At 36.2% G+C, this 72,089-nt stretch overlaps 2 long non-coding RNA genes across 2 annotated transcripts; both read right to left on the reverse strand.

Moving 5' to 3' along the window:
* Positions 1–17,774: 17,774 nt before the first annotated feature.
* LOC135318692 (uncharacterized) lies at positions 17,775–20,809 on the reverse strand. Its single transcript, XR_010376968.1, has 3 exons — positions 20,426–20,809; positions 19,358–19,438; positions 17,775–17,937 (listed from the first exon to the last, which is right to left on the reverse strand). It is a non-coding gene; the product is annotated as an uncharacterized LOC135318692 (long non-coding RNA).
* Positions 20,810–23,778: 2,969 nt separating this feature from the next.
* Positions 23,779–32,375, reverse strand: LOC135318693 (uncharacterized). The gene is made up of 4 exons (XR_010376969.1): positions 31,941–32,375; positions 28,402–29,156; positions 26,462–26,506; positions 23,779–24,090 (listed from the first exon to the last, which is right to left on the reverse strand). It is a non-coding gene; the product is annotated as an uncharacterized LOC135318693 (long non-coding RNA).
* Positions 32,376–72,089: the final 39,714 nt, after the last annotated feature.

Here is a 72,089-nt window from a genome sequence, read left to right on the forward strand (position 1 = left end):
GAACAAACTAAGAATAGGGCTGACTTATATGTGAAACCAGACCTGTGGAAAATCAGGTTGGGGTTTCTAATAATCCAGTAATACAGCTCAAAAATATTTCAGGCAAATCTCTACTGTCTATTCTTAACATGTCGACCTCTGCAGATTCACCACACTTCTTCATTCAGACTTACAGATAGCACCTTCTGCCCTTGGCTTAATCATCTGCATGGACAGGAAAAATATTTTATTAGCTGGACCTTACATGAAATACTTACATTGCTGACATTTCGTGTTGTCTATTTATTCTGACTTAAATTGTGAAAATAGAAATTATTTTAAAAGTGTTTTTGTTTTCAAAATTTAAAGGAACTTTGGAGACCATCAAACGCCCTTAATTTCCAAAAGGGAAAACAGAAGTGTTTTGTGCAAGTTTCTCACAAATAAATTACAACTCAGAGCCCTCTGGAGCCCAAACGCCTAAGCTCCTCTAGTTGCTAGACTGTATATTTATCGAGAGCCTAGAACACAACAGCTCTTATGTCTTAGCCTTGTATGTGTTTATAAAGTGCCTGCAAATTAAGTGGTGAAGAAGGAAGGTAAAAAGAAAGAGGGAAGGAGGGAAGGAAGCAGGGCAAAAGAGGAGAAGTAAAGAAGGAAGGAAGCAAGGAAGAATAGAGAAAATATAGCTTATAAAATACATTGCCAAAGGACATCTGATAAATTACAGGGAGTGAGGTCAAGATGGGGTGAACTAACCATTTTTCACCTTATCCCATGTTACATATTTCACTAAGCCTTCGTTATTTACTTGGATTGCACACATATGCCTAATTATATATGTATGTACATATATATTGTTTATGAAAGAGTAGATATAGGACCTGGAAAGTATTTGGCAAAATAGGAAAGAATAAAGATATACTTTATATTCGAACAGAATTAAAACTTAATATTGTGACAAATTTTATAAGCTATATACAGGGATGTAGCCAATCATAAAAATGAAATTACATTAAGCTTTTGCACAGAAAAGGAAACCATAAGTAAAACAAAACGACAACCTACAGAATGGGAGAATATATTTGCAAAAGATGAGACTGACAAGGACTTAATTTCCAGAATATATAAATAGCTCATATAACTTAATATTAAAAAACAAACAACCCAATCCAAAAATGGGCAGAAGACCTAAACAAGCAATTCTCCAATGAAGACATACAGATGGCCAACAGACATATGAAAAAATGCTCAATATCACTAATTATCAGAGAAATGCAAATCAAAACTACAATGAAGTATCATCTCACACTGGTCAGAAGGGGCATCATCAAAAAGACTATAAATAACAAATGCTGGAGAGGGTGCGGAGAAGAGAACCCTCCAACACTGTTGGTGGGAATGAATTTTGGTGCAGCCATTATGGAAAGCAGTATGGAGATGCCTCATAAAACTAAAAACAGACATACCATACGATACAGCAATCCCATCTCTGGGCATATATCCGGAGGGAACTCTAATTCGAAAAGATACATGCACTCCAATGTTCACAACAACACTATTTACAATAGCCAAGACATGGAAGCAATCTAATTGTTCATCAACAGATGAATGGATAAAGATGATGTGAGATAGATAGATAGATAGATAGATAGATAGATAGATAGATAGATAGATAAAAATAGACTATCACTTAGCCATAAAAAGAATGAAATAATGCTATCTGTACAACTTTGATGGACCTGGAGATTATCATACTAATTGAAGTACATCAGACAGAGAAAAACATTTTATACAATACTTAAATGTAGAATCTAAAATATGATACAAATTAACTTATTTACAAAACAGAAACAGATTCACAGACACAGAAGACAAACATGGTTACCAAGGGGTAAAGCTGGGGGTAGGGGACAATTAGGAGCTTTGGATTAACAGATACACACTACCATATATAAAACAGATAAACAATAAAGTTCTACTGTACAACATAGGGAACTATATTTAATATCTCGTAATAACCTATAATGGAAAAGAATCTGAAAAAAATATATATATAACTGAATCATTTTGCTGTACACAAGAAACTAACACAAAATTGTAAACCAACTATACTTCAATAAAAAAAGAGGGAGACTTCAGAAACATTATTTACCACTCTAAGCCTCAGTGTTCTCATTTATAAAATGGTGATAATGAAGCCTTATCTCCACCACAGCACTGTTGTGATTCACAAATGTACATAAAGATGGTTAAAAGGACATATGCAAATGTAAGCACTTTTAGTTAGTATTCCTCAGAGGGTTTTTTTGTTTGTTTATTTTCTTTAAAATATAAAATATTTATTGAGGAAAGCAACAGTACCCATTCTAGACAGTAACCACTTTAAATTACAATTTCTATGGGTTAATACAATGTTAAATGTGGTGGATTTTTTTTTCCTATTCTGATGGAATTGTGGTTAAAATCCCAAAGCTGAATAGAAGAAAATTTAAGTCACACATATTTTAATCATTAAGCTATTGAGAACTGGAGCCAGAACCCTCCTCCACAGCTCACAGAAGATTCAGGAGAACCAGCCCACTAAGGCAATCATACCTCCCCGCCCCTCAGCCCCCCTCCAGTGCCCAGGCACGAGAGAGTCTCAGGGTAGACAGAGAGCCAGGGGAGTGCAGTTTAGCAGAAAAGCTTTCCTGTCCCCTCCCCCATCCCTCTGCAATGGGCCACTTACCTCTGCATGGAGACCAACTGAGGTAGAGAATTCTAGAAGTTGGTCCTGTGCCTTGGCACTTGTCTGGATGTTTGCATCTGGGTGTTCATTCCACAAGAGAGATGCTTAGCATGGAGAGAGTTTTCTGGGAGAGTGACATGTGTGCCTGATCAGGATAGCTCCAAAAGTAGATTTGCTGACGCAACTTGCCACACGGGGAGAGTGGCTGCAATGCAGTGTGGAAAGGTAGATGAAGTCTTTGCTCCCAGTGGAGAGGCATGGTGGAGTGGAAGGAACTGTTGATTCACCCAGTCGTGGATAAGCCAGATGGAACTGCTGGCAGGGGACCAACAGGAGAAAAATGGCTGCCTTTTCCTGAAGTTTTCTGTGAAGAAAGGGGCTGGACAGAAGCTAAACACAATCTCGAAAAATTATACTTCACAGCATCCCTAAGCAGAATCTGAAGGAGCCAGGGCAAGCAAGGCAAAGGAAACTTACGCAAAAGTGATTTAGGGCCAGTGATACAAGAGAACATCCCCTTTCCTTTCTTCCTTCTAACCCCCAATTCTGTAGGAGCTAGAACCAAAAGAGAAGTGATAGTTCAGATGGGAGAAAGAAGGAGTAAAACAGAACCATCCCTCCTTCAGAATCCTATCCTCTAATGACTGATCAGCAGAGGGGAGAGGAACACTTTGAATTAGACAGTAAATTTACAAAATGGACTGGACTAAATTTTAATGACCAAGAATGACCAGAAAGCTATGAAATCTGTCCAAGATTTCATTGAAGACACAGGACAGGACAATTCTACAGAGTACCGCAGTGATTAAAAAGAATCAAATTATTTTATACTCTACTGAGCTCAAACTCTTCAAAACAGAATAGCTCCACATCAGTAGATAATCTGACCTGCCAATTATCCAAACTGAGTAAGACTGCAAAGTACTAAAACCAGTGTGTGCAGATCAGTATTAAAGGATCACAACAGAGCAAGGGAGTCCATTTAGGGGTTAAGAGCATGGGTTTTACTCTCAGACCAAATTGAGTTGTAATCCCAGTTCTTTGCTTGTTAGCGAGTGACCCTGGGCAAATTGTTTAAACTCACTAAGCCTTAGGTTGCTGATCTGAAATGTCTTCCAGAGGGACAGGTTAACCATTCAGACTTTACCAAGTTCTGACACCAAAGGCTGCACTCTTGTTCCATCCTTTCTGTTGCTATCAGGTGTTTTTTCCGCCTATAATAAACTATTAGTTCAAAAAACTAAGATTTCCCTTCAGCTGATGGTTTTGCAGATTGTGCTGACTCAGGGTTTAAAGAGACATTCAGAAATGAGTTCCCCAAAGATATTCCTCAGAATAGAAGCTATAGTCATCATTGCCCACAGGCTAGATCTGGCACACTTCACAGCTTCTAACTACTCACAGGATTGTACAAATGCAGGAGGGGCCAGAATAGCAGGGCTGCTGCCTCTGGCTGGGCAGACAGGGTAGTGAGGGCTGCGAGGTGGTCTGCCTGCCCTTCTCCAAGCCTTTACCCTGCAAAGTGTCTGTCCAGAGGGGTATTAAAGTGCTGAATGGACTAGTGGTAACCCTGATTATTGTCCTAAATTATGTGTAAAATTACAGACTGCTGAGGACGAAGCTGTGTTCAGCAACCCTCCTACGACTTTTGTTGTGACCCTCCGAGGAAGAAATGGAAATAGGTAAGGAAGCAGGATTTTGAGGATGCAATTTAACAGGTGGGAGAAAAATCTGGCAAAGAGGCTGTAAAGAAAGAGTTGCATATTGTTCTACAAAATTCACTCTATGCCATCAAATGAACCAAATATTAAATTAAAAAGATATCCCAGTATCTATTAAAAGTCTGATGTTCCTGCTATTATCAGGATATTATGTTCCCCTAAGGTAGATTATGGCACTTTCCTTAGAGTGACAGTCGTTACTTCTGAGTCAAAATCATTGGTCACTCATCCCTCAACTGTTCTCAGTGTGGAGTGAACAGAGAGACCTGATTTGTTCATTGCTAATAATTTTTGGTTGATTTGAATATGAACAAGATATGTGGAAAAATGCAGATGTGTTGTTTCCTATGGGAGATGTATTTATAGAAGAGATGAATTTTTAGAGCAAAAATAAAAATGTTTATAGATGAAGAAACTAAGAAAAATGACTTATAATTTAGAAAAACTTCAACTCAAAGGGTGATTTAGTTAAAAATATGAATTCCTATGCCATAGATAACAGGTGTGATAGAGGAAAAAAGAAGTATTTCTCTAAATAAAATATTAGGAAAAAATCAGAACGAGTCATTTGTATTCAAGTATTTACATTTCATTGCACAGAGTATAGTTAATAAGTACATGTAAACTGCTATTTTTATGAGGCAAAAATATGATATTCACTCTAATGATGGTATCATATTAGAAAGGATTCCTTAATCAAAACCTCTTCCTTTGATGTAAGAGGTCAGGCATAAGTAAACTCTCTGTAGTGAGCTATTCAGTCTTTCTCATATTTGCATCCCTCCTTGTATCTTACAATAGTAATTACATATTTCATATTTATTGGAGAAAATTAGACCTATGCTGCAGAGGGTAGTAGCAAAGAGCGATAAATAGCCCCTGGAAGATGTTAAAAGACAAAGAAGCAGAAGTAAGTTGTATTGTCATTCGTAGGTGTTCCCGGTAGTGGACTGTGTTTTCTGAAAATGACCACAGAGATATGTCCAGTCTCACATGATCTATCCCATATGCTCTTCCAGAGCGTGCTCTTTTATTTCCAAGAACAGAACACAGCAGATGAAACTGTGTGACTTCTAAGATTTAAGTCATAAAAGGTAACACAGCCATCATCTGGCTCTTCACTTGGAATGTTCACCACTGGAGCCCAGCCACCATGTTATAAGGAAGCCCATGGAGAGGCCACGTGGTAACGTTCCAGGCAGTGGTCCCAGCTAAGGCCCCAGCAACAGCCAGCAGCAGCTACTAGACATGGTGAGTGAGGAATAAACCTTCAGATGATTGTAGCACCAGCCATCGAGGTGTACCCACTGATGACAAGTAGAGCAGCCCTTACATAAACTGCGGATTTGAATGAAATAAGTATTATTGTTTTAAGTCACTATGTTTCAAGATGGTTTGTTACACAGCAACAAATAAGACAATCGTAAGAACCATTTGGCCATTCAAGAGTATAATGATACTTCCTATATAGATCAAAACACTAGACCAGTTTAGAAACAGTGTGTAGGGGAGTTGCGTTTTGGATAAGCTGTTGTTTCAGCACAATGCTTACCTTGTAATAGATGCATAATAAAATTAATCTAATTTACTTGCAAATCGCATTTTGATTAAGCAAGGTACCTGGACTTGCCGTGCTATACTCTCAACCAGAAGAATAAAGAGTTAACAAGAAAGAGTAAAGGGGTTGTCTTTCAGCATGCACAGCATTCCTTCTCCTTTCTTTTGGTGGCAGCACTCTGCTCTTCTCGCTGTGCAATTAACAAATTTCTATACCATGTACCTAGGATTGGGCTTCAGTCCCCTGCCACGTGGGTGAAGTGATTGTTCAGTCTGGCTAAGAAGCATGCCGCACCCCCTACAGTATAATGATTGCTTCGTGGATAGGCAAGTCATCAAAGCAGAACCAGCTGGTATCTTCCCTGACTAGGCGAAAGAGGGGCTCTCGCTCTCACTCTCGCTCTCTTTTTCCCATTTGATTAAGAATGGAGCCTTAATAGGAAAAAGTGGAGCCAAAACATGAAAAGAGATAATAAGCTTCTGATAATGTGACATGAGACTGCAGAACCATAGTGCCCGATGCTAATCCCACTCTTCTTTCCATTTATGGAATTCAAAGCTGTCTTTCTTTTGCTAAGATTTTGGTTACATGTTACCAAAAATTGGTATTCGGTATGTATCCTAACTGGTATGTTAATGGAAACTGTTCAACCAATATGAATCATCTGGAGAAGCAGGAGTGATAGAAACATTAGGAGATTACCACAATGTTTCCTTAAGATCATAATACTCAGAAGAATACTAGGGAAAGTCAGACAGTTCAGATGAAAAAACAGCAATAGTTTCACAGCCAACATCTAGAAAGGAAAATAATTCAATAACGCTAGAACATTCTAAATCAAAGAAATTTTAACTATATAATCACAATTTTAATATTAGAAAAATGAAGATGTTTCCAAATAATAAAAGCTGACTCTTTCCCTGATACTAAGTTAATTACCATCTGTTTTGCTGTAACAGAATGGTTTAATTTACCCCAAACTCTTAGATACTAAAAACTGTTTTACAAAAACACTTGTCCTGGAGGAAATAAAAGATGGTAGAACCTAGACATTGACAGCATCATCATCACAAACTTTCTGATAAATGGATTCTCTAGATAGAAGTATATTCTGTACTGAAAGTGAAAATAATAAATTGGTTGATCAAAAAATGACAAAACAAACTTAAACACCACTGAGAAAACCCTGATGAGCACTGACTAATATGAAAGCATTTTTAGATCATTAAAATACATCTCAAAATAATTCTCAACTATAAACAATATAATGACACATCATCCGAGAAGTCAAGCATTCAAAGTGGCTGGTGTTTCCATGAGCAAGCAGTAGGTTTCGTCCTATGTGAACGTTATATCTACAGAAGCTGGCATAACACAAATGATTTGTCCTAATTAATCAGTGTGCTGTGTACACGGGAGCTGTAAAATGGAGGCGTACTTTTAAAGATGGACATCTGCTGGCAGTTCCAGCCTTAGTTATGAGGGTTATCGCTGAACAAACTTTTTAAATGGTGGCTATAAAAGATGGGATGAGAGGGATACATACGCACAGAAATCCATTCCAAAAAGCTGCATAAACAGCTAAACTGTCTCTCAGGAAACTATAATCCAAAAGGTAGTGAGACTTTCAAAGTGCCAATACTGTTAGTATTAAAAACAACAGAAATACAATGGTAGTAATATTAATACAAATGATCTTTTTAAATATGTGTAGGATAAGGAAAGGACTGGGCCACCTGACGGAACAGACAATATAAAGTCAACAAACAACAGAAAACAAATGGGCTTAAATTTCCCTCCCATCTTCTATTGAAGAGAATTACTTTTAAACTGAGAAAAGGAGAACAAACATGATTGAGGAAAATGAAACCTGAGATGGACGAGGAGACAGCGAAGTGCCAAGATGCTGTTAGGTGAGTTCAAGTCTCTCAGCTCAGAAAAGTGGCATCTCATGGCATGAAAGGAACTTTCACCAGTGAGCCTGGAACCACGCTAGCAAGCTCCGTGGAATCCTCAACAGCCGGTGTGCAAGAAAGCTTATGACAATTAAATGTTCAAAAAAAAATTTTTAAAGGGATTCAATCAGACACCAAGAAGCTTTTTAAATTTTAAAATTTCTAGGATTTACTATAAAATAAGTTGAAAAATACTGAGAAAAGAAAGTAATAACTAGGAGCCAGCAGATGTTCACCAAGGATAAACCACGCACCACTAATACAACTTCTATTTGCACAGAAATATTGTAGAAAGGGTGGGTAGGTCAAAAACAGTGTTATTTCAGTTACTTCACTTCTTAACTGTAATTGTATTCACAAATACAATGGGGAAATAGGGTCAAACCTTTACAAAAACTTACATAAAACTTAGGAGCCCTAAAAATGACCAAGGCAGTAGAACATGGCAATTAAAAGTGTAGATTCTGGAATGAGACTGCCTAGTTTTGCCATTTAATCTATGACTTTGGACAAGTCACGGAATTTCTCTGTACCCTTTCATCTTAAAATATAAATAGTAACTGTATCTACTTCACAGGTTTGTTGGGAAGGTTAGATGAAGAAATGCCAGTAAAGCAGTGAGAACAGCATCTGGCACAAAGTTGAAATTGAATAATGCTCATTTTTATTGTCACTGTGATTCTGTCTCAAATTAGGACAAAGGTGGAGAAACACAAACAAACTACAAGTTGTCAATCTGTTTTGATGGAATGAACAAAACCAAGCAGTACCTAACAGGAGCCAGGCACTGGGGTAGGCGCTAGGGGCACAGAGGTGGAGGGAGGGAGCCATGGAAGGACTCGAGGGTCAGGACAGACTCTGCTCCGTTTGGCGTCTCCAGCACTGACTCACAGGCCGTGGAAGCGTGTGCTGAGAACTCCAAGTGTCACGAAACCAGAACTGAGTACAAAGCTGTTGAGTGGCTAAGTCAGAACAGAAAGATATTTTGACACGTGAAACATTAAAGTCTAAGCTGAAAAAAAGATAAAATTTAACAGAAATGAAACTAAATAATATTTATACTTGCAAATGTAATTTTAATTGAAAATAATATATACCATAGTAAACAGATTATAAATTGGAAAAAAAAAAAGAGAGCAAGAGAAAGAAATATCATCTTTAATCCTACCCATCGCATTGCCATGTTAGTGTACAACCCTACAGTCTTTTTACTATATGTATAGGTTTGAATATTTTCACAATACATACACATATACATATGCATTAAGAATTTATTTATATACGTAAGGGTGTATACATATGAATTCACTTCAAAATGAATTGGATTATAACATTTATTTCACTTTGTAATATGCTTATTTCATCAAAAAATATATTTTCTTACATTAAGTACCTTCCATCATCATGAGTGGTATGTGGTACCTAGCATTCCATTCAGTTATGCTCTTATAGACAGCCTACATGTGGCAGAGATAGACTGATACAGACCCCACCCAATTCCTTTTCTCTCTGCGTACACAGCTAGACTACATTTTTTTAGCCTCCCTTGCAGTTAGATGCAACTCTGTGATTAGATGATGCCCAATGGAAATAAGTGAGCAGGAGGGGGGCTTCCATGTGTGCTTTTCATGTTCTTTCCTCTCTCATCGTGGAGTAACATTGGAAAGCACAAGTTTAAAAGGCTGGAGCAAAGAGGATTTTCATAATAAGGCATTTCAATAGGTTCATTGACTTATTTGTAGGAATAAAATTATTTAAATAAAAACTTCCCATAAAATAGATACATATATTTACCTGTAATTAAAGCAATGTGCTATAATTCTAGCACCTAAGAATATTTTCCTAATACTTGGACTTACTCTTTCAACTTTGCAACATAAAATTAGCAACAATAACAAGATTACTTTTTCATCTGTAAAATGGAGTTATGTGTGCTTACTTTCCTTCCCCTTTAATGTTACAAAATCATATACTTAAAACTATACTTTTTTAGTTTTCAAATTAAATCTACTAAAATCTGCCAGTTAAGTAAAACATAAGGCTGTATCCACATGTTCCTAATATGCCATGACATCTTTCATCAAATTATCTACCTCAAAAGCATTGCCTTGTGGTTGGGCTACAGAATCTCCCCTTGAGTCTCAACCCTTGTACATAGTCTGACAGTACTTCTGCCCTCAGTCTTTTATGTCTAATTCATTCTGTATCCAAATGTGAAAAAGTTTTTCAATCTTCTGCTCTGTTTTTTTCTTCAAACATTGATTTGTATATATATTCTGTTTTTCTCATGACCCAAATTTCTAACATGACTTTCAAATACTAGCTAAAATTCGAATGCCTACAGTCTTTCTCTATGTACTTTTGCTTACTCTCTTGTGTATCCATGATATGGCTCGCTCTTCTCCGTAACAATTCAAATCAGAACTTACCTCTCTGAAAAGTCTAGCATGTATTATTTGTTAGCCATGATCCCATCTTTATCACCTCAGCACTGATTAGATATTTCTATTTGCCTATGTTGATCAACTTTTATCATTACAGTGTCATTTGTGATGATGATCTCGGATGGACCAAGACTTCTAAATGTTGGTGAGTGGTCCACTTGTTTCAAGCAAGACTTGATAAAACCCAGAGACATATAACAAGTGACGTGGTAGAAGAATGCAAATTCCACAGCACTTCAGATCAACAAATATTATTCAAGTTGGGCTTAATTTGTGTTCTCATGGGGCTTGGAAATTATCACATTCTCCTTTGTGTTAAATTAGATTATAAATAACTTCTTCTGCACAGAGATTTAGACATAGTAGGTGCTCATTAAATTAGTTTGTTAATATATTATAATTCTTTTACTAGAATAAACATTTAAAATTAGAAGTCTATCGTGTGGTTAAATATTTGCAAGAAAAAACAATGCTTTTAGATACAGATGGTAATACCAGGATGTGTCTATGAAAGTAATCTATGTTTATAATGATCTGGACCAATTAAGAACTTTACAGCAATATGAAATATAATCTGGTTATAAAAATAGTAATACAATCCAAGAACTAATAGAAATCTCACTGATCACTTCTTTAGTAAGCCCCTCATTGTACGTGAATTTATATTTAGAAATAAAAACATACATTTAGAAAGACGCTTGCAGGAGGAGGGTATAGCTCAGTTGTAGATTGTGTGCTTAGCCTGCACAAGATCCTGTGTTCAATCCCCAGTACCTCCATTAAAGATATTATAGTAATAAATAAATAAACCTAATTACCTCCTCCCTAAAAAAACTTTTAAAAGATGCTTTTGTTTCTAATTCAATAGGAAAAATAGTTATTTAAATATATACTTTTCTAAAGTGAATATAAAGTCAATATTTTAGGAAATAAAAAGGATTTAATTTATATTTTAATTTTTAATTTCTCAAAGTGAGACACCTCTTAGAAAAACATATCATATTAATTTTTTTCTTTAATAATTCCTTCTCCTATTCCTCAAATTATATTCATAAAATATGCATGGTTCCAATTAACTATTTACACACACTCCAAAATCACAATTTTCATCCCTGATGCCAGCCTGATGCTACAGAGGTTACAAACTGAGGCCCAAAGAGAAGACAGCCAGAAAGCTCAGGCTACTGCAGATCTTCTTTGAAAGCAGCAAGTGCAACAAATTCTTACGTCTCCTCTAATCCTTTTTATCTTTTACAAGATTTACATGAAATTGAGAGAGATTATTTTAGAATATTACACTGGCTATTTTTTAAAGCCCCTGAAAAAAAATACAAAGAAATTTTTCATTTCTACCCAAAGTTTGAACAGAAATATCTAATACACGCTGATACATGAAAGGAATGGAGTGCACATATTAATACACACGCGTCAATCCTTTCTTTACCCCCTCTCCTCTTCCGGTATTTGACTCACACGAAATAATATGTAAATGGCAAGAAAGGAGGACAGTAACTGCATGACACTCCCTGTGTTTCAGGAAATATGCTGAGTGTTTTCATATTTTTGTTGTCATCACAACCCTTTGATGTAGGTGTTATTTTTCTAATTATTACAAATGAGGGAATTAAGGTCTCATTATTGATATCATAAAGATGATAAGTGATCAGTCAGAATTAGAGACAACAGCTGTCTTTTCTTTAGTCTGTCTTTCTTAATAGTTTTAAAGAAAATACTTAAACTTCTTTTGGTTAATAAAACTGTAGTTAGTGTCCAGAAGGCTGTGGAAAATATTCTAGGGAGATTTTCTAAAGCAGGAAACCATGCCTGGTTATAGTATCATTCCCAGTTCCATCTGCTTCTTTAAAACACAACTGCATGTTCCCTGAGAGACTGTGGTTCAATTATTTAAAAACATACATTTCTATACTATACTTGTAAAATTTTGAATACTTATATTAATAAAAGATAGACATAAGCTATCTATACTTGAGAATCACCAATTTGGAAAATGTCTTCAGGTATCTTTAAAGAAATGAACTCTAGGCTAATATGAAAGAATAATTAGAATGTGCTTTATTAGAATCAAACAAAATTTGAGATTTTACCACAATCTGTTGCTGAGGAAACACCACTTAACAGATTTAGGCAAGTCACAAAATTTCAGCCCCTCTCCAGTGCATGAAGCAGTGCAAGAATAAATTGGAGATTCTCAACGGCTGCTTCTTAATTGATGAATGCCAATATTCGGTGACCCACGGTGATATCTTATGAGAAGCTGGGGAGAGGAACAATTATACTGGAGAGTTTGGGTACAAAACACGAGAGATTAAAAGCTCTTTGAACCTTGTTCCTTATCACAAGAACCACCTGACCCAAGAGGATTGAGCAGAAAAGGGAAAAGTGTTCAGGTATATTAAGTTTTTTTCCAGAACTGAGTGAGTTTAAACCCCTTGGATTTAGGGCAAGAAAAGGTAAAAGATCAAGAAAAGAATCATTAAATATTTCACTTTCGAAGATGTCCATCTGCGAGGAAGATATAATTGATATGTTTGGTTGTCTGGAATAAGCATAGGAGAGGTTTAAGTTTTAGAAGATGGTGGTATATGATGAGCAAAAAGCCAACTTAGAGGTGGTAAATAGTCCAATTCCATCCACTTAACAAAGGAAAGAGGAAGAAGAAGGGAGGTGATGAAGGGATCCATCCATCATGCACAGTACAAATAAAGGGCTGTCACTCATTTTCCTAATGTCAAAAAAAAAGAACTATTTAGCAATTTTTTGACACCAAGAAAATCATTTGTAATAGCCTTCTTCACTTTTCAATTCATCCTTAAATTTAAAAGGGAGAGAAAAAAACCCATTCAATTGTTTCTATTATAAGTCAGTTCATCATTTATGAATCCATGTCAGTGTCTTAGTTTTTTCAGTGAAATAGCTAATTCATATCGTATTCGCAGTCACCACTTCACAGTGAATCACTGCTGTTTGATTTAGCCTGTCATCTGACACTGAGCATCTCGAAACCATTTGCATCACTCTTCTTGCTCTGATCTGCACATATGGTAATAATTAGGAATGTGATACCTTAAATTCATTTAAAATACCCAGAAATTTAGGATATAATAATAAAACCAGCATAACTCATATTTCACAGGAAACATGTGTTAAACTAGATGAACTAAGTCATAACTATTAATTATAGACAGAAAAAATTATAATTTCAGAGTAGAAATATAACATATAATTTTTATAAAAATGTAAAGTCCTGTCAATATATTTATAACTCTTTTTATATAGTGTTCAAAATATGAGCAAAATGCATTCTATAGAAAATATTTGAGTTTTAAATCACGATTTTTATTCAAAACAGAATGCACAGAAGTTTCCTCTCCCCACATACACCTGTGATTTTCAAGTCCTTCTAATTCATGCCTTTAAATGAAAGGTTGAGTATACAAGGTCAGTGAAATTGTTATTTATGGTTGAAATGTTTTTGCTACATCTATTTTAAGAAGGGTCATTTTTCATTTCATTTTTAAAATTGCCTTAAAGTGTTTAGCTGACTATACAAAATTACTCGATGTGCAACTAGCAGTTTCCTCTATTTCCAAGCTCTTGGTAGCCTAAGAATTATATAAGGTTTTCCAATTAAGATGATTATGTTAAAATTATATCACGTAACTGTTCTTATGTTCATGGTAATCATCACCATCTTAATTATTTTACTATGACTATAAAACCATTTTCCTCTTAAATGTGTTTCTTACCTCTGTATTCATTTGGTTTACTTCTGAGGAAAAATATATAGTGTCAGTATTTAAATCATTCATCAATAATATAGACCTGTGTACATCAATGCCAGTGTTTTATGTTAAGATGGTCTATCGTTAGCAAGACCCTTGTTCCGTAACTAAAACAAATACCTCCAAACACCACTGCTCAGTCTCATTTTCCTGAGGAAATGTACCTCTCAACTCAGTTCTTGTTTTTAAAAAAATGATAATTATTGTTATTTTTCCTTTTGAATTTTACTAAGTTCAAAATGCATAGGATAGGACCTATTTACTGGTGAATATTTTTAAATGTTTAAATTCTCATTTTCTTTGCTGACAGATATCTGCACTTTCTCTCTAAGCTACGAGAGCACATCAGCCTTGTGCAGACCAGCAGAAACCGCAGCTACGTGAAAATCCAAACGCAGGAAGAAAGCATTGCTGAGGCTAAACTAGAGTATTAAGGAGACCTTCGGTCCTGGCAGTGCTCAATTCCAGGAGTCGGGGAACTAACACACAGCAGATTTAAAGATCAGAAAAATAAAACATCAACAATGAAGCAAGGCTTGGTAATTTTACTTGGAAACTGCAAGAATCCTGGAACTGGAAGTTTATGTATTATGATTCCTGAACTGTACACTTTGTGGAATGACTTCAACTACTGACCCTTTTCTAAGCTCAAGGAGATTTCAAAGTGTAACTATAAGTTAAAATGAGAAGGAATCAAGTCTCTCAAAAATAAGAGTTTATCATAAGACTGAGGAAAATAGTCAAAACAATGACTACTGAGAAATTATTATGATTACTTTTATAGTCTTCTTATTACTATCCAAGGTCTCTCAGTATTTGAAGAAGAAAAATTAAACAAAAACAAACATTCCATTTGTAGGTAGACAAAAAATAAATGACTAACCTTGACTTCCATCAGCACACAAAATCCCACATAACCAATGACAGACTTCATTGTTTAAAGACTACTTGGGGATGATTAAGAAAAAGATGATGTAATCTATATGTGATAAAGAGAGATATAATATTCTCCACTGGAAGGCATTCCTATCATGTCATATCAAAGTCTAGCAAAACGTTGAAAGTTAGAAATGTTATCAAGCATTAGCAGGCATTTAAAGAACGTCTCCTGAATATTTCTAGCATAAAAAAGTATTTCATGTGATGTAAATGAATGGTAATTTTCCGACTTTAAAAGAGAGCTGTGCCAGTACATTTCAGCGTTCTGGACCCAATTCTGCAAACATGGAGACGCTTTCAATTTGCTCTGCCTGCCTTCCCGCCTTAGATGGCTGCGATTGCAGCGAAATTAATCCATTTAAAAATCTGCAGCTTAAACTTAAGGATTTTCAGTTTTTTCCCCCTTCTCTCTTTTTTTTTTTCTTAGAATATCAATAAGTTCCAATTGAAGAGCGGATTCTTTTGCAATTCAGGCATGTGCCGGCGATAACGGGCGAGTTGGCATGAAGAGAGGCAGAGATGGATTAATTATGCAGAGAACATGGAAATTCAGCTTATCATCGGCTAGCAAAGGAGCCCGGCTCACATAATCAGCAAACGAAGGGAGAGGAAAAAATAACAATGCAATGGCACCTTCCAGCCCATCATCAGGATTTTTTCTACCCCCCTTGTAATTAAAAAATAACATACACTTATAGCCCTATCTCCTGTGCAGGCAAGGAGTGGATGTCCACAAAATAATTGCACTGGGATATTAGAGCTGGCAACATGGGCTGTCCATTCCTGCTTGCTCTCCCTCTCACCCTCTCTTTCTCTTTTGGCCTCTCAAGGCACTTTGCTTCTGAACTCAGTCCAAATCAGACGGATGTCTCAGGTGACATTCTAGCTCACTTTCCAAAAATCCCAAATAGGTACCTTATCATGATCCAAGCAAATATACATACATATATGATAAATATTTGAAGGTCTGACTCTGGGGGAAGGCTTGGAACTGATCACCTGTGGACTATCTGGTCAATTTCATTTTTTGATGAAACCTGTCCAAACAGCCTTCATTCTGCAAAGTGACTGGATTAAAATGGTGGGCTGTTCAATGGCTGTGTTAATCCTCTCAAATGACTTGACTAACTTATAACTTTTTGTTTCTATTCCCTTTGCCAATGTATTTTAAAATTCAAGTATATATAGTTAATGACTGCAATATCTGTGCCTCCAGATCAGAATTCACAATTCTGTATTGTTACTTTAAAATGTGACAGCTTAATGCTTTGTATTTCTCTGAATGCCAAAAGAGATGACAATGAACCTAGTTTATTGCTTTAAAGAAAATAAAATTTAATCTCACACTTGTATCCATGTGTTTTCCAATTCTGAAAATTAGCATGCAAACACCAGCGTTAAACAATGATCCTCCTGACTGAACACCATCGAAGTAGGTTTTGCTGCTTTGATCGTCACCCAAATAATTTAACCTAATTACAGGCATAAGTCCCAAGAAGCTCTGTCCATGAGAGAAACCTTCCTGCAAAAGTCATTGGAGAGCTAGAGAAACAGAAAGATGAAAATAAACCTGGAAAGACAAAAATTATGGCACATATGAAGGAAAGACGTTGTTCCAAAGTGTAGTAAACTGGAATTAGAAACCTGGCAGACTCTGGAAATGTAATTTATTCATAGAGTTCCACCAAAGCAGGGGACCAGTGTGGGGCGCAGTTTACACGCTTGTGGGAAAGCTTGAAGTGACAGTGAGGGTAGTAGACTGATTTTTTAAACTAATTATTTCCATGTCTATGCATATAAGATGCACAAACACACTCCAGTACATACGAATATTGTGGAAAACAAAAGCCGAATAAAGGGATCAAGGACTGTTTAGAGATATTTGTGATTTTTGACTTAGTTCCTGAGAGAGCAAAGGGAAAATCAAATAAGAAAAAAAAAAATGCATTCAAGTAGGGGAGTAGGGTTCAGGATGAAGAAAAATAGAGAAGAGAAAGAGAATGAATAGTGAATAAGAGAGTAAAGAATATAGGGTAAAGAAAATTACAATTGTGACAGTGGAAATTATGATTTTTTTATGTCTAGTTATTTTGTAAATGTATACATACAAGACACATTTAATATGAATTAAATATATAAATATAAAGTCATTCAAGTGTGTAGCTCTTAACCAAGAAATGTCCAAATGCATAGAGACCACAGATTCTGTGGAACAGAATACAAGCTCCCAGGGATTCCAGAGCACAGCCCCACCAAACGGGAATGCAGCTGGGAAAATTCGGCCATCCGTTATTACTGAACTCCTACCTTCCTACCACACAGTCCCCTCAAACACATTTAGTATCTCTTTGACTCAGCTTCTTAAATCTACTTGTGGTATAATAAAACCTATTTCTCAGAAATTCCTAGATAAAAGAGTAAACAATGAGCAGCAGTGAGTAAATCTTGCTGGGGCCAATTATCAAACCACATCTGACAATTTATGATATTAGAAGGGGAGGTGAAGTCAAGGCTTAGGAAAAGTGATTATACAGTATTATGTATATGAACTTACCTATCCTCTGCAAAATAAATTTCTGGACTTTTGAGCTAGTTTAATTCAGTCAGACACTGGAAAGTGATTTCCTAGAGGCTTACCAGACGTGCAGAGAGTCATCTTAGATAATAGCCAAAGTGGCGGTCCTTCAGAGGCTGTCTTTGGTGGCTTAGTGCTTCCTCACTCCAGCTGGACGTTAGAATTCCCCGGGGAGCTTTTCAAGAAGCTTATGCCCGAGTCCTACTCGAGACCAAAATCCTGGGGCTGGGGCCTGGATAAAGACATATATCTATATATTATTTTATTATATATTATATACACATATAAATATATTTTTTAACTGCCCAGGTGATGCTAATGTGCAGACAGAGTTGAGGACCAGTTACTGCCTTGTCTCATTTACTGACCTCTATCGGAATCCACTAAAATCTGAAACACCCTCAAGGCTAGGCAGTCATTGAAGCAGACAAGACTGAGCACCACGAGGGTGGTGACCACACTGCTTGTTCTCTGCTTCATGCCCGGCACCCAGCCCGGAGCCTGTTACATAGTAGGTTCTCAAAAATAATTTTGCCTGAAAGAATAAAGCAAACAGGAGCCAAAAAGGCGGGGGGCTTTCTGCCTCTCTTTAATCCCAGCCACCTCCACATTCCACCCCATGAGTCTTGACAGTTTGGAAGCTTTCTTGAGGTTTTCTGAAAGCCCATGCTTGGAACTTTATAGAAGCAGCATACTTCTATAATCTTTTCTACTTCCTGAAAACATGTCTTAACATCTTTTACAAGAGAAGGTAGATAATAGAATTCTCAGTAACCGTAACTGTAAATGGATTTGTAATCTACCCATGATTAAAATTATTTTCATCATGAAGTAGAATTCTCATTATTGTTGCAATTTTAATGTTATCAACTCCAAAGTGTCTTGGTGATTGATAATATAGACAGCGAAACCCTATATTATAGTAATTAAATTTAAAATGAATCAGCCATCCTTATATGTCTCAGTACAGTACCTGATTATTTGAAAACAATTATCTTCACATGTCACCTAATGCCACACAGCACTTGGAGCTGCTACAAGGAATTGTTCACAGTCACAAAGTTGCTGCAGAGTTGAAAAGCACAGATACTGTGTCGTGGGTGCTCCGATGAATATTTTCTCCATTAAAATACATGACTATTGCAAAACTGGGCTAAACCCAGAAGGAATGTGGGCCTGAATTAGGAAACCTTTGAACAAAACCTTCAGGCTGAAATGTGCATTCATCACGGGTAAGTCGGTGTCACTGACTTTAAAGGAAACCCTTTCTCTAGGAAACCCCAGAAACCACGGGCCCAAGAGCAGCTGTCTGATTTTGAGGATGAGGTTTTTCTTTTCTCATCAGAGCCAGGCTGTAGTGCATAATGCTTTCCTCATTGGATAGATTGTCCTTCAAAGGAAATGTCTCTCTTTATAAATTAAATTAAATATTACTACGTCTCCCAAAGTTTTCTCTTATTTCCCTAGTTGAGATTTTATAGGAACATGCATTTCTCCACTGCAGGAAGGGGCTCACACCCCTGCTTCTCTTAATCTTACACTTTCTGCAATCCTTTCCAATAACACGCCTCTCTTTGCCAGATGCTCTGTGCCCACACCCTCCCCATACACATTTTGGGGGAAAAAATTAGTACAAAAAAATTCTTCCATACTTGGTTCATTTGCAGATTTCACCAGGCTTGCAAAAAGCACACCTGTTGTGCTGTCTGGATTTCCTTTCTGATCATAGGCTTCTGACAAAGAGGGGGGGGAAAGAAAGATTTTTATCAAACGCTCTTCACCGGACAATGAATTTTCTTCACCATTTGAATGTATCTGTGGAATGCCTGAGTGATTCATTACAGCAGATTCTGAAGTATGACAATGGGCCGCAGAAATGACTGATGGTATCTTTTTCCTGATTTCATTTCCCTGATCCTCTTCATCCCTTGGCCTGTGTACCTCGATTAATTAGAAACCAGGGATTTTCACTCATCAGCTGATGGGTTTCATGCTCCACTCTGTCACAAATCTGCTGCCTGCACTATCTCTCTTACAGCTGGTGGCTGCTTTAAAAACTTTCCCTTCTTTTTTTTTTTTTCCTCCTTTTTTGAAGCAGTGCTTTGTGACTACAGGTTTAGGTCTTTTAAAGATTCAGACATTTTTTAAAAAAGAGATTAAAAATTAAAGTAAAGAAGATTCAAAATCTCTGATTAAGTTAATCCCTATCCAAATGATACTTGTCCAAAAATGAACTTTTTGAAGAGATAATAATATAAATGTTTCATAGCATTCAGCTTTCTAAGTTCTTTTTGCAAGATATAATAATTGAAGTATTATGTAAAGACTGAAAATAGATATAAATATAATTTTTGTGTGTGAGCACAAAAGCACATATGTTCATTTTTCATGCATTTTGGGGTATCTCTACAATACTTAAAACTCAAATGCATTCAAATTCCAGTTGAATAAGCCATTTTATAACAGTATCCTGAAATAAATCATTGAACCATTATTGTTTCTGGAGGAAATATTTTATAATTGAAATATGCTCCCCCTTAGGGTATATACCAAATTAAATCACATGATGATATAATCCCCAAGGAAGCAAATCATAATTAAATAGTATTTAAAATGCAGGATATTTTATAGTAAAACTTCTCCCTCAGAAATCTAAAATAATGCTTGACTCAAAGGTGAAAAGCACAAAAGTTATTTTCACCAAAGTAACAGCTACCTACCACTGAAAGATTATTCGCTGGAGTATTTTTCTTCATATTAATTTATTTAACATCAACTTTGAACTGGATCCCCGAATTAAAAGCAAAGCCATCCATCTTATAATGCCAGATCTATCAGACGTGACGAGACAAAGTGATGAGCAGTACACATTTTCATGGCTTTGCCTACGGTAGAAGACAGAGAGCCTTTAAAGATTTCATCCTGTAAGTCAGGTTTTTACAATTTTGGAAGTCGTAAGAAGAGAAAAAAATAGAGGAGTTTGGGGGAGGAGTATCTCCTCCCCACCATCTGAGGATCCTTGTCCTTCTTTCCACACTTGCCAAGAAAGAGCTGTACACCTGAAAAAACACTTCAGCATAATCAACAAAAGCCCTGGTCAGCACTGAGGCCAACCAAGCCTTATCTATCATGCCTGTTCTAAAGAAAACCAGCACTCAACTTAGCAATTACAAAAAAAAATTTTTTTTTATCTAAGCACAAAACAAACAGGACAGCAGGAAAAGCCACCATGCTTCTGTTCCAGAGATACAAGAAGGGATCTTGTAATAGCACCCAAACAAGCTATTAAATCTCTGTGGCATATTAATTTCTATACTGAAGTCCAAATTACCAAAGATGTTGAGTATACACTCTGGTCAATAATATGCCACAGTACTGAATTTTGTTCCAGATACAAGGCTAAATTTTTCTTGTTGTTGAACTGGTCCACCATAAAGACTTACAGATTTGAAGTAAAGTAGATTTCATAAGATTCAGATCAATTTATCTTCCTGTTGTATTTTTTAAAAGCCTTAGTAATACTGAAAATGGACACGAGAGAGAGGTCAGGAAGGTACACCTTGAGCTTACACAGATGTGAAGGGAAATCCATTACTTTTTGAAGTTACTGAAACTTCTTGTTAAATCATACTGTTACCTCCCCTTTAAAATGGACCAAATCACTATCATGACGCTAGCTGGGCTTAAAATACCGCCTACATAAGACACTTTTCTTTAGCAGTAATGCAAAAGAGCTATGGAACAGTTGGAGAGTATTTTATTTTAACAACAACACAAGTGTGCTGATAATCTGGAGTATCAGGCCCATCTGTAAATTTCCCTAATTTGCTATGTCTTTCCCTAACACCACCAATATTGTGATAATGCCACATGCTCTTGAGTACCTGCCAGCGCCAGGCACAGGGACCAACAATCATGAACAGACACTGTATCGAACACAGGCCTGTAAGTCTGCGGACTGTAGTGTTGCCTCCGACTCACCCTTGGCTTTAGCCATCTCACAGTATTTATTTGTGACAGGCCAGGAAAGTTGCCCACTTAGATGGTGTGTATCTAATCTATTAGATTAATTCTAATCTATTCATTACTTTCCCTGGAATGTTGCTTCTAAATTTAGTTTTTCCAAAGTAAATAAACTTAATAAACAAAAATTTGCTATCTGACTGTCTAATTCTGAAGTACTAGGCCTGGGAGGCATTTTTCCCCCCTAAAAACTGTAGGCTTTTTTATTCAGTTCAGAGGGAGACAGATGAACGTGGAAGGCTGGCCCACTTACCTCGCCCAAAGTTCAGATTCCACTTCATTCATCCATCCCACACTGCCAGCAATTTAGAGATGAAAAAAGGGAAGCATTCTTCAGGTAATCATAGTGAGGGATTTTACCAAACTTTGTTGACTAACAAGCAAGTGTCAATTAAAACCAGAGCTTGCATCAAATGGTAATTTCTGATCAAACTAAGAAGGCTCTGCATTCATGTAATTCCAATGCACCATCAACCCTAAGCATTTTAATAACCATTTGCCTTATTCTTTCAAGGCCTCTTCAGGTGGCTGAATGACAACATCATGGGCTTGAGTACTGTGTGAAAAATACTCCGATGTTAGCACACACAGAGCAATGGGCCAGTGGAAGGGTCTCCATCTGTTGTTTGTAATCTTTGTTACTTTCCTGGACTATTCAGTTCACTCAGGAAGTATGTACTGAACACAGAGATGAACAAATACAGTGAATGTCCTCAATACTGCAGTTTTTTGATAAAAGCCATTAATATTTTTGTTAAGAATTAGGCACACTACATAAAGAAATCTTGACTGTGTATCTAAAATAGGGATGGCAGCCATAGTGCTTGCCCTGTTTTGTCATCTCAGTGTTTCTGGAAATCAATTTCATAATCTTTCATTATGTCTTTATCATATTGAGAAAAGTTTCTACCATTAAATAAAAAATATTGTAGGAAATCTAAGCTCTTGGTCCAGATTCTTAAGTTTCTCTCATTTGGATTTACCATGTCTTTTCAATCTTAGTTTCAAAGCTCCGAAGTATCCACTGAACCAGGGTATCTTGAAAACCTAAGCCAGGCTTTCTTTAGTTATTTCTGTATTATAAGCACCTAACACAGTGTCTCATCTTCAGTATTATATTTTTCTTAATCAAACACAATTTCATTCAAATAAGGCTGGCCTTCACTCCATTCTATGACCATGTATCTGTTAATTTTTTATCACTTACTGGGGATGTATTTCTGTCTTCATCCTGCTAGCTTATTCATTCCTTTTATAAAAATTCACTTCTAGTAACAATTCCTTCCCCCATTATTTTTCTGTTTTTTTCACTATTCATTCACTGAAACATATATTCGTCAAACATTTATCCTCTGCCACTCCAAGTTCAGTTAGATAAGATATTGGTTCCACACTTGAGGAGCTTATGTTTATTGAACCCAATTTAACACGTTAATTAGAATTTATTGTTTTTACCACTATTATTCAGTATATTTTGGTTTTCATTCAATGAATAGATTATAAGCAACCTTAGGTTAGGGAGCAGGGCCCTGGTTTTACTTACCCAGTAACTCTGCCACCGTAGCTCACTATTGAAAAGTGGAAATGTTCAATAAGCTTGTTTATTGATTGAATTCTATTTTATATTCGAGGGACGTATTTAAAAATTTATCACATTTCAAAAATAAATTCAAAATTGGACTCTTAGTTGACCCTTCTATTAATTATCATATTCACTCCCATATTTCTCTGCTGTTTTCACTAACTTGGAGGTTCGGAATCCTGCCAGCATCTGGATTGTCCACCTCTGGTAACCCTCATTCATCTTTGTGATTATGGTCCCCATTTACAAAAGCACCCAAATTGCACCACAATTACTAGGAATATTAATAGGAAACTGGATTTTCTACTTTGTCTCCCTTTATCTGCGAGTCTTTAATGGCTTAAACACAGGATAACTTCCAGGGTAGCAGCAGCAAAGGAACAAAAACGAGAAGAAAGAAATGTGCAGGTGATCAAAGAGGAACATTTACATTTATGGAATTCTTTTATTTCTAGACTGAGATTCAGACATTAGATAAAGGTCTATCGGAAAGACGCTACTACTGTCTCAGATGGTGCTGCCTGTTCTCCCGGAAGATGAAGCCGTTCTGGAGACCACTTTGTCCTGACGTAGGCAAACCAAGGATGCAACAGAGACTAAGAAGGTGGGTGCTGTTTAAAAGAGCTTGTGATGGCAGGACAGATGCATACTTGCTTTCGTTTTCCTTCATCCCAGCCAGTGGCCAGCCATTGTTGCAGCCTTTATTTACTTCTGTGAGGACTTGAGGACACTACGTTCTTCTGAAGAGATCTCTTAAAGGTGTTTCAAGGGAGGGAGAGTCTAATGAGTGAGAGATAAGTATTATAATGGAAAAAAAAGTTTTCCTTTATCTTTTAAAATATTTTCATATGTTTTTTGAGAGATGTGAAGGAGAAGAGAACACACAAAATTCCTCCCTAGAATAGAGTTTTGAATCATTGCTGCACTTGATTACAATTTCTGCAACCTCTATGTTCTGGATTAAAGAAAAACACATTATTTTCTATTTTTATTTTTTTAAATGGAAGCATATACCAAAATTTGACCCAAGCTGCATAGCAAGAGTGAGAATTAAGTTCTAAAATTGTGAGCTGCCTTCACCCTCTACCCTTGAAAAGTGTCTCCAAATGAGAGGCATTAATACAGGGAACAATATTCAGTATCATGTAATAATCTATAATGGAAAAGAATCTGAAAAAAAAATATGTATAACTGAATCACTTTGCTTTATACCTGAGTATTTTAAATCGACTATATTACCATAAAAAATAAAATAAATTAAAAGTATTACTTTCTTGAGGTTATACTGAATCCTTCTTAACTTCCTATCCTGGTCTAGATGCCACAGTTTAGGATTTAACCAGGAATGGCTGGATACGTGTAGCAGGGACTTAAGGTTGGTGTGGATGAAGGCATAGAGTTAAATCAATACCTGCCCACTGTGGTGAGCCAAGAATCCAGAAGAGTTGTTGCAGGAATCGAAACTGAGTTTGACAGAAAACACATAAGATCCAGGGACCCCTAGAGTGCTACAGGAAATACTCTTAAAGTGAGGAGGAACACAGTGGATTCACAGCCTGACTCTAGCCTTTATTTTTTTATCAGAGTTTCTGTAAGATTTCATTTTTAAAAAATGGAGTTCTGTTGCAAGAAGAAGGAGGAGAAGGAGGGGGGAAGAGGGGAAGGAGAAAGGGAAGTAGCTGTTTGATAATCATTTGACAAGAGAATTAGTTTTCTTGAGAACTGGACAGAGTCTGGTTCACAATACACTCTCCATACTTGGCATTGTGGCTGGCACAGGGTGGGCATTCAATGCATATTTATTAAATAAATTGATGAATAAGTAGATGAAAGAGTGTCTCAAATAAGTTGATTGATTATGCATGAAAAAATCACAATAGATAAGCAAAGTAAAACAGTTGGTTAATGGATACCCCAAAAGGCAGAAAGGCAGACAGGTAGTACCTGGAAATCTGTCCACAGGAAGCAAGCTCCTAGTCATTAGAGCAGAAATCTGGTGCCTGGCAGGGTGGAGAAAGGTAGAGCTGGATCCTAACAGAAGCCTGGATCCTTGGGAGTGCACTAGGAGGGAATCTAATTAACAGTAACTGAAACAGAAGTCCGGCCTGGGGCTGGGCAGTCAGTTGGGGATAGTATTTTCAAAGGTGACAATGGGTTAGGGGCAGACTTTCAGAAGGAGGACTCAAGTATTCAGATCTGGTTCTTCTAATTCTGGTCAAGGTAAGCTCTGGGAATTGAGCGTAATTGGCAAGTAGTCTCAATCGTGATTAGCTTGGGGCAGAAGATAAAATCCAACCTGGGTTTGCAGTGAATCTTTTTCTCCCAAGTTAGAAGAGTATTTTTCCCTAAGTTTGTTCAGCAATTGCTTGTCTTTAAAAAGGTTCAGCTGGGGAAAATCACAGCCAAGTGAGGGAGAAATTGGCTTTTAGAAGTAAGGGAAAGGGTGGAGGGAGTTCTATGAGGCATCCCAGATATAATGCTTGTCAGGTAATCTCTCCACATTCACATTTATTTCAAATGAATGAAATAAATAGCCTGACGTGACAAAATGTATGATCATTGAGTGTTCACCAGAGTGCCATGAAATGCGGAGATTTCTCTTTCGGTGCGATAAATAGATAGTATTTGTTGAGGAGAGAACTAAGATTATGTTTTTAATTAATTAATTTTTGTTATGAAATTATGCCAACTCATGATAAAATATTTAAACAGTAGAAATAAAAATAAATACAGTCCTCCCCTTTTGGCCAGTACCATTTATCAAATATGAAAAAGCACATTTTTATACATGATTTTAGAAACATTCTATGCATATGCAAGAGTATATATGTTCATACTTACCTTATGCAAATGGAATCATGACATACTCAATACTTTGCAATTTGTTTTCTGAAATAATATTTCTTAAAAATCTTTCTATATAGGAAAGTAGAGATCTATAGATATGAAATTTCTGGACCAAAAGGACAGTCATGGATGGCTTAACAATAAATTGCATTTAAAATTTACTTCTTGTTTCTATTTCATTTTACACAATAAAATGACAAAATATATTACTTTATAGCATGTATAAATGTTAATTCTGTTAAAAATATTCACTTTATTTACAGTATTAAACCTGGCCTCACCATAGCAAAGTATAACATCCTACCTAATGTAGCAGTCAAAATATGTTTTGTATTCCATCTCATAACTGCTGAGAATAGTGGAAGGAAAAACAGAGACATTAGTCAAATAACATCTTCTACTCTTGAGAACACAAGTTATTTGCAGCAGAATGTGGTACTCAGCTTTGAAAGTTAATGGTCTTTGTCAGTCAAAGGAAAACAGTTGTCTTCACTTTTTTTAAAGTCTGTAAAAGTCTTTCTTACTGTCTCTCTTAAGGGGTGGATATGAGGTCAAATCCAAGATGCAATAAGGGAGAAATCCTGCTCTGGAAAAACAAAGTTCAAAGCTAGTCCTGAGTGGAGAAGAAGCAGTGGGAGCTGAAAGCAGGAGCTTGGGTGACTAAACTTGATCTCTTGGCGAGAGTAGGGTTTATAAGCTCCTAGACTTGGCTTCAGCCAACCAGGAAGAAATAACCCCAGATTTATTGCAGGAAATGGTTCTGTCCCTGAATGAGTCATGTAAATGGTGGCCCTTGGCAGAGGAAGTTACCCTATTTCTCCCCAGCATGGAAAACACAGTGTCATCATCCTGGGAGGTAGCAGCAACAGAAAACAAGAAGAAAGGACTCCTGACAGGATCCTGTGCTCTTGTGATCCTCAGCCGGGCTAGGGCCCTTGCAGTTGACAGTAAATGGTGGTAAGGACGGAGTGTGGACTTCAATGACTTACTAGAATCAGAAGGTCCTAGGATACTGGGAGCTGGACTAGGGTACAGAGGGAACCAAGTATTCATCTGGCTAGAAAGCTGTCTTAGAAGGTATGCATTATGAGTGCCTCAATCCAGCACTTGTATTGGGGGAGACACTATTGATTTTATTGGTTTTATTCACTATCTAGGCTGGGGGTTGGGGAAATGTTTTATATGCACTATGTGTGTGTGTGTGTGTGTAATATATATATACATGTGTGTAATATATATATTATTATATATGTATATATTACACACATGTATACTATAGAATCTTTGCCAACCACGGTTTTGAAAATTCACATATGAAAAATCCAAACTTTCTGTGTGTGATAGTTCAAGTGTTTGTTCTTAGGCAAGGGAATATAACAATACTGTCTCCCTCTTCTCTCCCCAACACACTGCATGGTTAAAAGGAATTTGTTTTAGGTAAAAGAGAATGTTTCTACATCCAGAAGTCTAAGCCCAGGAAAATGTGTCCTTAAGCACTACATTTGTTTGTAAAGGAGGCCTGTGAAATAAAAGAAGGGAATGTGGGATGCAAAAAAAACCACTTAATATTATCCAAAATTAAATCCACCATTAAGGGACAAACTTGCTAATAATGAAAATGGTCCGTCTGGTTCAGATTGATTGATGACTAATAATTTAAAATATATCTTTTTTTTAAACAATTTTTTATTGAGTTATAGTCACTTGACAATGTTGTATCAAATTCCTAAAATATATCTTGATAATAGATTTTCACAATTTTTTTCCCCTCTCTCTGCAGCATTAGTTTTTTGTTTTTTGTTTTTTCAGTCTGGATGTTTTACTATGACATTATGCATGAGGTATTTCCTGATTCTACATCTCAGGATTTACTTTTTATGATCATATGGCTTCCAGAAACTAGCACCTTAGTGAGACTGCGGTCCCTTTGACCTTTTGTAGCCCTCACCTTGTTTTTTCTTTCTGCTTTGGATTTCTGCATCTAAGTAGGTTCACATAGCCCTCCAATCAACCAGCAACAAGTTCAAATATAATTATGACAAATGCAGGGTCTGGAAACCCTGCTGGTAATTGACTTTGAAAGAGACCTAAAGCTTCTTACAGAATCAAGCCCATTGTAATGGACCAGGTATTGTAACACCAGCTCCATAATTGTCCACTTCAATTCAGAACTGAGAGATGCACTGCACATTCTGAATCTGCTTTTAATAAAAATGTGTTTTTACCCACTATACCAAAACTTACCTGATACTCAGTCCTCCAGCTTATCCAGTATCGTGAAGAAACCCCAGACATTACTCTGTAGAGTTTTCGTCTCATCCAGATAAGTCATAACTCCTTGCACTTACGCTCCCTGCAAAGGCAAAGACAACTGCATTTCCAATGCGACTGCTATACAAACATTCTCCTGCCCAAAGGAGGCCTGATCCTCACTGACTGTGGACAGACAAGACTCCCTCCCATTTCCACTTTTAAAAGCATGTAAACTCCGTCCTTTATTTAACTATGTTCTCATTTGAATGGCATGCCAAATCTAAAATGATATGAAAAAATCCCAAATTATTCCAGCAGTTCTTTGTATTGTTACCTCCTTTGTGTTGAGAAGCTGCAAAGCACCTTTTTTACACAGATTTTTCTTTTTGTCTACGTAATAGCCTTTAGTTTACTCCTGATTCTTTCTTCCAAATTAGCCATTAGTGGAACATTTTCAGAATCTCCAAAATTTTATGGATTCTATACGTTGGCCTTTTTTCCTTTGAGTATACAGATGTGCTTATTAAATGTGGCTTTAATAAGGTCCCGGGGAAAGGTCACTAGGGGGGGTCCTATTCTGCCTCTTTCTATTTTGAGGGAAAGTGAATAAGAAAGAAGATTTGTACTTACACGCTGAGAAGTTTTACCTTTTATTTTTTTCAAACCTGTTCTTTTGGTGCTTGTTCACAGAAAGTGAAACACCCAGAATCCTCATAATAAAGTATCTGTCTTGCTCGAAGGCCATCCTAGGAGGTAAGCCACTATGAGTGCCTCAAGGACCTTGTTATAATACAATTGCATTTGTAACATACCCCTACGCTCAAATGTCTCTGCTTCATTGACTGCCTGGGCTCCACACTGGGGCCCATCAACGACATCCCTGCAGATCTGAGCCAGTTACAGTTCTATATATTAAAACTGCTGAGAAACAGGGCATTTTCTTTGCTGGCACCATGTAGAAAACATCAGCTTGTTTTGTTTAACTGTTGTTCTATCTATTTCACAGTCCGTCTCAGAAAGTGGGCTGGCTTCCTACTACTCCCACACAATGTAAGAGCTTGTTTCCAAAGAGCAGAGAAAACTGAGTAAGATCCACGGTTAGATGACAGATGGATCCTGTCGCATTGCCAGAGATGTGAAATTGCAGGTGACACCTGATATATGATAATAAAGAGTACCCATCCAGTATTCAGCCCTTGGCCTTTATTTTTGTGATGTCATCAGCATGCAGGTGGCTTACCTGAGACTCTGAATAAAATACTGAGCATTGTCAAGGGGCTACACGGACAACTTTATCTCCCCATCTGTGTGATCTCCTGTGTGATGAGTTTGGACTATAGCCACTTTTAGCTCTGTCTTGGTTTACAAAAAGTTATCAGAAGGTTGTCTGTGGTCCTATTTATCCTGTTCTGTCTTTTGTCTAAAAAAAACCTGAAGCCAGTAAGACAGTTCAATTGTATCATTCACTGTAATATCAATACCTTTAGAGCTAAATTTATGTCCTTGTCAAAAATATACTGAATAGGAGATATGAGGTGTAAAGAATATCCACCTAATATCAACCTGGGTTTGGTTTGTTCATGGCGCTCAGAAGACAAACCCCTGGCTTTATTTATTTTATAGTGTTGTTTCCTACAATTTGGTGGCATATTAAAAATATGCCCAGGGAAGGAGTGCTTCTCCTGTGGCATCTGGGTCAGTAAGACTGTTAACCTATTATTTATTTCCACTCAGCTCAGCCACTTCTTTTTAAACAAATATAAGAAGTTCATTTAACTTGAGGTCTCAAAATAAAACACACACACACACACACACACACACACACACACACAAAGATCAGTTAAGAAATAAACTTTACCTCCCATAATAGAATGAATTATAAACAGTTTGCTGAATTACTACTCTCTAAAAATAAAATAACTAGCACTACTGGGAGCACTCAAAGCACCAAGTATGGGTGCAGTGTATAGTATGACAACTAGCTGGTTTAAAGCTTATGAATGCTAGCAAGCTGGTTATTATTGCCAGTTCATCGATAAGGAAAGGGAGGTGCAGAGGTAATGTTAAGTACTCAAGTTTGCACAACTATAAATAGCAAGACCAAAATTAAACTCAAGCCTCACTTATTTCAAAGCAATGCTCCTAACCAGTACATCATGCTGCTCATAACTACTGTGTAGGTAGAACTCAAGTGGTTTGAAGATGTTACGTTACAATCCCTCCTCACTAAGATATGATAGCCCTAGTCACAGGCATTAAAGGAACCATGTTGTCACAGTCCTTTCTCCTATTATCATCACACAGTTGTATTATCCACTGCTTGTCTTCTGTGCCCCATGTCAGTCCACATCCTACACTGATCTGGTCAATTCCTTTCATCAGTGCTGATTTACAGACAGCCAAGAACTTAGCTCTCCCCTGATAATTGCTCAAAAACCTACACATATTTAGAGAATTATCATTAAATCATTCATGTAGTGGTAATAATATTGTTTGTTGATTTAGTGTTTTTTGGTTTGTTTTATTTTCAGGGGATGCTACCGAATAGACTGGTATGAATTTTGGAACATAAGGCATTCCATTATTCCCAAGTAAGACACACACAAAACTGCTTACATAGTATGTTTGTGTATATGTGGGGGGGAGGTGTTTCAGTATGTAGAGGGATTTTTTTAATTGTGCAGAATGTAGTGTAAACTGCTTTGGCTTTTAGCATAAAATAATTTCTGGATGGAGTACTGCATCAGAAAATGTTCACTAATTTAAAACTAGTGAATGCTCACTTTGGTTACTTGTTTCATATAATTAAATATCTTACTTGGTTAAAGCAATTTATTTTAAAAATTAAAAAATTAATAATTTCATGCACACAAACATACCTCATATAAACACACACATAAAATGAAAATTTGTTGAATACACTTTCTATATTGAATTTAATAACTTTCTAGCTTCCGTGTACTTTATATGCTAATAGTTAACACTTAAGATAATTTGAACAATTTTTATCTTAAGGTCATAAAATGGTATCATGTTTGAAATCATATCAAATAATTGAAGTGTCGTTTGTCAATTTGTTGTACCAGCACCTGGTACAGTCGTGGCACGGGGTCAGTCATGACATGGGACCCAGCTCTCATATTTATCTGTTTGGTTATGTGTTTGTATAAATAGCAATGAATTTGGAAAATTCAGTAATGACAAAAATTCAACAGACTTTTTTTCAAATTTTTCCAGAAGAGAGTAAACAGAAATGTTTAGTGTAATGATAAGGACAATGAAAATGATTCACCAATAATATAAAGCAGAGTTTTAATTACAGCATTTTTTTTTTAACTTCACTAGGAGCAATATGCTACTGCCTTCCATTTGCAGTCTCTATGAGACCGTTCATGCTTAACAAATCTGACACAAATTAGAGATATTGAATGTAATGTGAAAATTGTAGGATGCCATAATTGCCTCATGGTGGATTTGGTGATAAATACCAACAGAAAACTCCCAAATGTGTTTTTAATACATACACATACCAAAATAGCTTCATTATCCTTCATCTTCAAAACCAAGCTTCTTGCATACTGTAATGTCCTTTTGTCCCAAAGTCTAACTTGAATCCATAAGAGGAGCACTTGGAGTTACGGTAAGCAAGGCATGAAATGCGTGTATCCAATGATACGTCAGTAAACAAAATCGCAAGTGAACCATGCCATCTATTGTGAAGAAATCCGAATTTCTGAAAAACAAAATGAATACTAGCATAAAACTTAGGAGTCTTTGAATATGTAGGGAAGAAGTTATTTCATCTAGAGAAAGAATTATGATGATGTATGGTTGAGCAAACAGATTAAAAGTTTTCCAGTAGATAAAAGAAGTTAAAAATTGAGAATCTTCTAAATAAAATTCTATGCATAAGCCATCCATCCCACAGTGACATGATACATATCTTTACGAATATAACCAGTGGATTCTCATCAGAGGTCCAGAAATTCTATAATGCCTACTGAAATGAAGTATGCCGTTATGTTGGCTAAGCATGAGATCTGATGTCCTATTTACATAACTTTCACAAGTGGACTCTTTGGAGCACATTATATCTCTTTCTAATGATTTTTCTTATCAGTTTGATAAGTCATTCAATAGTCCCTAAAATAAAAATTAATACATTTCATGCAGAATGCCTTGATTCTGATTCAGCACAATCCTAAATAAGAAAGAACTAAGCTTATGGATGAGACTGTGTTTGGCTTAACTTCAAACGCACCCTTTAGATCTATCACATATATCTGTTGGTAAATTTCAGCCTTATTCCCCAGTGTGAGATTTGCAAAACAGCAAATTTATTAAAATCTCTATGAAAGGCCACTGGTTCATGCCTAAATTATTTCAAACATTTTAATGGTTAAATTTCAAATCACTGAAATGAGTGAAGGGAATAGAAATAGATAAGAGTACGTTTTTAATTATTTCAAACATTTTAATGGTTAAATTTCAAATCACTAAAATGAGTGAAGGGAACAGAAATAGATAAGAGTACATTTTACTTAATTTGGACATTTAGCTGCTCTAAATAGAGCCCAAACTAAAAAATTTTAATACATGAGTTAAAAAGTAAAATCCAGATGGAATAAACTACTTTAGAAAACTTAAAAAAAAAAAATGCATACCTTTTGTTAGAAACTTGAAGTCTGATTTAAGATACTTTATTTCAAATCAATATTTAGTAATAATTTCTTCTGGAGTGCTGAAACTAGAAAATGAATAGTGAAATATTCCTAGGAAAGATAAAAAAATGTATTATATGGTCTTATTTTACCTTATTCATTTTACATTTGTGTGGAATGTAAAAGTATGCAAAATATCTTATCTTGCACGTTAAAACTGTGAATCCTTCTGCCTTTTAGTAATATCATCATATATCCCTGTTCCTTAGATGACTACTAAAAATGCACATACTCCATAAACCCATCTTTAGATTGATCAGAAAGAGAATAATGATTTCTACTGGAACCTTGAAGTCCAAGGCCTATCCCTTGTTCTTCAACCTTCAACAAAAACATTTATACTTGATTTTTCCCCCAACTTGCAAATAACCAGAACATAGTGTGAATAATTTTGCTGTCTCTGTATGTGTCTGTGCAACATTCATATTCCATTTATAAACCTTTTTTCCTTGTTTTTCTGTATCACTGGAACTTAATTCAGTTTCTAAATCTTTGGGAAATAAGAATCCTCAGAAAGTACTGCATTAGCATCATGTAACAAAACTACATCCATCTAGTCACAAAACACTGAGCACCTACTATGTATCAGAAATTGATCAAGAAGCTGGAAACAAGAAAATTAATGTGACATAGTGCCTGTCCTTAAGATACTTACTTTCATGGAACCAGGGAAAACTATGTAAAAAACTGTGTATTCGTTTTCATGAAAGAATTCTGCATTCACAAAAATCTCAAAAATCTCAAAAATCTCAGACTCTTACTATATTTCTCACATTAAATATTGACTTTGTGGCTGTGAGTTAGCTATGGCTTTGCCCCACATCTTTTTTCACTGCAGAACCGAGATTAAAGGAGAAGCCCCTATTTGGCACATGCCATTATTTTAACGTATGAAAAGAAAAAATGGCTTCTTTATGATATATGGAAATTCCACTCAAATTCCATTAATGAATGCAAGTCACATGGCCAAGACTGATGTCAAAAGAGCAAGAGAATATATTTTCCTTCCAAGTTACAGGGCAACAGGTAGGGAAGAGGAATCCTCTTATACAATGAAGAACAAAAACTTGGAAACAAAAATACAATTTATACTGAATACACTACAAAACAATGTGAGTAAATATGAAATGTGTTTGGGTCACATATATAGGACCATCTAAATACCACATCTGGCAGCAATAAGAGCAGGAGAAGTGGTACTTGAGCTTAGTCATTCAGGTTGAGCAGGAATCTGTCAAGGTGATAAGATGGGGAAGACATCCTAGACAGAGGGTAAAGATGGGCATTTGCAAAGACATAGAAGAAGAGCAGAGTCTGCCTTGTTCAGGAAATGGTGATCTACTTAGCATAATTGTGGGATTAGTTTCTTTGTGGTAATAGTAATCTGAGGTGAGTGTGATCTAAGAGCTTTGACCTTATATTCTAAGAAATACAGGGCCACTGGGGGTTGATTTTTAGCAGAGGAATGTCTCTATAAAAACACTTTTGGGCAAGTCAATTAATTTATACCCTAGGCTCTCAGATTCTAGATGTGCAAAGTGGGATTTGGGGACCAAATTTTATATCATATTCTTTCCAGGCCTTAAGTTTTATAATTCTACACTCTTTAAATTATGACTCAATTAAGATGATTTTCAAACTTAATGAAAACATTTCAAGATTTCACTTTCAAGATTTGCATTTCCCAAATCTCAAATGTGAAACAAAATTTGTCTCTTTTCTCACATAAGTGATCCATAATAATCATTAAAAAATGACTTACACATTCTGATGTATAGTTAGAAAACCAAAAACAGAAATAATATTTTGAATTGTACTAAGTCATTTTTAAACAAGTCAGAGATAATAATCCATTTAGCATAAATTTTCTCATATTATAGACCTACATTCTTCAGTTATTTTATACACAGTGAAATTGTTTATTTTTTTCTTCTAAATAGTGAGTGCATATGCCATAAGATATGTGAAATACAAGTGAAAAAAACTGAATTAGGCAAACTTATTCAAGATTGACTAGATTATAATGAGGTAACAAACAATCCTCAAATACAAGTAGTTTACAATATCAAATATTTATTTTTGGCTCACACAAAGACTACCTTAAGTCCAAGTAGCTCTCAGGTCAAGAGTAGCCATGCTCATGAGTTAGTTCAGGATTCCAGGTAGCTTTAAACTTCTGAAACTTCTTATCAACACAATTTCTTTCACTACCATCTTAGTAGGGTGAAGAGTGACCAGGAGGGTAGAATATTAGCAATTAAATGCTTCTTCCCCAAAGTGACATATGTCATTTCTGCCAACCATCATATCTACCCAAATTGCATTGTACAAAGGAAGTCATATGGCCTCTCCTAACTTCAAGGACACAAGGACATACTACGTGCCTAGTGTGGCCAAAGTTAGAGATGAATCAGATTGATGCTAGTAACAGTAATACCTACCATTTCATATAAAGCAAGCAAGACATTAACATTTGTTTACAATCTATCATGGGCCAGAACTGTGCTAGTACATTTCTCATTGGTTAGCTTACTGAATGCTCCCAAAACCCTTTTTGGTATATTATACTATCTCTATTTTGCAAAAGTCACCAAAAAACAATCAAGTAACAAAAATCAAACCTGCACTCCAAACCTGCCCCCAAAAGATATAAGGAATTTAACTTGTGAATTCTTGTTCTAAGACCTGTGTTCTTTTGTACACAATCATATTGCCTTTTAATGTTTCCACAAGCTTATATATAATCAATTAATAAATGTTATTCTTATGCTTCTCACTTAAAAAGCCAAGTAGAAATTGTGTTTTGGAATTATAATTTTCTTCTCTTTTCTTGAGAACAAGATCCATAAAAATATTTTATTAAAGTAGTTGACTATCACAGCTATCTGATTCACATGGAACTGAAGAAATCTCCATATTTTGTTTTAACTTTTTGAGTATTCTTAATCTCTTTCAGAAATTATAAACATCTGACTCACTGGCTACAAATTCATCTTTTTTTCTGTTTCATCCCTCAATGGCCATAGGAATTAAAAATGGAGCCCAGTTCAGCATAAAATATGAATCTAGTTACATGAGCCTTTTTAAAAGCTCAATGATAAGTAAAGAGCATTCATACCCATTGAATATCTTATCTCTGTGTTTCAATGCAGTTAGGATGATGGTCTTGCAAGAGAGATTATTCAACATGGTCTATAGATTTTATTTTTAAGTTGAAAAAGTAACTTGCAATATGGCAAGGATAATGGTTTCTATATACTCTCGAAGGCAGTCAGTAGCTCTATAAAAAGGCCATGGAATTCATTGCCCCTTTCTTCCCAAAATGACTATTATAATGTTTAAAAACCCAAATTGACAATGGATTTAGTTTGCATATATTAATATTCACCCAAATTGCCTATTTTGGATATTAAATAAATAAGTGTAAGATTTGTGCATATGAACAAGCCCTTTCTGGGTTGCTGCAATTCTTGAATAAGTTCCACTGATTGTACCTCCCTTTCTCTGCATGAGAATGTGTCTAGGAGAGGGAAAGAGGGAAAGACCATGCACAAATCTTCTCATACGGTAAAAATATTATTTCTTTACTTTAAAATTTTGGAAGATAACTTATTTCAAATAAAAAGTTAATAAATTATTTCTAATTGACTGTTTCTTAAGCACTGGTTTTCTGGATATGCTTTCGCTAAATATGCTGTGAAACAAAAAAACATTCTTGTTAAGCATAATTATTAATATCCAAAATCACGAGAGAGATTACAACAGATAAAGAATTTTTCAGGTTGTGAATATTTATAAAGAATTTTAGCAAATTTTCAAACTAATCAGGTTTACAGACTGTTGGCAATTCACAACTGATAACATGGAATTCAAGCGTAATATTTGATGCAGAATGCAGCCCATATCCTTAATGAAACTGCAGGATTAAGCTTCTCATCACAGACTGCTAAAGACTGAATTAATTAAAACAACACAAAATAAAAACACTGAGTCATGACATTTTAATAAAAAAAGGTATTCAAAGGACATTTATATATACTAAGATTCATTTATCGTTCTCTCTGAATCTTTGGACTGTATGTACTGCTGTCACTCATTGTGGCATTACCAGGCACGATTTCTAATCTTCCCAACAACTTGGAAATTAGCTGGTACTATCCTCAACTTATGGTTACCATTTAACTGAGGCGCAGAAGTGTAAACTGGCATGCATGTGTTTGGTGGTGGTAGAGATCCAAACCTACTTTTGAGTGATTCTTATTGTCTGGGTGTTTTTTGAAACATCATAATCTGTTACAGATAATGGTACCCTAATTATCCAAGTCATATAGGCCAGTCACTTGAGGTATATTTTAGAGTCTCTTCTTTTTAGTTCTGGTTTTCTCGCTACAAGTCTCTTGCACCTTTCTCTTTTTATCTACTGACGTTGATTCGAACCTAATTAAGAATCTTACTATGTTTTGCTTTAACCTTAGTTTTTTTAGTTATCAATATATATTAAATGTTTAAGAATTTACCCTATGTTATGTACTGAGGGTGAAAAGGTAATAAAAGGTTTTTAAAAATTGGTTTTAAAATTCTTTGACATTCTTTCCATTAAGAAGTGGGGTCAGTATTCCCTCTTTTTAAATTTAGGTTCTGTAACTGCTTCCTCAGTGGAGTATAAAGGTGACTCCATGCCTGTCTGAGCCCAGAGCTTAAGAAACTGGGAGCTCCTACCTCCTGTCCCAGTCACATGGAGAGTCCGTGACAGTCTACCTAAGTTTCATGTCAACAAGATCAACCCCTAGACATGTGATTGAGGGAGACTTTGAAATGACTCCTGTCCCAGGCTCCAATCAAGAACCATCCTGCTGAACATAGTCAGCTTCCAAAACCGTGAGAGATAATAATAAAAGTAACTGTTGCTGTTTTAAGTCACTAAGACTTAGGATGACTTGTTATACAGCCATAAATAACTGGAATTAATGACTAAAAACCAAAGCCTTACCAACAGTCTAGCAGAAAATGAAGATATGAAATGAAATAAATGAAATGGGAAATCTTTCATTCATCAAAATAACCTCAGGAGGAAGCCTACTATTTGTCCATGATAAATACATGGATTGGTTGATGCAGGGACATTTGGGGTAGGAATGTTTTGATCACACTGTTGGGGGTGGAGAGGGGTCGCTATTTCACTGGTCCTTGTGCATTTTAGTTGAGAGGAGTCCTTCTTAGATCCCACCCACTGCTACTCACACTGGTTTTAATACCAGTTACACTCTCTCCTAAGCTATTTTTGCCTTGCCTTATACTTTTGGTTTTCAAAGAAATTCCTACTTAGAAGAGAGCTTAAAGTATCTGTTGTCTCTAGGTATTTTAATTCTCTTAGGCTAACAATGTGAGGGATATGAGAAGGAGGTGGGGAATTCTAGGAATGAAACCAGGTGCCACTGCAGAGGGGCCAGTGCCAGTGGAATTTCTTCAGACTGAGCTACAACTGACAGTGGGGGATAGGGCACTTTCTTTCAGGAATCTCCAAAATATCTTCATGCTGATTTCAATTAAATCTGAGGAAGTACTTGTCCTCCTAAGTAAAACTGTCTTCTATGATATTGCTGTTTCCAGAAAAAGGAGATTTGTACCAATGAAAAACACAGAAAAAAAGTATTATAATCGTATATAGCTTCATAAAACTCTGAATCAGAAATTCAACATTTTATTTTGGTCTAATTTCTCTGACCCATCCAGATTGCTTTGCTGATTCAAAAAAAAAAAAATCACAGCATGTATCAAATTAGCAACTTATTTTCCTGGCATGTCAAACAACAGAAGATTTGCTTTTCTAGTGAGCTTTGGGTTTTGTTTTGTTTTGTTTTTAATGATTGGTTATTACAAAAAAGAAAAACTATATAAAACAGATTAAATAATAAATGTTTACCTACATTTTAAATTAAACGTAAATCTTGAAAATATAAACGACTTGGTAATTGTAGGTCGTTTATCATTTTAGCTAAAAGCATCAAGATACATGCTGTATTCACATATTCATAAAAAAGTCACATAATCTGAAGAGATGAAACTATTTAAAGAATTCAAAGTAATAGTTTGTGTAATTATATTGAATCAGAGAGGTCCTGTTACTTTGTTCATGGCTGGGGAAGAGACCTTATGTAATACTGAAATGAAACATTATTACCGTCTCACTTCCTCGTTCTTGGAATTGGTTTAGTGATTACTTCAACACCGACATCAGTGAAAAACATTTGACATCTGGCCTAGAAAATCAGACAGTAGACCACAGAGACTTTGATTAAAAAACTTCATGTAATTTTCTCCAATCAGTAGCTTGGCCTGTTCTTTTATCAGAGTGAAGGTTGCTCTCATCACCTGCAAATTTATACTAAAGCTTTAAACAAACAAGCATGAAACTTTTACGTGAAAATCCCCTCCTGAAGGAATACTTACAGAGGAACTCGATGATTAGCTGTACTGATGATTTGATTTCTTCAGTGTGAAACAAGCCTGGAATCTTTTGTGTATATATATATTTTTATTCCAGTCGTGTGTATGCATGTACATGCATGTGTTTAGCCTTCATCTTATAAAGCATTTGGAGGGAAACTCTACGTAAGGTACTACTGCTTGCTGGGGAAAAAATGACAGCTTCTTTCCGATCATCTGTGTGCCAGGAACTATTCTGAAGTCAGAAATCATACAAGTCACTAGGGTTCTGTATGTTTAACCTCCTATAGAGCAGAGCCATTCCCATTACTGAGAAGAATGAACTCTTAGCAACACAACAATAGAGATCGTGAAATGAACTGCACTGCAGTACTGCCATGAATTAAAGTCTCCATCTGAGGCTGTGGCTCTTGGCATCAGAGAGCAAGCGTTCTGATGGAGTCAAGCAAGGAACTCTGCAGTAATGAGCCATCCTGCTGCCTCTTCTCTCTGAAGACAATTTATATGATGAAACTTGATAATTAACTTATGTCCAACAAACTAAATCCAATATATCTGTTTTCAGGTCAGAGGCAGTAGCCATCGACTCCTGGAATATGCTACCCCATCTACCAGTTCCTTGACAAGGAGACAGTCCCTGCTAATACAATGCCACAGTAAATTTGCTTATCTCTTAAGAACAACGAGGTGTGCTGTAAAATATGTGTGTACTATCAAAACATTCATAATAAAATCCTAATAAAATTAGAAAGTTGAAATAAAAGGAAATCATGGTCTTCAATTGTATGTCTTGAATTACTTTGGCTGATACGCTATATATACGGTGACTATTTTATATATAATGCTTCCGCTCATGAACACACGATTGGTTCCCAGGTTCACTTTCCAATGAAGGAAGACAGTATGATGAAGTAAAAACTAACTTTTCCCAATTCTACAACTTTATCTTTCATGGTTTACAAATTGTCATTGCACTGCTATACCCTGAAGAATATGAAATCTACTCAATGATTAGAAACACAGTCCAAAAAAAAAAAAAAAAAAAAAGCATTTCCTTCTTGATACTACCTGAAATAGCAAAGTAAAAAAACATAGAAGGTGAAAAAAGGAAACACTTGGATCATTTTTCAAAATGTCAATGTTTTATTTAAACCTGCCTGGGGCTGATCTTTGCACTCAATCCATGTACATGGCATGGTACTGGAATTACAACTCTCGGATGGAAAGAAATAAGAAGTACAAGGCAGATTTTGCATCACAAGTTGTGACTATTTCTTGATACATGCTTACAACAGTCATTTATTGGTCCATTGGCCTACATCCTCGTGAAATCAGATTGCATTTTTGGAAATCAGGCAAAGAAATAAAATCTGCTCTCAGAGATGTATATCTATTGGGAAACACTTTCATTATGTGACTGCTACAAGAGGTATTCTGCTGGAAAAAAGTGATTTGTTCCATGGAAAAATGCATCTAGGGGAAATTGATATTTAGTTACTCATATCAGTCATGCTTATAAAAAAAGAGAGATCCTAGGTTTTTATCTTTTAAAAACATTACATTATTAATCTTTCTAGATGTATTTATTTGTAAAGTGATAGATTATAGGAGGCTTAAAACCACTTCTCTCAATTTCTGCCTTTTAAATATGAAGTGCTGATAAATGATTTAACCCCGTGTTTACAATTTCACCTTAACCCCTTAATGCCTTTGCAGTGGCTATATTCCTAACGAAGACAGCACAATGCTGTGTAATTTTCTAAAATGATTTCTTTTCTAATTAAAGTTATGCTTATTTTATCAGAATAATAAATGAATAAGGGTTGGTCTTGAACAGCATGTGGGAAGAGGACTTAATCCATTCCCTCAAAGGTGAATTAATATTAGGACACACTGGAGACTGCACGAAAGTCTTAATTCTAAACCCCATTCATGAAATTTTTTTTTAAAGTTATCAACTGAAATATACTTCTTTCAGGTATTAGGGCCCACAGTGAGAGGTGACCTTATGGTATCTGCCAATCTCTTGCCTACCTTTAAGTGACACGTGCCTTATGAAATCATACATTTAATACCTTGAGTCCTTAGGGCTGCACAAAACCTTACATTTTACATCATTCTTTGAAGTTATCTACATAACCAAATGCATAATTTATGAAATCTCATGGTGTACAGAGATATTGAATCCTATTTATTGCTATTTATAATTCTTCAAATTAAAAAAATATGTGCTTTTAGTCAAAGAAGCTGAATTAAAAAAATAATTTCTGTCTAGGACATAAAGCTCTGTGAAGGCAAAGATCTTTGTTTTGTTCTCACATGGACTCTAAACACCTAGAATAGTGTCTGATATATATTAGATGCTCAAAAAATATCTATTTAATGAATGAATGAATGGTGATAAGGCAACCAACACTCCCTATAAAGCAAGCCCTTGAAATGATATTTGCCGGCCACTTTAAGGTGACTGGAACAGTGATTTGTGGAGAATAATCCTTGCTTTTACCTTTGGTTCCTGGGGACAGGCTGGCCCATGACTGCCAGCTATCTATTTATATACTCTTGGGTATATAAATAAATAACCAAAATTTTTGGAAAGCCTAACAATATGGAAAATATTCACATGTGCTAAATTTTATGGTAGAGAAAATTAGAGGAAATGAGAATTTAGAGAAAGATGAGTTCACTGGAGATTAGAGAATTCATTTATTGAACAAGGCTTCATTTTTATTTAGTACCTAGCAGGGGCCAGACTTTGTGCATGCAATGAATACAAGGGTAGTGACACACATACAAGTCTATAATTATAATCCTGTCCCTACTCTAGTGGTGATATGATATGGTTATAACAAACTCTGCTTAGGGAGAGAGTCCAGTGAACTGCAAAGGGAGAAAGGGCCAAAATAGGCAGGGCATTTGGAATAACAACGTTCCTTGAAACTGAAAAGGCAACGAATGTTTCAGAGAAACAGCACTGGGACTCAGAAACATCGATGTTCAAGTGGAAGAGACTGTGCATTCATTAAGATAATTAGGTTTCCCTTAAAAGGGAATCCAAAAATACAGTGACTTGAACAAGATAAAAGTTTATTCTTTCAACCTGAGTTAAAGCAGTTGAGGGCTGATACGGTCTTCTTATTGTGTAGAACAGTTCCCTTCTATCTACTTACTCAGCCATACCCAGCTTTCACCTCATATTTTAAGATAACTGCTTCAGTTCCCGCCATTTACATCTGCATTCCATTCAATAGAAAGGAAGGAGGAAGTAGAAAGCATACTCTGCGGTATACACCCATTCTCTCTATACATTCTAAATTCCTATTAATGCCAAGTAAAAATACTTCTGTTCCCCTCTCTCCAGTTTCTAACCCATACCTTTCATATTTTCCCCTTCAGGACCAGGAAAAAGCCCTGGGCAATTAATATGCCACTATGGGCTCAGAAAACTGGGAACTGGAGCTCTTGATTCACTTTCAGATTTCCATAGACTTCATTCTCCTTTTGCATGTCATTCTCCAGAGGAATGAGGTGAGAACTGTGCATATGGAGAAAATCCATGGCTAAAAAAATGCTACCTCAGTGAGGACTACTATATTATTAATGGGTAGAGGTCTTAATTTGTAGCCCATTACTGCCAACCTGCTGTAGCTTCCTTATGGCTAGGAAAGTGATTCCAGAGGAGCTGCCATCATCTCCTCCCCCTTTAAGTGACACACGGGAAGAGTGTGACTAGAGAAGAGGCAGGCTGAAATCCTCCCATGGCACACGCAGTGCTCGCAGGTTGTAGCTGACTGACAAAACCACGTTAGCAACAGGCATCTTGACACTGCCAGTATCGCTCAGCTGAGGAAGAGCTCTCTTCTTGCCTTGTCTTACACTTCATCAAGAAAATCACCAGCTAAATCCTGATTCCAGGATCCTTATTATTGGAGGTGACGTGTGAAACAGGAAAACACAGAATAACTTAGACACAGAGGGCCGGGCTTTCAGTGGGAGAAAGTCAAACCAGGGGTGACTTGTCTCCTATCTGGAATGTATGTGAGGTAGAAGTCGGGACTGAAAAGAAATAGGAAACGTCCTAATGACATCGACAGCTTTATTCCTTCAGGTATCGGTTTTGCATATTCAGGAGGGAGAGGTGGGCTCTAGGCAGGCAGTTTTACCCCAGGGGTTAGAATTTAAGGGACCTGTTCCCAGGACGCTGTACAACAGTCCCTTGCTACCTTAGTCTCTTTCCTTCTTTATAATGACAAGGTAACCCCAAAGAAGAAATCAAATGGGAATTTCTTCAGCTTTCAAACTAAGTTGAAAATGCCATTAACATCTGTTTGGTAAAACAAAGGAGAGCAATTTTTCTCATATATTTTTTGTCTCTCCTCTCCAAATCAGGCTGCCTCACAGAAACATTAAAAAGCAGATAAATTATACATCAGAAACAAATGATCTCTTATCTTTGACTTCAGTTAAGAAACATTTAACACTGAGCTGCACAGGGTTAACACCTCTAATAGAAGTCAGCTTATGCTCTAGTTAGGAATAAAATTATCATTGAAGACAGAATGGTATAAATTAGTGACAGGAAAATTATAAACTGATTTTAAATATTGATTTAGTAATTACTGTTGTCTTACGGACCCCTTCTCTCTATTTCAGTATCTGTTATTTACATCATTTACTTGGTTTTCTCTTTTTTTCAGGTTCCTACTCTTCTTTGTCCTTATTTCTCTGTATTTTTGTGGATGCCTCTTCTGCTTCTGTACACTCCATTTTTGGTTTCATTTTGTTTGCTTTGCTCATTTATTGAGCATCTACTATATATCATCATTGAAGGCACTCTTGCTTTCTTCCTTCCTCCCAATTTCTCCAAAATTGTACCTTCTATGTTGTTTCTCTTCCCCGCTCATCTCATACCTTCTCCCTCCCAAAACAGGCATGCATGCTTATTCTCCCAGTCATACACTTCCACTGGAACAAGATACGGTACAGATGGCTGTGACCCAGAGAATAATCAGACCTACTAAAACTGGCCAAGAGAAAGCAGCAGGAGTCCATCAGGACAGCTGGGTAGAGAAGACCATCTGGGGAACCCAAAGAACAGACAGTAGTAATCAGGGAATTCTGTGTATTAGCAATTCAGAGGCCTATGGATTTAGAAGAGTTGGCGGGGCGGGGGGTGCTCTATAAAATGGCAGCCAATGGAGAATCAACACTTGGAAATATGTGAGGGACCCAACAACAGTGAGTATATTATTCTCCCTGTTATCAGCAGGGAGAATGTCAGTAAAAGACCCCAGTTTTTTGAGAAATTGGGTTTTTATGCAAAAACCAAGCCAAGTATAGAAACAGATAAGAGCTGAGTATATAAATGGGGATATCAGGGCCCAGATGGGTGGATCTAGCTGGCCTAAGGATGTTTAGTTGCCAAGATCGTGGTTTTCTCCTACCTCTGAGCCCGAGCACAGCAAGAACCTGAGTCATGAGTGGAAGTTAAGTGGTCACTGCACAGGGATCAAAAGGGCGCTTTATTAGAGGTAACCACAAGCACACCTCTCATCTCCACCTGCATCCTTGATGCCTTCTGTTCCCAGGACACGTCAGCTTGTTGCTTCTGTAGTGACTATCTAGAAGCTGGAATTTGAAATTAGTATCTTACAAAGAAGAGGAGTTCCTTACAAAAGACTCTTAACAAGGTATTTCCTGAAACCTTGAACTGCCAAATTCTTAAAACCACTGGCCCAAATTTTATATATAAACCATTTCCATAAAGCATCATGTTTTATCTTTATGAGATTTACAGATTGACAGTGATGAATAAACTACTGATTTGTGTGGATGTGGGGACTTTGGGTGGTTTGTGAAACACTTGTAAGCTAAGTTAATTTATGCAATACACACTGGAATGGAAACACACTAAGTCTTTAAATACTGGAAGCATTTGTTTTCTACTTGCCCTCCTTGAATTTCCTTGACCAACCATATACAAGTATGCAAAGAATGCGAAGAAACTGAACTGAGGGTATCAGCCTTTTCAATTTCCAAAATTTCCCCAGTCATTGCCTATTGTACATACTCACTCAAAATACTCCTGGCCATCATTTCCCCCAGGTTCTTTGACTCCCGTCTGGCCTTAAAACTTGGTTCCTGATTTTCAATTCAAAGTCTTCTTGGCCTTGGCTCTTTGGTCCAAACTTTGCCTGTTACCCTTGACATGCAAAAGTATTCCAATTAATAGCTTATTTTTCACTAACTGTAGTAACAAACAAGACATTGCTTTACTAAAATTATTCACCCTGGATATAAGGGTACAGAAATAATTAGGAAAAAAAAGTCTGTAAAGGTAAGCAATGTAAAAGGACAACTGAAAACTAACCACACCTCTTTGCATAAATTAACACAAACTATATTCTTATGGTATGATATACAATGAACACTATCCATATACATTTAATGTGATTAAATACTATATAAATACATATGATTATACAGCTAGAAGTATAATTTGATAATGTCAAATTCTGTACCTTATGCTCATTTCTCATACATTGCTGGTGGGACCACAAATGGTACAGTGCTTTAGAAAAAGGTCTTACAAAGTTAAGCATATACTTACCACACGACCCAATAATCCCACTTGTAGGTGTTTATCCCAGATAAATGCAAACATATGTCCAGACAAAAACGTCTATTTACATATTCATAAAAGCTTTTTCACAATATCCCAAACTGGAAATAACCCAGAATTCCAACAACCAATGCAAGGGTAAAAGCATTGTGCTACATCCATACAGTAGAATATTACTCAGCAATAAGAAGCAACAAATTACTAACACATGCAACAAAATGGATGAGTATCAGATTTATTTTGCTAAGTTAAAGAAGTCAGACATGAAAGGCTTTATACCATATGACCATTTATTTATTCTCATAATTATTCTCAAAATCCCAGCTTTATCTAGAGATTTTTAGTGCCAGAGAGCTTCTGGTATCAATTCCTTTGAAAAGAATTATGGAAAATAAAGCTCTTTATAAATCTGAACATTTATTAAGGTCAAAAATATGTGGCAAACCAACACAATATACATTTACATCCCAAATACCTTTGAATCTTAGAATATTAGAAATGGAAGAGATCTTAAAAATCAGCTTACCCAGTGCTCACATTTTAAAATTCCAGAAATAACTGCATATAAATATCTGCAAATTTACTTACAGTCTCATATTTGCAAATATTCTTACTTTAGGGTGTAGACTTTGATAAAAATAAATGCTCAGTTTTTATTCAGGAAGGATCACAAAACAGTTTTTAAAATAGGTTTTTCAGTATATTTTATTTTTGAAGATGATCCTAATTTCAGTTGTGGTTGCAAAATTTAACTTGGAAGTACAGATTGTGTGTGATGCAAATGAATGATGAAAAACCAAAAAGATTTGTTAGAAGAAGTAATTCTTGACATCATACAGGTAGGATGGTAATTCTGTATCTGATGCCTGTACTGGCATATAGTAAGTACTCAGTAAATGGTTGCTAAGTAACTGGTTGAATCGAAAAGCTATTGCTTGACAATTTCACAGAATAGATTTTCACACAAGAAATAATTATGCTAGTGGTAAAATTTCTTGGGATTCAATGCATCTTGGTTTCACTTCTGTCTTTGGATCTAATTATTTGCATCACCTGAGACAGCATTTACATTTATATCTCAGTGGCTTCACCTGTAAAATGGTGATGGCAATGCATGCACTAAAACACATTTGGTAATGGATATATATGATTTAGTTACGAGCATTTTTGATAACATTTTGTGTTTTTATAAGCCATGTGACCTATTCAAGGTTTATATCAGAACATCAATCACTAAGATTCCTTCTAACTCCATGAGTTTATTTTAGAAGTAGATATAAAATCTTGATTATTCATACACATGAAGAGTTTTGATGTTATTGAAAAAATAAAAATGTACTGACACAAATATAAATGTCAAAACTACTACAACAGTGTGTATACATATGAGTATATACATTATTTTTATATTTTTAATTTGCAGCTAATATACTTTACTAGGTGAATCTAAAGATGGGTTTGTACTTAATAAACACATTATTTCATGACTGGAGTTTCCCAGAATTAAGCAGAGGAGGAAATCAACCTAACACCTAACACTGAGTTATTCTTGGATGGGATTCCAGTGGCTAAGATAAAGTGCAACTACTTTCCGAGCTACACAATATCAAAGGAATAATTTACTTTGTGTTTAAACTAAATTATATTTAACTCCTGGCAAGTCTCTATTTTTATATATTTTCAGATTTCTTGTCTGTGTTTCCTCTCCCTCCTTCAGATCTTAGTACAGTGAAATACAGAAATATAGAAATGGCCTACATTGCATTCTTTCCCCTAAACAGATCAAGAGCATAGAGTGACATTACTGAACAGCTATTTTTTTCCCAGGCACTGGCCTAAGTATTCTGCATGCATCCTCTTATTTAATCTCACTACAACTTCATGAAGTGGGTATTACCTTCATTTTACAGCTGAGCAAACTGAGGTTTCAAGAGGTTAATAACTTTTTCAAGGTCAAACAGTTGTTAAGGGGCAGAGCCAGGTCTAAAATACAGGCAAATCCAACTCCATCCCTGTAGTGCCACATAACACCCCAGAGGTTCTCAAAGTGTGGTCCTAAGACCAGCAGCAGCATCTTCTGGAAACTTGTTACAAATTATTGGGCTCTATGATAGAAATACTGAATCAGAAACTTGGAGGTGAGAGTGTAGGTAGGACCCAATGTTCTGTTTTAACAAACGTTTTGTGTGGTTTTGATGCTAAAGTTTGAGAAACACTTTATTATATTATACATCTTCCATAAGAGAAACATGTTTGACATTCATAAACAATTCATATTCCAAAGGCTCCTTAATGATTTAACTGGTGGATTTCTTGGCTGCACAAGTTCAGTAAGTAGCATCAATGGCACACGTCCTTGTAAGAATGCAAGATGAGAAGCTGCCTGGGATCTCGTGAAGGCTAGAGTCTTTGGCACATTATTTTACTCATTGATTCCAAGGGACTCAAACCACTTTTCCAAGAGTAAACAGATTAGTTATCCATAACTTATGGGAAGTCAAAGTAGATCATAATTACCTGACTGATTTGGCCTCAGCCAGTCAGAGTTCCATAAATGAAAACAGTAACAGCCAGTAAAGGTGCTGCGGAAGGTAGATTCACCTCTGACTCTATTGTTCAGATACTCATAATTTTGATACTTTCACATAGTAAGGGATTGAGGGGGTTGAGAACAGGGAGAATTTAATTATTAGAGAAGGTGGTAAGATGAGGTGGGAGATGCTTCCTTCCACAAAAAATTAAAATTCCAGCTTCCTTGTTAGGCACCTGTGCCTCTGCACTGCCCACTCCCACCCCCCAGCTCCTGGGTACCAGAGTCTAGTCAATACACTGTAAATAACCTATATTAATCTAGGGAATTTCATGCTACTGAAGCGGGTTTGATGCAGCCAGTGCAGTGTTACACATTTCAGAAAATAAGAGGGAGAGAGAAAACTAGAACACAGCTTAAGTGAAAACACGCTTCTTAATTCATATTAACTGTCTATTAGGATTGTGCTTACTGATGTGAAAGGTTTGGAAAAACTATGTGAGATATCACATTAAAACAGGAAACAGATGGTGCTTAACTGGGTATGCAGGTGAGGAAGCAGGAGCTTCCTCATTTGGCTGTGGGATGCGCGACAAGAACAGCAGCGACCTGTTTGTTCTTTAGTCCGAGTCCAAGGGAAATATCAGTATGTTTGTGAATTATGGTTCATCATGTTTAAGATGTACTAATTTACTTACATAGAATCTAACATGATAACAAGAATATAACCTGACCACGAATTCAGTGAATTGTGGTTTATTCTTGCTCTTACAATTATTTCTGAATATCAAAATGGTTCCTTCTGATGTTAATATAGAGCATACTGGGTTTTAGAGCATGAAAGACTCAGTGCAAATTTAACCATTTGCAAGTCAGGTTAATGCTGGAATAAACTAAAATAATTTATAGAATGTACTAAAACTGAATTGCAAGGAAATTTATGATAGGTAGTCACACAATAATAAAAAACCAAAGATTAATTAACATAAAAATTCTAGCTGTCATATTTCTCTAAGTAGAAATAATTGTAATGTAATTTTATTTCACTGATTGAACCTCCAACTAGGTCCTGGGTAAAGTCAATATGAGAATGAAACACTGTGAAAGGCACCTTTAGGCCTGAAGGAAAACAGGATATGATCTCACCAGCTTCAGAGTTAAAACCATTGAATTTCTTGCTACACACACACACAGACACACACACACACATGCAGATGCCTTTAATGATATTCATTACTGCTTCCAAAGGACAGGAAATTTGAAAGAAAAATAATGATACTTCAAAAAAATCTATTTTGGGAAATTGTGAAATATCTCTTAAGTTTCATTTAAAATAACTAAAAAATTTTCATTTATTTCATTAGTTCTTAAAATATCAAAGCATTAGAGGTAAAAGAATTCTTTTACAGGAACTGTAACCAAAAAACTAAACTATTGGATTAAATTATCGTCACAATCATGCATGACATTTTTCTACTCAATGCAGAGAAACCACACCATAAGCAAAACTTTGAATGATTAAAAAGGTAATAATCTTAGCTTTTCAAGCATAGGACTCTTAGGTTCCAAACAACTGTCTAGATGACTGAAGGGACTGTATTTGCTTACCAATTCATCTTTGTTGCACCCTGTTCCTCAGTAAACGTTGGCTGGATCAAATGGAGTAGTTTTCTCATGACACATTGGCCCATCCCACTACATTTAAGATTGTAATGTTTCTGAATGAAGGGAGGTCACCTTTTGAGTATTACAGGCATTTATCTGAGGCTCATAAACATGACTTCAGGGACCTGGTTGTGCTCCTTTCATCTCCCCTAGTGATGCTGAATCATGGTGCTTTTCTAGAAGTGTGTTTAGCAAATGCATCTTCTGTCTTTAGGATGACTTGCTATGCATTTGTGTGGTTTGAGCATGTTCTGCGCAGTTGGCCGCTTATTGTAGAAGTAGCCACTGGAAGGAATCCATAAAAATGACCCAGAATTTTATAAATGTAAAGATAAGGTAATTCTGTGCTGCTCTGTATTAGGTAATAGTATAGTAATCATTATTTTAGCAATCATGTGCTCTTTGGTTAACTCTCAACATTTTTGGTATAAATTCCTAAGAATTGGTCTATAAAATGTTTAACTTTGAAGAAATTTCATCAAAAATCAGTATTTAAAGTGACATTTGCCTTTTTTATAGTAACTGAAACAAATACTGTTCTCTCCTACCCTCCTACTACCCCCCAAAAGCCTCAAAAATCAACAGACTTGAATTCCAGTCTTAGATCTTGAGATATGGGGCAAGTCCATTAACATCCCTGAACATTGGTATTTTTTCATCTGTATCATACAGTAATTACAGGGTTTAAACAGAATGAGAGATGACATGTAAGAATGCTTAGATACCTAAAATTTTTACATAAACGTAGTATAACATTTTGATGATAAGGTATTAAACCTTGAACATCCAGAAAATAAGAGAAGGAAAATCCTGGGTTCCATTAATTTTCTCGTTAACAGAAAATGAAATGAAAACTATCTTTTTTAAAATCTTTATTTTTAACACATCTCTGAAATAAATCAGTTTGCTTTCCTGCCATAATGTAAAAAAAATGAAATCTTAAGATTAAATGGGATTTAACAACTTGTTAAACAGCAGTTCTAACCATAATGTTGTAGTTCATTCTGTGGGAGATGGATCTGAAACTATCCTGATCTAGGATCCTCAGGAATTTTATTTTTATTTTGTTCTTAATGCCTAAAATCAACAGATATTTTTAGAACTTATTTCTTTTTTAGTAAAAGTATACTGTAATGAAAAAAATCATTAATGGTTAATATTACTTTATCTTTGGTGAACACAAGGTTTTGTAGTGAAATCCTGTTGTGTAAATATATCTTATTTATTTATTATCAAAGTATTAGAAAATATCAGACATCTGGGGCATTCTGAATTTAGTTTAAGTTCAAAAAAATTGAAAGACTGAAACTCTACATATCACTCCTGTCCAAAGATTTATCAAATCCATGGCTAACTGGATTCAGTGATTCCAGGAGCATTTCCCAAAGATGGATAAGGGGCTCCGCTAAGAAACTAAAATGAATGGTCTTGTGCCTGAGTTCGAGGAGTCCACAGCCTTTGTAGTATCCAGCTTTTACCAGAAGTGGTTTGACCTTTTGAGGTGACATAATTCAACTATGGTATAGAGCTACCAGAATATAAATAGATAAGTTAAATTTGTGTTCTACTGTATTTAAAAGGAGCTGAGCGGTATTTTATTTTTATTTTTAAAACATCTACATGGTGTGGACAAGAGCATCTGTTTTTAATTGTGCTTAAGGACAGAACAAGACAGTGCTTTTTATCATTAACTTTCTAAGGTGTCTGTTTATTTTAAATGGAGTTTTTTTTTTCCTTGTGGAAAGATACAAAGATACAGATTTGTACAAACTCAAATATTTAAAGCACATTGTTTAGTAATTGTATACCTGTTTCCTCTCTAAGAATATGAGCAGTTTAAGGTCAGAGACCATGTTCTATTTGTTTGTGTGTCCAGGGAGGCATTCACAATGGTTAGCCGATGACGCGGCATGGGCACTGACGGAGCAGAGCTGAGGACTGGCCCAGGCGCTAGAGCTGGGGCGTGGAGTATTCCTGCTATGTGCCTGGGATTAATCTTCTAGCTGCTGAACCATAGAGAAGTCTGAATTCCAGACAAGTGTACAAGATGGTTGAAACAATGGCTGGGGTGGGTGGGGTACCAAGGGCAAGATTTCAACAACTAACTTGGACATGCCTACCCTGGCTGAAAATCAGCTTTGTGTTTCTCTTCAATGCTTAGCACAGTGCCTTGCACATAGTAATACTTATTAACTTTGTGTAGAATAAAAAATAATAAATTTATTCCACACTCACCAATTAAAGCTGAGAGAAGCCAGTCTGACAGTACTCTGGGTGAGAACACGCAGGTTAGCAAATACTGCTGTAGATAATCCACAAAGGAAACAGGACACAGTACCTACACACACAGAGACACACAAACACAGTATTGAAAATGGGTTGTACGTAAAGAGAAAAAAGAATGACTATGTACCAATAATAATAACATCCTTTATTTTTGGAGTAAGGGGTTTTCAGCCAGAAAACCATCCATAAGGCTGGGTGAGTTGTAGCCAAAATGGCTGTAAGTTGTCTGGCTTCAGTGGCCACTATTATCATGTACCCCGATTTACCTATTTGCTAAGACTCAGGAGGAAGAAGCAAAGTCCTAAGTAACATTCAGCCAAAACGAATCCCCAAAAGGTGAAAGTTCCTAATACCTTAAGTTGGGGGCAGAAGAACAACTGACAAGTGTTAGATACGGTAAAGAACTACCATAGACAAGTAAGCAACAGAAAATTAATGATTTTAACTAAGACTAAGAGGAGTGTAACTTGTGATAAAATTAACTACACTGCTTTGGCAAAAAAGGCTTAGAACTCACAAAAGAAGAAAAGCTTTCTAAGAACCAACTACTACTTTTGCACAAAGTCATTTGGGCAATACCTAAGAACTAAAGAATATATCATAAAAGAATCATCAGTGTCAGTAATAATTACTCTGTTTCATGAACATAAGCTCTAGGTAGATTTCTTCAATTCTGCCCATTTCCAGAATACAGCCAGTCTTTTAATTAAGTTTTCTAGGTGTCTCCTGAGAAGACAGCTTCATGGACAACAACCCACTCACTCAAAGCTTTAGAGATGAGCACAGTTTTACAAATAGTACCTGAATACACATCAGCAGTATGAGATGCGTGTGTCCCATCCACTGCGTCTTCCTTCCACACACTGTGCTTTTAGCTGAACCAACTTCCAACTTCTCCCTGAGCAACCTCTACACTTTTCACATTTCTACTTGTAATCTTCTTTTCTAAAACCTCCTTCCCCATTGTTCATCCCTATCCTTTCATCCTCAGTTTATTCACGCCTTTGCTAGGAAAGTTTCCCTGAACCCCTCACTCTCCTCCCCGGAGGGAAATGTGTCCCTCCAGCCCTTTTCTGTCATCTAGGATTTGGCACTCAGCGTGTTGTTGTTCCCATCTGATCGCCTTGTGCTGTAAGGGCCATGAGGCTAGAGCCTCCCTCTTCATCTTTAGATCCTTCATTCCATCTTGTAGAGTGTTAATGCATATTCTTGAACATTTTTACTGTTTAAAGCAGGAAAAAAGAGCATGAAGCTAGGCGTTTCTAAAGATTTCTTCTAAGATGTGCAAACTAAGGACTTCAAAATCCCACATAGTTCTGCTCCAGTGGGCAGGTACTGAGATTTCTTAAAGAATCCCATTGTAATGAATAGTGCACAGGAAGCTGGGTATCTCCATGACTAACAGCCATAAAGTGGACTCATTCTGCAGCCCTACTGCCAATCTCAAACAATGACATTCAACAAATTACCTGCTATAGGACTGTGTGTTGTTTAGAATAATACCTCGGTTGCCCCTCCCCCCTTGAATGATTTATAACTTATTATTAACAATCACTGTCCATGTTTTTAAAAGGCACTGCTATAAGAGGCTCTGATCCAGAAATGAATAAATTCAAGGCTGCTTTCTACAGCTGACCCACTTTCCAGTGACCCTATTCAGCTCTTTCACAGACTATACAAATGACTATTTCGTATGTTAGATAATAATATAGAAAACATATTAAAGAATATATTAGTTATTACTGTTCTATATGTATACATACATATATAACCATGCTTCCCAAAGTAGTAACTCCTAACCAGATTTGTTATCCTGTTTGTCTTCTTTGAAATCTTGTTTATGCTTTTTTAAAATTAAATTACAGCAAAAACTTAGTGATGGACTAAAGATATTCAAATAGACAATATCTCAAATATATAATTTCTTTATACTTGCATGTGATTTAACTTGACTAATTAACAGCAGTTTTGATGTTTGAAAAGCATTAAGCAATGAATGCTAATCTTTTAAATCATCGATTTGTAAATAAATAAATGGAGTTAAGATATCCAAATAAGCCTATCTGCTTATGGCACTAAAAGAAAATCCTTATAAAGAAGAAAAATTAAGCACAAGCAAGAGTAAATTGTAGGAAAATGACCACATATTAAAATAATAACATAGATTCTACATTTGTGCATGAATGTGCTATCAAGGCTAATATAAACACAATATACTCTAAATAGCAATTCTCTCCATACAAAAATACACTGTATTTTAAAATCTAGATATTCAACAATGATGAATGTTATCAAAAGCAGCCATGAGAATGACCCTCATGTCTATACTTCAAAACCTTGCAAGAAATGTATTCCCCATATAGTCAAACAATCCATTTGGCTTCATTATCTGCTGATCAACATTTCCCATCAATTCTTTTGAAGAACATACTATTGACATGCTTCCAGATAATAACAGATAGACTAAAATAACATTTTCTTAACACTCTTCTTCAAGGTCTTCCTTCATAATAAAATATATTTCTAAAATTCATGTAGAATTTTATCACTGAAATTTTATTTTAGCTACAAGCTTCTAATAAATAAAGCTGTGTGTTAAGCAAATTCAGTCTTTTCAAATGCTTTCAAACTAACCATCGCTTTTTTCTTTTGCAATGAAAAGCCATTGAACAAATTAGCAAGTCTGTCTGAAAGCCTGTTCAGAAGCAGTATTTTATCTAGCAACATTTTTAAAAATTGACTTAACTGTTAAAGATCACATCAGTGTTCCCACCCCCACCTTACCATTAGTTATCAGCAAATTACTCATCTATAAACTCAGAGTCCTGGATCTCCAGACTCTATTTGTCAATCAATTTACCTACTTTATATTAACTGCAGGTTTTGTGGCCAGTGTTTACTATGCTGAGGAATATTTACTGAATTAAGCAAAGTTGTCAAAGTGATAATAACCTTGTGTCATCAGTATTAATATTGACTCATCATACCTCCAAAACACATATTTTAATAAATTACCTTTTACTTGAGGAAAACAGAACATTCTACAAATTTAATTTAACATAAAATCAAGAAGATCCTGGTATGTTTATTATGGGAAAGCATCAGTGGGGCTAGTCTTGTAAAAAGGGAGGAAGGCAGGTATGCTTTATCCTCTTCAGCAGAGAGCTACTGTCAACTGGACTGGAAGTCTGCTGCCCGTCACTGAATGGCTAAGAGGGACACCTAACTCCTAGGCAGGCTACCATCCTGTGTTATGCACTTTGAGTGTATTCACACAAACACAGGTGACATGAACTAAAGTCCTTAGTGAGAAATCCCATGACTGGTTACACAGGACTACAGAAAACTGGCCCATGGGAAATGAAAGCTCTTACAGAAACAGTCATGCAGGGAGGCCAAGTTCTTTCAAGGAAGGACTTGCATTAAGACACTTACCTGTGGAATTGATGGAACCCTTTTCCTTGTTTGGTAAGTATGGTGCCACTAAAGCTCAAGATTCAGCTCTGCACACCTCCTGGCAAGTCCAAAGCAGAGATACTCTAGTTCCACCAGTTTCTTAAGATAGTGACAGCCTTGTGGTGGTTAAAAGTATTCATCTGGGTATCACGCAGATCTGGGTGTAAGTACTAACTGCACCACTCACTGGATGGGTGACCTTGAGCATTTACCGACTCGCTGAGACTTAGTTTACCACATTTACAAAATGGGGATAAAAACAGCACCTAATTTCATAAGATCACTATGAGATTAAATGAGACACTGTGTGCACATCACTCGTTAGAACCTGGGAAATACATCAATACTCAGTTATGAGGATGATAATGCCCCAATTTAATAATACCATCTAATTCACAAAAGCATTTGTGGTGAGTGTTCATAATACATCTATTTTGATCTCACTGTGTCATACAGCTCAAAACAGGATACTGAAAGTAATAGAACAGAATTATCAAGAAAACTGGGCAGGGAGGGTTACAGTTACAATGGTGACCAAGACATTCAAAGGCATTTAAACCTTCTAAACCCATTGGGAGGAACAGAAGTAAAAGTCAATTTCTATCCAATGTAGTAAGAAAATCACTATACCCTACAGACACTTGTAACCCAGGCTTGGAGGGCAGTGTGTGGAGTGTTCTGGAAGGCTTGCTGAGGAAGTGACATGAAGACAACTGAGACTTGAAAATGATCAGGAGTTAGATAAATACACCACATGGTGATGGGGAGAAATGTGGAGGATGACAGATAAAGGTGATGAGAGAGATTATATATACGGTCGAAAGCCACCATTAGAGGCAATAGGAATTATACACACAAAGGTCTGGAAAGAAAAGACTGTTGAGAACAGGTGCAGTGGTGGAGAAGGGGTAAGCACAGCGTAGAGTCACACTCTGGCATTTGTCGGTGGCTGACTGAGTGGCCCCGGGACGGGGCACACTGCTTGGACTGGATGTGTGGAGGGGGGTTCAGTGCTTGCATTTCACCCTCAGACATTCTTATTCAACTGGCTTTGGATATGGTCTAAGTGCTGATACTACTTAAAGGCATTCTAGGCAACCAGTATTTAGATTTAAACTAAATCTAGATCGACTTATCAGAAGGGAGAGGGGCATTTGGTAATGGACTTTCACTCTGAATCAAGGAAGATGGGGTTTTGACGTCAGGTAGTTCTTTCATGATTAGAACATTTGCAACTTGCTTACAGGCACTTTCCAACCCTCCTAGTGCCAGTGATGAATCCTCAGGGCCAAACAGCAGATACTCACAAACCCATCTAGGATTACATCCCTGCTTTCAAAACCAGCCATAGTTGTATCCCGGGCATCCATTTTCATTTAAATCCCAAGATGCATTTTTTCTTGGGGGGATAAAATAGAAACATTTGAAAACTTTGCTTGACAATGATAATCCCATCATTAGGCTACAGCAAATAGCTGTTCAGTGTGTGATACACTCAGGGAAACTAACAGGAAAGAGGTGCAGAGCTTGGAACGTGCTCTATTATTTTCTGCAACGTGGCCTGTTTACTCTTTCCTTTTCCATAACCCAGGATACACGGACATGAGCTAAGTTATAGGCATGATTTGTTCTTAGCCAGCACCCAAGAACTGGCCATGGGTGGCAGCATGTTGCATCCACGTGACAGGAGCTCTGCTGTTGGTTAGGTGGGAGAAGTGCCTCCAAACTAGTTTCTCTGGGGTGCCCACTACACTGGGGCTCTTGGTAATGACTATGTGAGTAGTAATGAGCTTATGTGAGTAGTAACACTCTTCCCTTATACAAGTTATCATCACACTCCCACCTGCATGCCCTGTTTGAGCTGAGAGCAGTTTGGTGTGAGATTCAGCTTCCATCCAGTCAAAATTATTTCAGCCACATTTTATATTCACTTTTCTCTTTCCTGGAAGTAAGAAAGGGGCCCTTGAGCTGTCTTCTACGATATTCCCGCCATTTATTCTCAGCCTTCAATCCCCCATGCACCTTGTGCTCTAAAACTCGTATCCAGATGCTGCCGGCTCCTGACTGCCCTTCAGAGAGTTGAATATAGAGATCCTGTCATCCTGTGTAAAGTCACTTGTTCACAGTGGGGACCCGGGGCTTGATGTGACTGAGGACAAATTCAAAAGCAATATGCAATCAAATTATTAATGAAATCAGACCATCTTTTTTCTGAAATTTTTATTAATAAAATGTGCTAAGTATTTTACCTAATATGCCTAAATAATTGTTCAAGTAAGAGAAAATAAGTATATTTTGTAGTATTTCTGCAAAGGAAGAAAGGAAAGCTGCGTTAAGACAATTATTTCTGATCTTTAAGTAAAAATTCATTCAAAAGGAGTTATTTCACTAAGATCATAGCTTTAGTCATCAATAAATAAATAACACAAGTCCTCAGAACAGAATAAAAGCCCCACAACCCACTGCTCAAAACCTGCCAGGAAACACATCCCCCAAGGAAGAAAGGTAAAAATATTAGAGGGAAACCGGCAGTATCTCCCAGGGATCTACGAGATGCCTCGAAGTGAATGTCATTTTCTCACCAATAATCTACACTTTAATCTCACATGAAACAATTTTTCACACAAAAAAAGTCTCTGTTCCCTTGTATTTGATAAAGAAAAAGAATTAGAAATAGGCCCAATTTCTTTTAGAAAAGTAGGTTTCTTCAGCTTTCGATTGGCCTTTCTCATGACCCTCTATACAAGAAGACAGATAATAAATATAATGATTTATACTGAAAAGAGAGCAGTGAGGATAATGGCCCAAACAGTGCTGTCTTTTATTATGTTACCATAGTAAATAATAGCAGTACGCTCACACCGTTGTACTTAAGGTTGTAGCAGCGATTCCATTATAATTCCTGTTTTTCAGAAGTTTATAACTTGGTCTTGACAATATACTCTGGCCTGAAACTAGCCTTTTTTTTTTTTTTTGAATCAAGAATTGGTTTTCCTTAATTGTCATGCTACTATTGAATAATCAAATTGGAAAATTAAATATACTTTCATTATGTTTTCTGGCTGGACTCTGCATATATATATTGAAAACCTCTTCTGTAAAACACACACACACATACACCCTACTGGTTTACCTATACATTCAACATTTGTATTTAGGAAAATGAACAACATTCAATGCTTTCAGTGTTAATTGGGATGAACACTGTAATAACTTACTATAAAATGCCTAAAATGGCATCTATTAAAATGTTTTTATGTGTAATTCCATAAATAATGAGACACTTTGCTTGATTAAGCTACATAGTCCCATTTGAAGACAGAAACACAGTTCTACTAAACGCTGGGCAATCCAATTCAAGAAAATACGTAAGTAAAGAGGGAATTTAGTATTTCGGTAAGCCAGAGTGAAAATGGGCAATTTTTTCATTGTATTCATTTTTTATCTTTAACATTTGGAGAGAAGATTTCAACTCTAAATATAGTCTGCCTTAATTTGTACTGTCCAAATAATTTACTCAGTGGAAGACAAATTTTCCTAGTAAAAAAAATAAATAAATGTTACCATTTCAGTAGTAGCAGAAAAAGAATTAGGAATCACATAGAAAATGACAAATAGTGTATAACCTGTGTCCCACAAAGACTGAATCTTATTATAATTTGGCACTGATGTTAATTCTGCTGACTTAGACAAAAACAATCCTTTGGTAAAAGAAAAAATGTCCGGTAAGATAATAATTAGGAAGAAAAATTCTGACTCTATAGCTTTTGTTTGGACCTAAGAAAGCCGATGCCTAAATTCATGTACTTCACTGCTGAAAGAGAAATTCTCTTTACTCTAGATTGTGAGCTACCTCAAAAATTCTTATTCACTCCTTTTTCTCATGCTTAGGAAATACAATTTTGTCTTATGGATGAATGGAAAATGGAAACTTGACTTTTATAGCAGACTATCCAAGAGTTAATTTGCAAACATTAACAACTCTACCATAGCTTTCTAAGTTAAGAAAAAAAAAGGAAATTTTCTCAATTTTGAGCAGTTCTTTGAAATATTTTAAGCTGAAAAAAAAATGGGCTAATTTTTATTTCAATTTCAAACTCAACAGATCCCCCAAAATGGAGGAGAAACAATTAGCTTGAAAAGAATGAAAAAAATCCTATTATAATGGCAACATTCTTTTAACTCTTGCTTAGAATATAAACTCACCATATCAGACCCCGTATTATAAGAACAATAAATACAAGTAATACTCATAATTTGTATGGAAACTTACCCAAAATGTAAATGAAAGAAATCAGCATCTACTATACATTTTATTCAGAGAGTGATCTAGGAAAAACAAAGACTGGAGAGAAAGAGGCAGCACCTACAAAGGCTGGACTAGAACCATGCAAAGGAAATACTGGAAATCGTAAATTTAAAAATATCTTCTTTGTGAGAGTCTTTTATATAAAACTATAGGGTACTAAAATATGATGGCCAATTAGGACTGGTATAAACAGTAATAAACAATATATTATATATATAATATAATCTGCTTTTCAAATCACAGAGTCTTGTTTACTGGTCCTTTACCCAAATTCACTGTGATCAGCGGTAGTGGAAAACCATCAGGACTGCTTTGCCTGCCTTCATGATACCAAAACCAGGACATGCAAAAGCACATCTTAAGTCTCATGAATAACATAATGAGAATGATAAGGGGACTGAGATGCGTCCCAAATGTGGTTTTAAATTTGGGAGTAAAAATGAGGTTAAAAAACAACAACAACAACAAACAAACAAAGAACCAAAAAGCCAAAGCAGAGAATGGAGCAAAAGACATGGTTAATCTTTGCAATAATCATTGAAGAGACATATCACACGTGAGAGGGAGGATGGTTTCACGACAATCAGCACAAACTCTGCAGTCAGGCTGCCACGGGAGACTTTCTACTACTCTACACTACCTCTTTCATTTCTCTACCATCAGACACGTGAGAATGAACAAAAATGACCCTTGAAATTTTGTCATTTTCAAAAGTTTGGGGAGAAAAGGAGCCAAATGACATTACAGTGGAACTTCTCAGGTCCTAAGGCTTCTAGAGGACCTGGCAGCAGTTCTCTGACCGCCTGTCCTGAGGGACTGGCCAGGAATGGCCTCTGGACACTGGGTTTGGGGCTCAGTGGGATGCCACCTCCAAAAATCCACCCTCTTTCCTCCAATAAGAAACTACTACTCTCAACCTCTGGCTGTGAAATGGTCACTATTAGTAGTCACGTGATACCAGTAACACTCTTCACGAAAAGTTATTATTGGCTTTAGAAATTTTTCAGCATAATAACTAATATTGGTTGCAAATATGTTTCTGTCATTACTTTGATTCTATCACATAGCATTATGATTCTTCGGACAGAACTGGAGAGATGTGCTGCATTTTAGAAATGATCATTAAGACAGCGTAATTACCATCGATTGTTTAAAGAAATGAACAGCTATTTATCACACAGCGCCCCGGCACATGAATGTGTTTTCATGTTCAATTTGCGTTGATTTAAGTGCTTATTATAAGTGAAGGATATTGATAGAATACTTTTGCAAATGGCCTCAAAACAGAGAGAGAATTCCTTTTTCTTTTTTACTACCACAAATTTCAACATGAAATATTTTGCCAGTATGCTATGAACACCAATAGTACAACATAAACCATGGAAAAATTCCAGGCTGTGTTGACATATTTTATGAATGTTATGGGATGGCAGATTGGAGGTGTACATCTGTGGGGGTTGGCCAGTCATCCCACTGCCGTCTGTGTATCTGTATGCTTAAATGAATTAGCTAATATAAAAACAGTGCATAAACAAGTTTAATGTCATAGAATTTCCTTTATAGGGTACAGAATATTCAAATCTGAGTAAAGTAGAGAATTACATTCAATTGCTATTACTTGGGAATAAGGAATGTATAAAATGGAAAAGCTACAGCACCCAAACAGAAATGCCTTATGAACACTGCTTGGCTGTCCTCCTCTTTCTCTCTTTTATTATATCGCCCTGTGTTTTCCTAGCAGCAATGTTTTTGCAACCTAGGATCATGAGCAATGATCTTTTATCAAAGGACTGGAGAAACCATCCCACACCTCAAGGTCATTCAGTGACTACCAAATCCCTTTCTTCTGGAGGAAAAATCAGACCATAACATGCAACCCTCAACCCTAGATTCCCATCTCTGAATTACTCTTTATACAATAAACAGTGTAGTCACTTATCAAGAGAGGCCCCCCGGTAGCTGATCTAAGAAAAGAATCACTTAGCAATGTGACATTCTTGTGCTGTCCTTTACATACATATAAAAATCCCTCAACGATAAGCCCCAGCCACAGGGCTTGGTGTCAACAGCTTCACACTGAGTTCTCTTTTCACCTCTTGAATTTAATTCCTTCATGATGCCTCTTACCGGTTAAATAGTGTAAATGATTTTTCTGGTATATTAGCTGACTTCAACTTTCATTATGTTTTCTCTTAATTCTTAAACATAATTTGCTTGAGTCATTATTTCTCCAGAGGTTCATTATTTGCTAAACAATTGTGTGTGTGTGTGTGTGTATGTGTGTGTGTAAGAACTACATAAATGAATAAAAAGAAGCAACAAATGATCCCTTAGGGGAAACTGTACATACAAATATAGAGTATGTATAATTGGTGTTAATTTTGATGGTGGGATTTTTAAGTCAGACTAGAAACAATAAAACTTTTATTTTTAGCTAACAGTTTGTGGGCTAATTTAGTCCTTGAAATCCTTCCAAGCATGATAGCTTAAAATTTGCCCCAGATGGACTTTCTCTTCTGTTCAAATTGCTCGACAGCAACATAACAGCCATTTATAACAAAGTCTGCAGAAATGGGCTGGCGCTTCTAGTCTTCCAAATACATTGGTCTGTTTGTAAGGAGAATGCCCCCATAAATCACCATGAATTAAAGAGGAACGCACCCGTCCCAATCAAAACATCAGGAAGAAACCGTTGCCCAATAGATAAGAACACAAACAAGTGCAAAGCATCACTTGAGTTTTTATAGAAGGCCCATATTTTTGGAAGGCAACCAGTGCTGTTTCACATGCTGTACTTTTTCTAATCTGACTGACTCACAGTCTTGTGATAGTGAGATAAGCTAGGTAGGCAAATTTTTATAGAGTTGCAATTACTGAAATTGTCATTACGCTGCTCACTGTAAAATAAATATAGATAGAAGTGAAATTATGCACAGGCTAGAAGTAGAAAGTGTTTTGCTTCTGTTTGCTAAATTAATCTCTTCCTAAATGGCTGCAGGCCAGGTAGGTTAGCATTTGTGGTTTCAAAGGTTTTCAGCGCTTGCAATGAGCCATGAAATTACTGCATGCTGCTGAAAATGGCAGCTGATGAAAGGAAAAGAGTGAATCCCAAAGGCAGAAAGACAGGAGGAAGCAAAATTACAGGCAGAAAGTCTGATTTTTGATGTTGCTCATTGTGAAATGTACACCCAAACTTTTAATAAAACATAAAACATTAATAAACCTGCTAACAATTCCTTACAATTTCTTTTGAAGTCTGAGTATAATTTCTGAATACTTATTAAAACAGGCAACGATTCAGAGGGGGCTGAGCAGTTTTCTATCTGTGGTATGTGCTGTATTGGTGGAGACTCTCCTTGTGACTTCTGAAATAAGATTTGTATTGATGTTTTAATTGAATCACACAAAAGGATTGATTTTCAGTTAATAAAAGTACCCAGATCCTTTTAGTTTCTGTTAGGATTAGCTAGTCTTAGTTTTGATACTGTCACCAGCATACACTATAATCAGGGCTGCTATCCTGTTTTAAATCATCTGAACTTCCTCAGAGTAAGGAGATGCCTGACTTTTCACGCATAGGTTTGAAAACTCTTTCAGACCAGAGTACTACGTCCCTATAGTCTTAATGCCATTCTCAGGAAGAATGTGAATCAGCTGGGTTTTATAAAACCACAAACGCTACGACAGCTTGCTGCAGACAGGCAGGTTATTCTTTCTCAAAGTAAACATTTTCCCAAACCCCAGGCTTTGCCTCTTGAGGACCAATCTCAAATTGAAGTTTGTAACAGTTCTAAAATATATTTAAAAAGGTATTTCCCATCTTGTAATGAGAATCAGTCTTTAAGACTTTCAGGCATTTCATAGCCAGGAGAGGTTCCTGAAAAGTGAAGTGTTCATCATTTGGAAATCCAAATTTCTGGATATTCAAGATTCAGTGTCTGTACCACCGGAGTTCACCCATTCTAGAGTAATCAAGCCACCGCCAAAGAATGCAAAATCATTACACATTCTCAGAGATGCCAGGCACTTACACTTGCCTGATTTTATAGATTAATTACTAGGAAGACAGAGGATTGTAAAAATCTTTGGATTAAATCCTGTTATGGAAGGCATAAATAATCTAATGATTACTATGCACGCCTGGTCAAATAGTTATTATCACCAAGTCACTGGAGTGCTTTTTTCACTTCTAGCACGGAAATGATCTGAACTACAAATTGAGCTCAGCTGTAAGGAAGAGATCTTAGCCCCTAAACCTTTCCCAAAGAGGGGAGCAGCCAACAAAAAAGCACAAGAAGCACTCACCTATTCACGAGATATTTTAAAATAAAGCCCCTACATGGGAAATACCTAGCCACCTCCTGCACTCATTTTTTAAATTCATTTTTAAATGGCCATTAAAAACTCTCCTTCCTGTATTCATGGTGTCCCCCGTTTAAAAAAAAAAACAGTCACAGTTATGTGATTTCAGGCAGAAGTGGTTTATTGGAAAGTGCCTTCTACTTGGAGTGAAAAGAACACAGCTCTGTCATTTAATAACCATGTGATCACATGGCAAAGGGCACCACCTTCCTGGGTCTGATTTTTTTGTTTGTTTGAGCATCTGAATAACAACAGAAACACCTAACCTAATAGATTTAAGTGAGTGCATTTTCCACGTTGTAAACGAAGAACTTTTATTCAATTGTGAGAGATGATTTGAAAGTGATTGTTTAAGATACTGTTGATTTTCAAATAAGATTGATGAGGAAAGTAACCAAGAAGCCTGGAAAATTAATCAAGCTGCGGATACAGACTAAGTGACCATGTGTAACAGGGCTTCTTATAAGGAAAATCTGACACTGTCACATACCTGAACTGCTTCTTGATTGCTAGAAGAAATGATTTTTTTATTCCTACTCCCACCTTACGGAATTTTGAATTGAGCTACAATTTTCAAGCAATTCAAATTCAAATTGAGTTGCCATAATTCCTGATTTACATCATCCGGTATCAGCACCAAAGCTTAAGCGACAGGAGGAAAGAAAAAAAAAAAAGGAAGAAAGAAACCATGCTTGCCCTTGCTCAAGCTAGCTTGAAAGCACATTTCCCAGCATCACATTCCTGTACGGATCAGAAAAGATGTCGACCTTAGGAAAATAGGCTGTGAGTTTCACCATCCAGTTCAATTTAGTCACCATCATCCCTACCTTCAAATTTGATCTAAAGTCAAATTGTTAAACTCAAAAGGAATGTGACTAAAGGATGCTAATCATACTGATGATGCCGGAGGTATTTGAAAATACAGCCATTTTCCATTAATGCTTCTATTGTAGTTGTTGTTCACAGTGATTTAACAGAATTCTATTTTTAAGTTAAAAAAAAAAAAACTCTGTTATAACAAACCCACAATATCCAAATAAAGTCAAAAGCAAAGGTTTCCCTCAACTTCAGAACTAATGACTAGGAAGTTAAATGCTCAGAAATAGACAGTCAATGAATTAAAATAAAATTAACATTCTGTTGCCAATGTGAAGGCTATCTGAGTATGATTTGAAAATTTTCTGTCTAAATGTATTATTGGTACATTCATTCGACAAATGTTTATTGAGTGTCTAGTACGTCCCAAGTGTTATAAACACTGGGAAGCAAATCAGACAAATTCATACGCTATTGGACCTTAAATTCTAATGAGCCTGGGTATATGACAGGGACTGTAACATCAGTTTTATTTTGATTGTCTATGCACATTAATTAAAGATGAGTTTAGGGAGCTATGCCAAAAGAACTATGATAGTATATGTAAGTTCAAGAGGAAAGACTGGCACAACCGTCTAGTGATGTCTGTTCTGGGAGCAGGACACACAAGTACTGGCACGCATGCCATGCTTTTGCTACTCCTGCTTTCTAGGAAATTACCATGGGGCTACAAGCATCAAATTCCAAACTGTTACCCATGGAAAACACTGGTGCTAACCACATATACCAGCTTGACCTCCATTTATGCTGTCCTTTTCAGGTGAAATAAAAGAAAAGAACCTTCTACTTACATTTCTATGTACCCAAGGTAGGTTCCTGAGTTTTCACAAAAGAAACTCTTTATTTCTTTTGGTTGTCCATCCAAACATAAGTCTATGCCCTTACTCATCAACAGAAAATACTTGTCCCTCACATTCTTACTAAATTATGCCAATTTCAAGCTGTCTGCTGTTTTACAGTATCCAAATCCTTGATTACACTTTCAGGTTAATCTTACATCTGGTGGATAGCCACAAACCAAATTTCAGCCAGCTTGGCAATAAAATACCTATCGAACCATAAAGGCAAAGGATATTCAACTGACAATTCAAAGAAGAAATATAAACACAATGAAGCAAATTTTTAAAAAACCTTTGACCACACTAGTAATTGAGAAAATGCACATTAAACAATAAGGAGTCACCATTTTTCTATATCAAATCAGCAAACATTTTAAAAGAACGAATATATACAACTGGCAAGGGTGTGAGGCAAAGAGCATACTCACACTTAGAGTAAAGCCATGCCACCTCTTTGGAAAATAATTTGTCAGCACTTACAAACATTTAAATATGTGTACTCTTGAAAAGCTTTTCCATTTTTAGGAAGTACTCACAGAGGTATGTCTGCACAAGTATAGTTACTGCCATAATTTACAAGAATAACAACTTGTTCCTCAATACCAGATTGGTAACACATAACAGTAAGTCTATGCTATGGAGTACAACACACTCACTGAAAATACAGGTTCAATAGACACGTAGTGAGATAACATTCATTATATATATGACTGAGAAAAAGTGGATAGAAATACAATCTTTAGAGAAGGTAAAGTCTCACTCAACCTTTCACATACCAAATAGACCAAAAATAGTGACATAGTAAACAGATGAAAAGACAAGTATTTACCATGTTTTTCCTATATGAATTTCACCTCAAGGTAACCAAAAGAATGATGAGGGGAATTTTCTTTTCATAAGACATAAGCTAATAAAGAAAGAAGATATGATAAGATAAAATGTAATAAAATAAAAATTTTAAAGTGCAAAATAAATTAAATAAATACATAAAGTAAAAATCTTACTCTTTTGCAACCCCTAAGGAAACAACGGAGCTGAGCAATGACTAGAGAATGCCAGTATCACAAAAAACAGCAAACAGGTGATATGTACCTTCTGATGGAAGAACTTACCACCACCAATGAACTGGTTTTGCTTGAAAAAGAAATTGAACCTGAATCTGATCAAGCATTTCTACCCAATTACCAAATCACAGGGAACAGAAGACAGAGGAACATTTTAAACTGGACCACAGAGATGCAGTCAGTAAAATCCAGACTGTGGGAAACTATACACAAGCAACTTGATTTCTTCAACAAATAAATTGAAAGGAAAAAACAAAAAACAAAAAAACAAGAGACGAAGGAGGAATCTATAGCTTACAGAAGTGTGGGAAGGACAAAAGCAGTCACAATGGATCCAGCAACTGCTAAAAAAGAAATAGTAAAAATTATGACACAATTGGAAATCTGATTACGGACTGGGGGACATTTGGTATTGAGTAATTATTGCTAGTTTTATTTATATAGTATAATTATATTTCCAAAGAGTCCTTACGTTTTAGAGATATATACTGGCATCATAAATAACACTATGTAATGTCTAGGATTTACTTTAAAAGAATCCAGAAATGAATAAGAATGAAACAAAACAAGCTGTAAGTGGGTAACTGCTGGAAGCTGGGTGTCGGAAAGAAAAAAAGAGAGAGAGAGGTTTACGGTACTATTCTATTCATTGTCACTTTTTTTTTTTCCCGCTGTGAGCTACCACAAGATCTTGTATATATTTCCCTGTGCTATACAGTATAATCTTGTTTATCTATTCTACATTTTGAAATCCCAGTCTGTCCCTTCCTACCCCTCTATGGTACTATTCTATATGCTTCTCAAAATGTTTGGATTTTTTTGACCACAGCTTAAAAACAGGAATATAGAAAATTTGAATAATAAAATTGACATGGTTGTATCAATGCAAATGTTTCCCTTTCAAATACCTTTGGTACATTTACAAAATTAATCATTTTCGAGGTACAAAGAGGATCTTTATTAATTCAAAAAGAAAAACTACTTCACTAGCAATATTCACTGGCAATAATACAGTATTACAAGAAATTAGTATCATTGGGGAAAATGTCAAGCTAACTAACAGATTGACCATTTCACTGAGACTTTTATTGAGAGAAGCCTTGAGAAAATTCATGTATATTTCATCCTGAATTAAAATTTTAAAATAGTAACAAATGCAGTTGTGAAAAATGAGAGGAAAAAGAGGGTTGCCTCCAAGAATTGTGTAATAAAATTAATTAAAACTTTATAATAACTGGCACAAGAACTGACAGAACAGTGGAATGAATAGAATAGATAACCTTAAAACAGACCTTAGTGTAAAGAATAATTCAGTATTTGATAAAGATGAATACACAGTAGAAGAAAGAAATAAATTATAGTATTAAGATGTTGAGGAAATTGACTATTTAGAAAAATAAATCCTGTTTGATAGAAAACTAGATGTGTTTTATGGTGTCTGTGCATCCCCCATTTAGGGAAGCTATCCTTTGTACGAACAACTGAATCATTACAGTTATCCTCTGTACCATGTGATCACTTTCCCCAGGCCATAGTTTTTGAATCAGGATATATGATTTATAAGATACAGATTCTTCTATTGTCTAGACTGCATCATTAGGTTCAAAAATATGAGCTAGACTATCAGAACACCCTCTCAGGAACACACAGCTGAGGAATTGAACAATTTTGGCAGTTAGCAGAAAGGGTGTAAGGCATTCCTAGAAAGGTCTGATTGAATATTTATGTCATGCAATATTGTCAGGGCCATGCTAATGTCTAAAAATCTTATGAATTAATAAATAAAAACCAAACCTCTATTAAATACTAGAAAAAATATTACAATATTTCAGAAGAAATACAAATGATAGTCATCTGAAGAAAAATGTTTAAACTTCTCATATTCATAGAAATGTAGATAAAGACAATAATAAGCTATTAATTTTACTAGCACTGGAAAAGATAAAAATCAGTCTTGTACTTTTGAACACTGACAGGGTTGTGCTGAGCTAGGTCCTGACTTGTCCACTGCTAGCAGGAGTATGAATTGGTAAAACTGAGCCAATAAATAGATTTTCTGTAAGGAATTTGGGTATAATTTATCAAGAGCCTTAAATAGTGAAAATTCTTGCACATCCTTTGATTCAGAAATGCCACTTTTAAGATTCTGTTAGGATGAAATAATCAGAAACATCTGCCAACATTTACATAGAAAAAAGTTTCATTACCTTTTGTAGCAGTGAAAAACTGAGAAATGAGAGAATGTTAAATAATTATGCTTCATAGCAATAATAAAATTAATCACTAACATTTAAGTGTACAAAAGTGCCAGAAACTCATACTGTGTATCCTGATTAACCTCACATACACACAAAAAAAACCCAGAAGTGGGTACAACTATTACCTCTACTTTCCAAATGAGGAAACTGAGACACAGAGAGGTCAAGACAGCTGGTAAATTGCTGAGCAGATACATGAACATAAGCATAGTGACCACAATTGGCACTTTCCACTGCTGCACTATAACAGCATTTGCTGAGTTTTTAATATGCCAGATGCAATACTAACATTTTATACTGCATTATTTAATACAAAGCAAAAAAATAATTCTGTTGATATTGCCATTATGAGTATCAGAAAGTCAAAGCAAACAGAGTCAGTAACTCAGAGAGGATTACAGAGCTAAAAGTGACAGTTTTAAAGGAAGTTTGATGCATGTCAAACACGACCACTTTATATAACATAAGCATTTGTTAAGTACAATACTAAGGTATAAGGTTTGGGGAGATTAACTCTGTCATTGTGAGAAGTGAAACAAGTCATTCAAACTTTCTGAAGTTTGAAACTCTCAAAATTATAAATGCACAGAACCATTATCCAGCAAGCCCAATTTCACATTCAATCCTATAAAAATGCCAGCCCACGTACACCAAAATATGTGTACAAGGATGTCTATTTCAGTACTGTTTGTAAGCAAGTTATGGGAAACATCTCGAATATCCATGAATCGGGGATAGTTAAATCTTTTATAGTACAGTCAGCCCTCTGTATCCAGGGCTTCCACATGCGCAGATAGGGAAGATGGACTAAGGAATCTGAGCATCCGCGGATGTTGATATGCATGGCAGGGGTTGGGGTAGGGTCCTGGAACCAATGCCCCACGCAGATACCGGAGGGCATTGTACATAAATACAGTTCACACCCTACAATTGTGGAATAGCAATACAATTCACACCCTACAGCTGTGAAAAGGAAAGGGACTGATTAACAAGTTCAGGCCTGGAGAGAAGAACATTATGTTCTATGTGAAAATATAAGTAACCTCCTCAAGAACACAAAATGCCTGCCTCCAGTGTCCAGAGTCTTAAATGGTATATAATATTGCTCCTTTAAAAGCATGATTTTAATGAATACATAATATTGCATCATATTACTATATATCACTATTTATTTAACTTTTGCCCTATTTTTTCACATTCAGTTATTCTAAAACTTAAAGATAAACATCCTAATACATGAATCTGTGCTTGAACCTCTGATTTGGAATTAAATAATTCTTACGTTCCCTTGATTCATCACAAAGTATTTTATTATGTGATTAGTTCTTCCTAATATCCTGTAGTAGCAATAGAAATAATATTTTGGTAAGCAGAAGTCATTTGCAGATTTATAATAAAATGTTGGTATTACTCCAGGTTCCAAACATTACAAGCCTCTGGTAATCCTTTCACTGTGGTGAAAATTCTAACTCAGAACATTATGAGATATGCCTAAAAGAATGTCAGCCCCATGAGAGCAGGAATCTCCCCTATCTTGTTTATTACGATTCTCCACTGTCTAGGATCAAGTATGCATGGAGTTAACAATCAATAAACCCTGAAGGAAGGAAGGAAGGAAGGAAGGAAGGAAGGAAGGAAGGAAGGAAGGAAGGAAGGAAGGAGGATCTGAATGGGAAAAATAATTTGAAATAATAACTCAGAAAACAGAGCTTACATTGCAGAGGAAGTTTATTCAGTTGCTGCAGTGAAAAGAAAATTCAACCCTTATGTCAGAAAAGGGCATACCGAGAATTTCTTAGGGAAATCCTTATTGGAAGGATGAAAATGTGTACCAAAAAGGTCAGGTCCACTTTAGGCCTTTTTTTATCCAACCTGCACCATGATGCTACAGCCATATCACACTTACAGCACTACCAGCCAGGATACGAAATCCTTTCTCATCATGTGCCCTTCACAACCACCTCACGTGCAGTCCATGTCAAGGCCCAGAAGCTTCTTAGTTCTGCTCTAACAACTGCATGGCCTAGAGTCTGTCCCTCTGCTGCTCTGCCCACCATCGTCTCTAGACTGCAGGCGGAAGGTCCATCTCCGTAACCACAGGAGGATCTTTCTGCTGTCTCCTCTCCATCACTGGTCAGGCCTCTTTTCCATCCGCACCACCATGCTGACAGCACCATCCCTAACCTGGTGCTCCCACCTACCATGCTTCCTATTATCAGCGGCATAGGTGCTCCAGCAACAAGT

This window comes from Camelus dromedarius, chromosome 20 (genome assembly GCF_036321535.1).
Source record: "Camelus dromedarius isolate mCamDro1 chromosome 20, mCamDro1.pat, whole genome shotgun sequence".
NCBI classification, from domain to species: domain Eukaryota; kingdom Metazoa; phylum Chordata; class Mammalia; order Artiodactyla; family Camelidae; genus Camelus; species Camelus dromedarius.